Source organism: Hetaerina americana, unplaced genomic scaffold (genome assembly GCF_022747635.1).
Source record: "Hetaerina americana unplaced genomic scaffold, ioHetAmer1.1.p SCAF_171, whole genome shotgun sequence".
NCBI classification, from domain to species: Eukaryota; Metazoa; Arthropoda; class Insecta; order Odonata; family Calopterygidae; genus Hetaerina; species Hetaerina americana.
Window position 1 is genome coordinate 156,657 of NW_027286732.1, and position 72,089 is coordinate 228,745.

Below are 72,089 nucleotides of genomic sequence, written 5' to 3' on the forward strand. Positions count from 1 at the left end.
ATTTTAAAGAGTTTATGACTAGAGACTGACTCTTCATCATATCTAATCCGCATTCTAAGGAACTCGAGGAAGAATAATGGATAATCTGCCCGAAATAACCAATAATATGTTAATTCTAAACTTTTCATTAGATCAACCAAAGAAATTTTTCCGTGATAAACAACTCTAAAGTTACAACGAGACAATTTTAGAAGGTAAAAATCATTCACCAGGATTACATACCAGGATCCCTCGATTTCCGGGCATCGATTGATCCGGGTTAGGATCCCGGTTAATGATTTCTTAAGCTCTGAAATTGTTGCAATGTGATGTACATTTAGCGCAAGAATCCGTTAAATGTTTCCGTCGCGGCAATTTCCGCAGTTTCTTGAAATTCAGCTCTAAAGTTGATCGAAGAAATCGAGATGAAATAACAAAAGTGAGACTTCCTCCAAAATTTTCAGCATCTGAAATCACATCATTTTTCGTGAAATAGTCGTCAAACTAATATTGTGCGACAATATATTTTTGTTAGCTGCTCCTCGGGGTTCATCAAAAGTTTTCAACGAGTGTGTCTCCAAACTCACTCGTTGGATCAGAATTAATTTTAACTTCGATGTTTATAATCAACATCTAAAAGCGTTGTATTTCATTATTGTGCCACTAAGATCGTGAATAAAATCTAGTGATGCACGAAATCCGAAGACTTCTTCCGTCACGAAGTGCTTCCCTTTCATTTCGACAGAGAATACATGGTCTCGAATTCTACGAAGGAAGAACGTTTTCATACGAGGGTCATCCGGAAAGTAGTACCCGTTCGTGCCGCATGAAGTGCTGACGACGCGAGTAGCCGCTGGACGAGGTCAGATAGCTTCAGTGGCTTGTCTGCCTTCTCTGAGCCAAGTTGCGTGACGCTAGCATTGCCTGTGTTGTTTCTGTGATTGTTTACAATGTTTAAAAAAATTGAGAACGCCGCCAGTTGTGAAGTGAGGGCAGTGATTAAATTCCTCAATGCAAGAAACGTTCGCCCATGTGATATTCATCGCCAATTAAAGGAGGTGTATGGAGACAATGTAATGGACGAGTCGTCTGTTCGGCGGTGGTGTCGCAACTTCAACATGGGGAGGGGGAACACACACGACGATGAGCGTTCGGGGAGACCGTCTGTCATTACAGACCAACTGGTGAGCTCAGTTGACGAATTCGTGAGGAACGATCGGCGCGTCACAATTGATGACATCTGTGAGCATTTTCCCAATGTTTCTCGAACAATTGTTCATGAAATTGTTAAACACCATCTGCATTATGCAAAAATTTGTGCAAGATGGGTCCCTCGCGTATCTCAATGAGCTGGCGGCGAAGGACTATGCAGCAGGAATACAGAAACTTGTCACACGTTATGACAAATGCCTTAATTTGCTTGGAGATTATGTTGAGAAGTAGTTTAAAGTATCCTCTTTCAAATAAAATTTTTTATGTTTGTTAATATTTACTTTTGTGTCTTTATTTCACGAACGGGTACTACTTTCCGGATGACCCCCGTAGATGATGATACATGATTAATCATAATATGCTAAAATCGAATCAAATTAGCGTCATCAATTTTCATGTGTACTTACTCGGGTGTATATAAATTAAAATATTGATATCGAAGCACCGATAATGTTATCAAGTTTAATTTTTTTAGAGGGTTGCCGAAAATTATTTTCAAGCGGACGTTAAGTGCTAAACATAATGCTTATTGAGTTCAATTCGTTAAGTTTGGTTATTCTTTCATAGATGACGCGCCATTGTTAAAATTTTCATCAACTACGAAGAACCTCGATAGTTCCTTTCCCATTATTAACTGACGCGGCAGTGCCGCTCCGCAAGTATACCCCCCGCATCATTGATTAACTCTTTTCCACATCGGTCTCACGATTTTCCACTGCTTTTTCGAGACATAGAAAACATTTTAAAGAGCTCAAAGTGCTTTAAAAATATGTTTGCAATCGATTTCTCGAGTTTAGCAACATTTTCAACTCTTTATGATTAAGTTGTTGATTGAGCCTCTAATTCATTTTCAAACAGGCTCATAAGTACAGAATTATAAATATCAACGAAACAGGTCAAAGTCGAATTGCACGTGTAATTATACCGAAAACCGAGAATACACGTAACCATGTAAATTTTATTTCTGATTCGAAACTCCGAGCTGCTTATTCGGTCCCGCTGTGCTGGCTGGTAGGGTCACCCTGGACAGATAGGTCGAACGTTAGGAGCTGGACGAGAGGTAGTCCACGCAGCGTCTGTTCCTCAGTGAGGCGGCTGCAATGGCGTCTGACCCCAGCGGGGCGGCCATTGAGTGATGGTGTCGCGTTAAAAACACTGTTGAGGAAGGCAACGGGAAACCACCTCAATGGTTTCCCGTTGCCTTCCTCAATATCGCAAGAAAATATAATGAGGACAATGATGATAATGAGTTCAGGAAACTACGGGAGCCGAGCTAGCGGGCCATGTGTCGGTCACGGCAGCGGGAGGGGCCCAAGTTTCCACGTGGCCGTCTTACAAACTGGAATGGGCAGCATCAGCAGCAGCGAAAAAGGTCCGGAAGAGAACGAAACCAATTAGAATAAGGGCATGGGATGTAAGGATGTTGGTCAGGACTGGAAAATTAGAAAATATAAAGTAGGAGTTTATTGCGAGGTGAGATAGAAGGATAGAGAGGATTGTAGGGCCGATAATCATCGAGAATTATACGGGGGGGGGCTAATGAAAGGTGGCGTTGGTATTACACAAAGAAGTCGAAGGAAGCGAAATAAACATAAAAATAAGTGAGCGACTGAGGATTATTACCAGAAGTAAAAGCTGAACCAACGACCATGATCATTATTTAAGTTTACGTGCCACCAAAGAAAAAAAATAGGCAGAGAAACAATGGCTTGGAGTAAAAAAAGCGGGTGTCCCTGGGAATAAACATTTGATAGTGATGAGAATTTGGACCGGGTTGATCGGGGAAGGGAGAGATGGGATTGAGGTACAGTATCACGGTTTAGGAAAAAGGGGTATGCTGAGGAGAAAGCAATGGAGTTCTGCACGAGATAGTTATAACGAACACTTGATTTATCTACAGGTAAACGCCACAAAAGACGTAGACGTGCGTATGGAATGCTCGGGACCTCTGAGGTACATCTCATTGGACTAGATCGATAATTCAGTGAGACTATATTGCGGTTAGGCACAGATTAAAAGAAGCTTCATTAACTCGCAGGATTTCCGGAAGCGGATGCATATTCAGTTCATAATATGAAAACGGGATAACCGAGACCGTAAACTTGATTTCAATGTTTCCGGCTTAAGATAATCAAGTTTACGGCCTCGGTTATCCCGTTTTCATTGCTTCAAGACCGTAGGTATGCTCATTTTATATTTACAGTTCGTAATGTAGTGCTGATTAAGTGTACGAAATATCAGAATAAATGTCCAATTCATGAGGATAAAAGAGAGAAGACGGTTGAAGAAATGGAATGCAGGAGCGTAAACTGGAAGGAGAACTAATGGCGGGGCCAAGAAGCAGGACAAATCAAATAGTGCAATGAATGAGTAAAAATGAATTGAAACAATAAAAGAAATATGAGCTATTAAGGAATGTTGAGAGCTGTAAACGCTAACATAGTGACCATAAATAGAAAAATGACAAGGAAACTTTGGCTGTAACAATTGCAGAGTGTAAAAATCATTCGCCTTGATCGGAATTCGGACCCGGATCCCTCGATATCCGGCGAAGTGCTTTAGCCTGTTAAGCTATCGAGGCATATTCTTTGACTCCTTAACAGGCTAAAGTACTCGGCCGGACATCGATGGATCTGGGTTACAATCCCGGTCAAAGCGAATGATTTTTACACTGGAATTGTTGCATTGTAATGCATATTAGCGGATGACTCCGTCAAAATGAACTGTCGCGGCATTTCCCGTAGTTTCTCGGAATTTGTCAAAGGAAACTTTGAGTTACCACGAGATGATTAGGAAATGGACGAGAGAAGGCAATGGAACAATGTAAATACAGAAGAAGACATTGAGAAATAAAGGGAGACAATTGATAAATTCAGTCGATTTGATAGAAAGCAGAAGTCGCTGGGCGACAGACGTCGTGTGAGGATATGGCGAGTATTTAAAGGGAAGGATAAACGGGTGTTCTGGACAGAAAAATACTCGTATGTATCCACTATCAGAAAGAAAAAAGGGAAAATCCGTCCACAATATGAAATATACCAAAGTATGGATATCAATTCAAACATTAAAGATTCAAAAGAAATAGAAAACTTTCAGAGAAGATAGAAAAGACTCGAAAAAACTTTGATATGGAGCGTAGCTATGTACGGCGCGGAAATGTGGTCGTTGAAGCAGGAGGATAGACGTAGACTGGAGGCTTTTGAAATGTGGGTGTGGAGAAGAATGGAGAAGGTGAAATGGACAGAGAAGAAAACAAACGAGGAAGTACTTGGTATGGTGGGCAAAGAGAGGGGTTTGTTGGGAGCAATCCTATGGAGGCAGGAAAAGTGGCTGAAGGGGGTATTGACCGGCAGCGGGATGCTGAAGGCTGTGATTGAGGGGGGAATGGTTGGCAAACGAGAAAAGGGAAGGAACAGGATAGGGATGTTGGGCGGGATGAAGGGAGGAAGGAATACTCAGAGATGAAGAGGGACTTGTTGTTAAGTACGATACTGGATTTTGTGTTTTTTTAGAAGTCACAAAATAACCTAAACCATTAAATTTTATTTCTAGAAAATCGCATAACCTTTGTTTTATTAATATTGATTCTCATCCCATACCTGTCGCACTGAATTTCCAATTCACTCAGCAATGCTTGCAACCCCTTGTCTGACTGACAAGCTAAAGCTTGGTCATCAGCAAACCTAACTAATTTTACGAATTCCCCGCCGTCTTTCAATCCTACCTCCAGGTCTTCTCATGCCTCTTTAATCATTTCCTCTACGATACATACACGTTGAACGGCAACGGTGATAATGGGAAACCCTGCCTTGCACCTCTTCCTAACACCGCCCATCTGGACTCCCCATACCCCACTCGCACCTGAGGGGTCTGAGACATGTACAGATTGCGGATTAGCCTCCTTTCCCTTTAACTATTCCTATTTTCTTCAATATACACATTAGTTTTTCCTAATTCACTCTATCAAACGCCTTTTCGAAATCTACGAAACAGGCAAATACCTCCTGGTTGTGTTTTATATTCCTCTAGATTAATAATCTCATTACTGCAATGGCATCACGCGTACCTCTCCCCTTCCTAAACCCAAACTGATCATCCCCTAAGTAATCATTTGCCCAAATCTCTATCCTTTTGTTTATGATCCCGAGAACAACTTTTGCTGCGTGGGATATCTAACTTATTGTCCTGTAATCCTCACATAAGGTAGCCTTTACCTTTTTCGGAATAGGAACGAAAACTGATCTCACAAAGTCTTCCGGCCAGATTCCTTCCTCATAAATACTACGGATCAGCCCATATAGCCTATTCCTACCACACTTTCCTAAGCATTTTAAAAGTTCCACGGGAATACTATCCACCCCCACGGCCTTATTTAGTTTCATCTCCCTTAATGCCCTTTCTATCTCATTGTCTAGTATGCCTGGACCTAAGCTATTTTCCTCTACGTCATGTTCCTTTTCTATGTCTAACTTTGTTGGTCTAAGCTCTTTACAATACAGTTCTTCTATATATCCCTTCCATCTCTCTTGGATGTTTCCTGCGTCAACTATTACCTTACCCGCCTTATCTCTAATTGCTATCGTTGATCTCCCTTTCTTAATTCCTGATTAAGATTTAACTTTGCTGTACAGCGCACCGTTTTTCCCCTTCCTCTGCAGACTTTCCATATCCTCGCACTGTGTCTTCCACCATGCTTCTTCTGCTTTATTTGTTGCCTGCCTCAATTTATTGTTTAACTCTTTGTACTTCATTTTGCCTATCTCTGTATTTACATTCTTCCATTCTCGCCGCTCATCCATCTTTGTAATCATCTCATCCGTGATCCATGGTTTCCTAGTCCTTTTAGCGTTAACGGTTCCAATAGTGTCTTTTGCGGCTTTAGACAACCCTTTCTTGATACATTCCCATTTTTCTTCGATAGTACTTAGCTCTTTACCATCCTTAATGATTTACTCTACAGCCTGCTGGTATTCCTTCCTTTTTAATCCATTTACTGCTTCTACGTTCCATTTTCTAACCCGCCGCCTTATCTTTTTGAAACGGACGCTACATATCATGACAACTAAATTGTGGTCTCAGTCCGCATCCGCTCCCGGGAAGCTGTGCGAATTTATCACACTGTTCCTAAACTTGTGTCTAACCAGGATATAATCTAGCTGATACCTTTATGAGTCACCTAGCATTTACCATGTATACCTGCGTCTTTTGTGGTGTCTAAACCAGGTGTTGGTGATGACTAACCCCTTTCTCCTGCAGAACTGAACTGCTTTCTCCCTGCGGTCATTCCTCGTGCCTAAACCGTTGTCCCCGACCTCGTCACCATCTCTTCCTTCGCCTACCGTCGCATTCCAATCCTCCATCACTATCAAATGTTTCCCTGCAGGAACCCACGCGATTATGTCCTCTAACTGGTCGCATATCCTATCGACCTCTTCTTCCTTATGGTTGCTCGGTGGCATGTATACCTGAATAATAACCAAGTTCGTCGGTTTTTCTTTTATCTCTACTATTAATCTCTACTAGTAGTATTCTATCCGTTACTTGCTCTATGTTGACTACGCTTCTTCCTACGTCTTCATTTAATACTATGGCAACCCCTCGTTGGCTCTCGTCCCCGCCGCTGTATATTATTCTATACTTATCACTCCAGTAATCCCCGCTATCTTTCCATCTCACCTCGCATAGACCTAAAATATCTTTATTTCGCCTTTCCATCTCTCGCTTAACATTCTCCAATTTCCCTGTCCTCATCATTGTCCTAACATTCCACGTTCCTATTCTAACTAATGAGGTCTTCTCCTCCTGCATCTTCTGTTCTGCTACTGCTGGTTTTCCCTTGCAAGGGTTTCGTGGATGACGACCGCGGAAGCCCTGCCTCCCCCGCTGCCGGGCACGACACACGGGCGATTGGGCCGAGCCCCGTGCTTGCCAGGACTCAAAATCTCTTTAGTGACCATCATATTTGTCTTTGGGAATTATAATTGAGGTGGTTTCGCGTTGCCTTTCTCAAAAGTGTTTTTAATATGACACCATCTGGCGGCAGATGGTGTCACACCATTGCAGCCGCCTCACTGAGGAACAGACGCTGCGTGGACTACCTTTTTTATGGCTCCTAACCTTCGACCTATCTGGCATTGGTGACCCTACCAGGAGCAATTACTATTACTCCCGCCAGCACAGCCCTAGGGGTCATTGGAATTTACAATCCCTTCCACCACGTCAAGGTTGTAGTCCGGGGAGGGTAAATAAATATATATATATATATATATATATATATATATATATATACACACACAACATCTATACTTGGGTCGCGTTAGTCCAGGGGTAGAGAGTTGGACAACTGACCGGAGGGCCCGGATTAGAGTCCCAGGCACGACTCTCCGGGCACTTGCAGCTCCACCAAGTTATCGGATTTTCGGGTACTAGATCTTCCTGGGAAACCATAACTGGTACCGGGAAAGGAACTGGTCTCCCTGTTTTGTGAATTTCACACGCCGCAATAGTACTGGGTGAACTCATCGTTACCTTCCAACCGACCTTAAGGCCATCAGCACTAATGCATTTTTTTATTTTCCTTTTTTCAGAATAATTTTACCAATGCATATACCCTAATATTGCCAATGAAGGCAGCATAAAAAAATGTTTTTAATTTTGAAACCAGTCATTTTCTATAATTTGAATATTAGTATTCCAAATTTATTGTTTTATCTCATAGCAGCTGCGTCATTTGACTCTTATTCAGAATGATTATGGCTAGCTTTAAAATACATCTACATCTGCATAATACCCCGCAAGCCGCCGCAAGGGCGTGTGGCGGGGGGTGTTAGGTCACCAACCGTAAAAAGGAACAATACCACATGCAAAACAACAACGTGAAAAATTACACCCACAGCACCGCACACACTCATGCAAAAATCCCTTCATCCAACGCTCATGAAAACACATATACCGCAAACCAACAAAAAACTGCACTCTTGGATGCAGAACGAAAGCCATCCTACAACACGCAAGCCAGGACACAACAAGCAAGAATGTGAAACACCAATACCACATGAACATGCACCTCAAAACACTCTACCCCCCGAGGAGACCGTAAAAGGCAGGGAATGCGAGCCAACGTTGCAGGTAGCAGGAATTTCCCCCCCGCGGAGAGGGACGAGGGATTGAAAATAAGGCTGCTATTGCGTAAAATGTATTCTGGTACGAATTAAATTTCAGCATTTTTCTCCCAAGTTTCCCAATGTATATTATTCTTTCAATTCAGACTGAAGACAGTCCGGTCCGGATAATGCTGTCGCTTGTGTAGAGAGATTTCATATTTTAACAATCCACAACATGAGATGTCAAAGCGATAATGTTTTTTGCCCTCGATCTAAAATACAGTAAAAAAGCATAGGTATTAAAATGAACGCCATTGCATTGATTCACGATGGTTAAAATCCATTAGCCCAGAGAAGTACATAGCTGAGAGGAATGCTCATTGCGAGAGACAATGATCTAAGTGATTCTACGTAATCAATGCGGTTGGGTGAATCCGATCTATAATCCCTCTCGGAAGGGCAAAAGATACAGCTTGAATATACATGCATTATGACAAAACATCGCTTCTTTCACATTTAAAACCCCGTGCGTCAAGACATGTTGAAAATTGGACCTCGACATTTTTGTGAAATCGTATTGTAAATTACCTGGAATAGTATTTTCGAACCAATTTATATTTATAATGAGTTATTCGAGAGACAAGTGGCCTCTCATGGCCGTAGACACATGTGAACTTTTATTCTCAAACAAAACAACACAAGTTTTGATATATGCTTCGAAGTAAACTAATTTAGTGTATTTTCAGCAAAAGAGTACAAAAAAATTACGAATGTTAGATTTGCAAAAACCTTGCAACAAAATCATATTGGGCATAAATGAGGGAGAATTAACATTGCAGATTCCAGTAGCATTTTTATTTAGCACCACCATGGTTTCGTTGCTTGGCAACATTATCACTTGAAAGTGATATTGCCTGGAAACAAAACCATGGTCTTGCAAAATAAAAATTGTAGGAAAATCTGCAATGGCCTCATTGACGCCTAGTATGAAAGACTTCCGCCAATAAACGCCTGATGCAGTGACTCAAAACCATATTCTTTGCCAAAGTCCCTTACATGCTTATTCTTTTGAGTATTCATTCAAAGAGGGGAGGAAACCTTCTGGCATATTTGTTCAACTGTTTGAGCAAACGGGAATTTGTTTTAATTGGAAAGATAAGTATTCCGCGAGTCCAGGGAAATGACTTTTTGTCGAGTGAACACTTTTTTGAGACCTTCGGGGCCCCAAGTGCACTTCCAAGCGTCATTTCCCCACTTCTACCTTAGACAGACATAAAACTTGAGTGATGAGGCAATCAGCGTCTTCACAATGCCATGCCTTCAAATTTATTGCATATTGTAAGTAGGTTTTACATTCTTGTAGTTCCTCTGTTGTCTTCGCTTCTATTTTCCGTCTCCGTATTGCCTTCACCAGGCTACCATGCCTCAAAATTTAGCCAGTACCAACACATTGCGGTGTGCATATTTTGTCACAAACAAATGGAAAGGAGACACTAGCAGTATTTTGCAAATCTAAGGAGTGTTCCAAACAGGGGAAGGTACAAGAAGTTTGTTTCTGTAAATAATTCAAATCTGATGAACGAATCCATAGCAAAAAGACTTTGTACTTTTCCACGGAATTAGCTATAATACATGATGAACGAAATACACCAATGAAATATCAGCGTGAGTAATAAAATATAGTGCGGTATAAGCTCACAAAATTTATTTCTGACAAATTAAGATGACATAAAGCATCTGACCTTTTGATGACTAGATGGTGGTGGTGGCAGGCGTACGAATGGTTGGTGAGGGGAGAAAAAAATTTGCAGAATCCTTCCAAGTGTGACACTCACACAAATGAGAGCACGAAAAATGACATGTCTGATTCTGACTTATCACTAGCGCTAATATACTTTCTGCAACACAGCTCTCACTCTTTTAGCTAAATATGTTAGCAAATCAATAATATTCCTTCAAAAATTTCCGTTTGCGCGAATCCATCGACGGCAGTACAACATTGATCGATGACATTTCAAAGCGAAAAATTTAAAATCATTGAATGGGAGTACAACATCAGAAAATAACACTTAATGTAAAACTGATAGATTATATAGATTAGCACTAATATAAACCACGCAGTACCAATGATCTCACAGCCTCTGTGGATCAAATATCTATAGCAAAAAACTGTGAATTACAATTTTTTGTTTTATCCATCATACATTTTTCCAGCACTACAAATTTGCAAGAGGATTTATTTTAAGATAAAAGAAATACGTGCATAAATAATATCCCCAGCTATCAGTCATCCTGCATACATTTTTGGGCGAGATATAGTATTAATGTCGGCAAAAAAAGGCCGAAAAATGTATCGGTCCCAACAAATAACGGGATTATTCTCATATTACTCGCACGATGCCCTACAAACTCCATGGATTAATCTATCCCTATCATTTGCTTATATGTTATTATAAAGAACGATTTAATTTATAATTGATTACAATCAGTTTTTATTACAGACTGTAAATAATTATGCAATAGATATCCAATTAAATGCAACAACTGCGATGTAATCAGCGTGCTTTCTTTTTATGACATAGATTTGTTTCGGCGTCATGAAATATATTTTTTCTGTGTGGGCGAATAATAATGGCCTTGATACTTCATTCGTCCATCGAGTTCACTCGAAAAGTAACTATCACTCTTTCTTCATATTTCATACGATTCTATAACCACGAATTCAATACAGGACAATCCCTGTATTAGGAATGTTCCTAAGACATCGAAACTTAATGCTAGTTGTCGTATAAAACCGCGATTCATTTTTATTTTCTATGAACCATACGAAAAAAATATTTTGTATAAGAATCAGAGACACAAGTAAACCCTTGTACAACCGCAGCAGAGACTTCGCGTCTGATTGGCGAATTTTTTCCATGATTTGAAATTTTCATTTTTCAACATGGGGTTGGCATTTTATTGAGGTTTTATTTAAAATTTCGATTTATTAATTTCACTATCTTTCTAGAAAATATATTTTTTACCTTACAAAATTGCTTTTCAGGATCGAAAAACAATTTTCCGGAGCAAGTAAATGGAGAACATTTGTAATTTTTAATATCAAATCAGGAAAGTTTTAGGGAGCCCTTAATTCCATGTTTAAAAATGAGTGGTCATGACGATTTAGAGTGGGCAAGCACCTGCGACGTATCTTTAAGTAGTGTCCTTGTGCCCTAACAAAGAGACTAAATCGCATATTGCATTAATCGTATACATTGTATTGCATATGAATTACATTTCATCGAAATATTTCTGCGATGAAACCAATCGCCCGATAATCCGAAAATACGTAGCATTTCACAAGGGCGATTTTTTGAAGGGGCACTTCAATGAAATCATTCTTAGATCACTCAAGCTGAGATAATGTCTGTGCTTCAAGATGTTAATTTGCCCGCTAATATTGGAGGAAAAGAGTAGATAGCGAAACAAGTACAGGAATTAGAGAAGCGACGTAAATTAGCGAGGTGTTCCAAAGTTATGCTCGTGAAAGTATTTGGTAAAAATTTATCGATTAGCATCCTTGGAAGCTTACACATATTCTTGGGGCCTTCGGTTTGCATTTAGAAGTAGATCTTTCTTTGTGCGACGAAGCTATTTCCTCCCGGAGGGATTTTTTAGCGTTCGCACCGCGGCTTCAGCTTTTCCTTTGTGGAATCCGGCTTTTGTGAAGCAGGTTCACACGCTAATGAAGCTGTAGGCAAATGGAGGATGCCGAAAGGAAATTCCCCCCATTCTTTCATTTAGCCATATAAGAAATACATTTTGCAAAGATCAGGTTCACTCCTAAGGATATTTCTTAAGGATGAATAAACTTTGTACACACAGCTTCCCTAACAAAGCCCTCTGAAACTTACCTTTGCACTCGCGATTAGTTTGGCTGTTTTCTTATCCGTTTACGTACGACGACGGACAATGGTTGCTCCATTGAGTTTGTCCTCGTGACTTTCTATTGTTTAACCGATGTTTTTGATTTCAAACTTTTGTGAATTCTGGAGTGTGTTCTTTATTTTTCATTTTTTCCTCCTTTTTCTTAACGAAAACAGAATTGTCAAAAGGGCTAAAGCAATTTTAAGGGAAATATATGGCTCTTATATTGTAATCTACAACGGTGTGATTTTTATAATGTCCGTTAGCCGCTGGTTCTGACAGTAATTAAAAGTTTGACATGCTTAATCTTCCAAATGCGAGTCCCACTGAGGTGTAACAATGCGAGAAAAACGCTTTTCACCAAAGTATGAATGGAATGAGGCTAAGAAAGTGGGGGGGGGTTCGTTTGGTCGGCGCGTAGGCGGGAGAGTGGTTTGGGACAGAGGGAACTAACGCTCTCTTCACTGGAGTGGCGTCGCCCAACGCACAAAGAAGCCTCACCTGCCTCAAACGACCCAGCTAGTCTTCCGCTTTGACCCTTAAATGACTTAGGAATACTGCTACAGGGAATGAAGTCACACGAACGTATGGTTGCATTGATAGAAACCCTATGATGTTTAAAATTAAGCAGTTTGAATTCTCCTCTGAGACACCGAAGGAAATTAAGAGATAAAGTGAATATTTGTAATTGTTTATAAATTCATATTAGACAGCCTCCATACTTAAATACGTAGTCGAGCACCTTTTACGCATAAGGTCCAGGAGATCAAAGTTGATTGAATGCTTTAGCTCTTTCAGGAATTCTCCATTCAATCAACTTTGGCTTTACTCCCGACATGCACTCGGCTTCATTCACCCTTGCAAATGTGCCACCACGCAGGGTCGGCAAAACTACTAGGGTAAGGAAACATACGATATGTCTGTTTCCGAGAGAGGAAAAATCTGTGGGCGTTGTATCCTATATGCATTCCCTTTCGGAGCTGAAATCAACATCCTTAATGTTTCAAAAATAAAGTTTCTGTTGCCAGGCTCAGTCACTGTCGGAGTGCCTGTTTTCTGGACCTAATTTAATCAAACTCGCCCAAAAAATCAAGAAACCGATGGTTTTCATTGCGAATGAAAAGGCCAACTGCGCGGCTTGAACGAGGACTCCGCTATTGAACAAATCCTTAGTTTTCTCGTTGCCATGGTCTCCACAACGCGCCACCATGATGCAACGCACGGGTAAATTAAATTGGGTGCTGCATCATGTCTAGCGGGCGGATGATTCTCCACAAAACGATCCCATGACGCCAGGAGACTATTTATTTAGCATTGTAAAACTTTTATAATTATAATGGCCCCACACTACTTAGGCAGATCAGACCACAAAGATAAAATAAGGGAGATAGATTCCAGCACAGATAGATACAAATACTCATTCTTCCCCCGAGCAATTAGAAATAATGATAGTAAGAAACCAAAGTCACTTTAGAAATATTAAAAACACTGAATTTACAAGTCGGAGCAAAATTAAACATTGCAAAGATATTAGGTGTATTTGTTTGGTGCATGTGTATGTTAGTTGGTGGTTTGAGTGTTTGCATGTATGTGGGGTGTAAGTGTTCTTGCATGAATGTATACCATGTTTTGTATTTAGATAGTATAAATTTGTGGCTTTTGCAAGTGGTTTTTTTTTCTTTCTGAATTACGGGTGGTGTCCTAACACCCCCCGCCAACCGCCCTTGCAGTTGTTTGCGTGGTATTGAGTAGATGTAGATGAATTAGCTTGATCCGATATTTTGTTATATTTTTTTCTTTGAACGTGAGATTTTGATAATTAATGTAGATTTCTTTCCAACGCATTCGGTTGTGGGGATCGAGATGGTGCGGGGGCTAACGTACTGGCTTCCCACACAGAGGGCCCGGGTTCAAATCCCGGCGATGTTGAATATTTTTCAGTGGTATCTCGATCCCTACTTGAGGTGCTTTGTGGAGGGGACTTTGAGTGAGTACGGCGTCCGTCGGATGGGACGTTAAGCTGCGGACCCCTAGGTGCCTTTCGTAAAGAGTAGGCCAATGCCGACGCCGGGTTTCTCTCCACCCTTCATCCTTTCCTGTCCATCCCTAATGACGCAAATGACCTTAGCTGTCGGTCGCCTCCCCTCAAAACTACTACTACTACTACTGCATTCGATTGTCCTAAATATTGATGAAATATGAAAACAACAGTTATTCGAGTTAATTAATAAATCATACGGGAATATTCATGTTTTTAAGATAACCTGGGGAGTCGCTTTCTTCCAACGTATTCGCTTAAAATATTCTAGCAATTGCACCGCATGGAAAGGAAGCGAGTCGTAGTGAACTCGGAATATATTTTCTTTCCTCACAAATGCTAATGGCAGCATTGATTTAATGTTTGAAACGAGAGTAAATTTAGTGAAGATGTATATCAAATGTGGTGGTACACAATCTCTTGAATGTACTTTGCATGCCTTTGTGTCATCTTCCTCAACAAAAATTATCAAACCATTTTTAGGTTCAGAAATATTGAACTTGGTATATTCCCATCTATAAAAATATTCGTTCTCATTTGAAGGCCTGATTACATCGGAAATAAACGCGCTCATCATTTAACCCTTTAAGTGCGTAATTTCGATCCGAAGAGCCTGCAACCACGATGAATGACTCATCAAATGATTCTCCTTCTAACCTGGAAATTATCACCCAAATTTTGTTAATTCGTCGATCAAAGTAACTCCTGGAATATTCCAAATTGCTGTCGTTTTCTCCGGGATAAATAAATCAATTTTGGCCGAAAGATATTAGTGACCTGAATTTTCTGTTTCATTTACATGTTGCTTAAGAAATTACTTCTGAAGGCTAAATTTTAACGCTTTGATATACGTACTCGTCTGATAATCAAGAGCTTCTCGGAAAGAATTGTGGCTTTGACTAAATTTTATAACTGGGGATCTGTGCAGATTGCTGACGACCCGTGAGCATTTGGCATCGGTTGGTGGAACTACCATTTATCACTCCGCGGCGGAGACGGCCGGCGGAGCCTGCGAAGGGGACATCCGCCCGGGGCGGAGGCGCCCGGACCGGGACTGGCGCGACCACAGGGGGACCCGTTTGCATCGCTCCCGCGGGGACAGCGCCCCCTTGCGGGAGGCTGGGTGTGCTCAGGGGGGCTCGGGGAGGGAGAGTTTCGCAGCAAGTTTCACGATGGAGGATTGGGGTGAGCGACAGAATGAAAGCGGAGAAAACCACTTTTGGATAAAAGTTCTAGTTACTCTGTCTCTACGGCTGTAAATTAACCGCCGGATCAATTTTAAGGATATTCTGACGAATTTTGGGCGGATGTAACACATTTTCCCTGACCTAATTTCTTACGAGCAACTGTGATCTAACCCTAGTCAAACACAATACATTCCTTATCCCTGGGTTAATGACTTTGGACAGCTTTGGTCTTTTGTGCGATTTCTCCCTCCTGGGCAAAAACGGATGTGCGTTATCATGGGTAAGACTATAATTTGGGAAAGTGGATTGAGATAAACCCGGCGTAGGAATTAGTTTCCTATTCGCTGAGGTAGATCGGCGTCCAAAGGTTAACTTCCCATGATTCAAATGATCAGCTTAGGACGTATGTACCCTATAAAGTATATTTTTGGCTGTGGAAACACGGATAAGTTACTGCCAACGCCCTTTCCCAGTTTAATACCATGTCCTGCAGCCTGCAGACATTTCTATTACAATTATTATTTTCAGGGCAATTCCAAGTAATAACACGTAAAAAAATGAGCCATGTTGGCATTTTAAAACTTCTTCCTTCGTCCTTTTACTCTCATAAACAAAATATAAAAGTCATCGAAAAGGTTCCACCGTTCTAGAATAGCTAAATTTAACAATAAATGTCACCTTTCTTGACATTCATATAAATAGTAAAAGCACATCCCAAGAAACCACCCAATTGATGAAATTGTCTCAAACAGTGACAAAAACAGCAAAAAGTAATCGTCTTAACCAATACTCATTTTTAGATTTGAAAGTGTAGGCAGAGACTCATTCTAATAATTGATAGATGATGATGAGGTTGGCTAGTCGTATCCACCGTGGAATCCCATGTTTTAAGGAACACCTCGACATTTTTCTCTTTCAATGTAACGACAAATTGCTGAAGAGCCTCGAAGCACAGCCATTTTTCTGCTTAACCTGTGAAAGATTCCTTATTTTTCAGTCTGAAGTAATTTTGAAACGAAGGCATTAACGATAATTCGGGTGCAAATTGAAGAATTTAGTAAATAACAGAGTGAAAAGTAATCACATAAATTATGGGAAATTCCTCTGGATGAGACTGAAAAATATAAATAAACAGCTTAGCTCTAAAATACTTTAATTGATTTTGAAGATCAGCATGCGTGAATTACTCTTTGTTCAGTGGCGATGCTGCATTCAGAAAATCAAAGATTTTTCTTCTGAGAGCCTTAAATGAGGCGCACGGCTGTAATTTGCAAACCGTTTGCACGCGCCTCTGGTGCATCGAAGGAGATCCGGAAATTGTGCGCTGGCATTGTGAGAGAGGGAGAGAGAGACAGTAAAAGTATTTTTGGCTGTGTGCTCCGATTTTAATCATCAAAAAAGTTAACAACTCCCCGAATTCAGTCTCCTAGCGCCTCGAGTCAATGGAGATAAAAGATCAAATTGAGACGCCTTGGAATGTAGCAATGATATAAAATGTTATAATGTTTCTACCTGACTGCCTCCGGATGTCATTTGTGAAAGTTACGACTTTCCGATTGAAAATGAGATATAATTTTTGAACCCTGCACAGTAAAATTTTATTTCAATGAAGAAATGTCAGCGCATTGCATCATAATAACGAATTACATACCTATTGCAAGCATATTAACCTTCTCGTAGATAATCACTCACGGAGCAAAGGTTAAATTACAGGTTAAATCTCTTGCATCAATTGGAAGGACGTCTCTTTAGCAGTGATGTTGCAAATGTATTATTACCCCCATCGTACCACGGTAGGGCTGATCGTGTCAATAAAATCAGAGCGATTAAGTGTAGTGCAGATTCATTTTTCCACTAAACAATAGGGATCAGAGCAACGTGGTCCGACCGCGGTAGGGGTAAAAATATTTGGGTCAAAATAATCTGGTGTGTATTCACCCCCTGCCATGCACCCTGGTGGTGGCATGAATGGTACTAAAATACTTAATACTATATAATAATATAATTGGCTATGCTTTCCCATACCATGCTTGGAAAAGTAATGATGGGTCACCGAAAATTTAACAAAGATAAATTCTAAAATGCTGCAATTTCGCCTTTAATCGTATTTCCGTAATGACATAGCGATGATGTACTAACGGTCTATTTCAATTACAGCAGCCAATATTGTATTTACCCTCTGCCACACACCCTAGCGCTGCCTTGCACGGTACTGAAGTATACATATAATATGCATTCGGCGCGTCGTTGTCATTATTTTGGATTTTATTTCCACATTCCTATGTTTCATGGGACGCTTTTTAGCCAATTTAACTTAGTCATTCTCCTTTTTATCTCTGCTTATATTAAAGGGACTTCAATCGATACGTGCGAGATAACTGAGAAATAGGGTCGTGGACCTGTTTCCCGGAGCAGATGCAGACTAACCAGGAGTCCCGCAGTTCCCAGATTCATGAACGGCATCTCTCCCGATTGAGAGCTCTGCATATTATGCAAATTACGGTGCGGGCAAAATGAAACACTGACTTCTTTTGGCCGTCAAAAATCAAAGCAAAAGGCGAACAGCATCCAAGCGTGGAATAAGTGAAGCAAGAAGACGGACTAGTCGGTTACCGGTGCCATATTTCATCTGACCTTGAATGAGACGACGGGGACCACTTGTACATGCTTTCCTATTTTTTTTTTAATATTACATCTACATCTGCATAGTATCCCGCAAGGGCGTGTGGCGGGGATGTTTGATCACCACCCGTAATTAAGAATTAAACCGCATGCAAAACCCACAAAATTCATAGCAATTTCGGCACACAAAATCGTATATATTCATGTAAAAACCTTTATAACTAACACATATGCAAATACATCTATTATCAACTAACATACTCATGTATTAAGCGAACGGTGACTACGGTTGTATGAATATAATGGGAAGAGTCAACCCCAGCCCTACTCTTGTAAATGGCCAAAGGAGCAAACCTTCGCTCATTTATGCAAGAGAACGGCTGGGGTTGACTCTTCCCATAATAACATACTCATGCACTTTCGAATATACCTACATATCTCGAATATGTCTACGCAACGATTAATCTTGTCCTGAGTAGTATATTAAACGTCTTTAATGCGTCTATAGTGGCTTCAGTTTCTTACTGCTATGATTTCTGATTGTCCGGAGAAAGAATGAGTATTTGTATCTATCTGTACTGGAATCTATCTCCCTTATCTTATCTTTGTGGTATGATCTTACCCAAGTGGTGTGGGGCCATAATAATCCTTTCAGTGTCATTGTTAAACAAGTTTGTTCTGAACCTTTCTACAAGCCTTAAGTCTCGCTTGTTCCCTTCGCATCTCAAGTGGCTCCCAGCCTAATTCCCCCAAAAGGCCTCTCATACTCGTCTTCTTAATGCAACTATTTTTCACGAATCTGGCCGATTTTATCTGGGCTTTGTCTAATTCTTTTTGCGTATTACTTGTTAAAGCACTCTTGATAGCGCAAAGCCATTGAGCCATCCGTTGGGATCAAATCCAGGATACAATGAACCCCGATGGACACTAACTGTTCGATTCAACAGCTCTAGATTAGTTATAGAAAACAAACCTTTTACAACTGTTCATTTTTTTTCATCAAGCGACTAGTTAAAAAAATGAACATTTTGCAGTAAATAGTAACCTGATTAGTCAGGAATTAGAATGAGGTCCCCGGAGAAGTTAGGTCAATATTTAAAAAGTACCCCCCAAACCACCGCGAGAGTGTGTGGCAGGGGGAGGTTTGACATTAACAAACAGTGACATCAGTAATAATTATTCGGCAGACTAAAGGAAACAAAATGTAAAAAATGCGTTCTAATTTAAGTATCTACATCTACATCAATACCCTGCGCGCCTCCAAAAAGGTGTGTGGCAGGGGGTGCAGCACCAGGAGGAAAGGGTAAGGGATGAGGTGGTTAGGGTTTTTCAAAGGGATGGAGTAAGGTGGGGGGGAACTTGCAATATATATATATATATATATATATATACATTTACCGTGTGAGTGTCCGAGTTTGCTATTCTAATGTTGCTATTCTATTCTATTTGTGTTATATTATATATATATATATATATATATATATATATATATATATATATATATATATATATATATATATATATATATATATATATATATATATAACCATGCGCAGTCCCTACCTTATAGGTTAATACTTATGTCGAGCCGACTAGTGGGGGATTTCGATTACAAGCATTCTGGTCTCTTATTTTTCTTGGAAAAATTGACCATTTAAACCTGTCAGTCTTGCGGTCTATCTCTCTAATCTTATATTCGTGATCCCTCCGCCCGTAATAGCTTGGGGTTCGTATTATGTTCTTGATGTCATCGGAAAATGGCCCATCTTTAAATGTTTTTAATAAGTTTAATCTATATTGTAAACGCCGCTGTTTAAGGGAATCCCAGTCTAAATTTTCAAGCAAAGTAGTTACGCCACTGCGTTTGTCATAACAATGTTTGCAAATCCACCCTCCTTCCGCTGGACTCGATCTAATTCCGAGGTCAAATTTATCTCTTGAGGATCCCAAATACTGGAAGCATACTCTACGTGGGGCCTAACTCGGACAAAAACATCGTTCCTTCACTTTTTCGTCGCGTTTACCTGGCAAAGTATGTCGTAGTAGTAGTATTTAGGGGAGACAACTGACAGCTGAGGTCATTTGCGCCATAGGGGATGGACAGGAAAGGATAAAGGATGGAGAGAAACCCGGCGTCGGCATTAGCCTACTCTTTACGAAAGGCACCTAGGGGTCCGCATCTTAACGTCCCATCCGACGGACGGCGTACTCACTCAAAGTGCCCTCCACAAAGTACCTCAAGTAGGGATCGAGATACCTCTGAAAAATATTCAACACCGCCGGGATTTGATCCCGGGCTCTCTGGGTGGGAAGCCAGTACGTTAGCCCGCAAAGTATGTCATATGCTTAGACACTCCAACTAAGCTATTGTGAGCGACTAACTTATTTCTTAGTTGATGCTCGATTTTTGCTCTTATATCCAAAATACCCGCACCCTAATTCCAAAGGGAGAATTTTAAAAATCCACTTTTTATTCTAATAATGTTAGCATATAACGGGTTTGAAGTTGCTCAAACTTGATCTCGGAAACATGATCTTGATTGGTTTTCATTAAATTAGATCTCACAGACATCTTTTGTGCAGCCCAAAATCAGAAAGCAGGATTTTTGGTATGATTTTCAACAAACAGAAATTAGTTCTTAACCGAAATACTCACTCGCTGATACGAATCGCCTAGAGCAGTGCTCCAGAGCTAAGTGAAGTGATATTTTCGCAATACCGGGACGACAGATTTCCTCAGGCTACCAGTAGAAATTCGTTCGTGCGATTCACTTAAATGATTCGGAAGATAAAAGAAGAACCCGGAGGAGAAGAGAATGCAGGTACTCATATTACTAATACCACACGTTCGTCGGTCGAGTACAAGTCCCCTTGTCACGACAGACGTGAAATTTCACGGAGAGCTCGTGGCAAATACAATGGGATACTATGCCCTCATTTAAAGTGTTTCCTTATAATTCACTTGGACATATTACTCGCAGGGGTAATTAGGCGCTATCGCACTATGGACCTATGAGGACCAATTATTTGCAAAGCCCTTTATTTTGAGTGACCAGCTCAGTGGCGGTTTAAGGGTTTGAATTCCCTTGGTTCTGTCGTTAATCCTGGCACTTCCCTCGTTCACATCACCATGGAAATGCCGTGATTGGAGAGGTTTATTTGCCGGTGTCCCTGTACTTGGCTCTACATACCCTCGTTTACCTGAGGCTTTAAAGATTGCCTTCCAGTAGCGGAGGCGACCGATAGCTGAGGTCATTTGTGCCATTATGGATGGATGGGTAAGGAAGAGTGGAGAGATACCCGGCGACGGCATTAGCCTACTCTTGTCGAAAGGCGCCCAGGAGTCGGCTGTTTAACGTCCCATCCCATAGACGGCCTACTCACTCAAAGTTCTCTCCACCAAGCACCTAAAATAGGGATCGGGATACCACCGAAAATATGTCGCCTCCAGAATTTGAACCCTGGTCCTTCCGGTGGGAAACCAGTGCGTTAGCCACCGCACTATCCCGATCTCCGTTTGCGTTCAAGTTCCTTCAAGAAATCATCCTCGAAGATTTTTTGAGTAGCCCGCATTTAACATAGCATTTTCACTTCGAATGACACACACGTAACACCTGCACTCGGATAAGTAGATAAATATTTTGTACGTGTTTAGTTTCCCTACCTGGTTAACGGGGAGCCGTGCGGTGTGCACCGGCGGGAAATGCCGAGGCCCGCGCGGCGAGGGCGGTCGGGGACGACGGGTGCCGATGTCCCCGCTTTCCCGCGCCCACGACTGCGGCGAAGGCGGAGGGAGAACCTCCCGCGCTGCTCCCGGCACTACTCAGGCCGCGGCTTCCCCCGGGGTGGTGCACGGGGACTTGCCTCCGCCTCCTCGAAACCCTGCTATCTGGGCGGCGCGTTCGGGGAACACGCCCGAAGTGGATGATGTCGTCGTCCGTCCACTCGACGCACGCCACTCTCGGGCTCGCCCCGCTCGGAAGTCGAGGAGGAAGAAGATGCGGGGGGCGAAGGAGAGAGTGTTCGCCCCTCAACGCTTGGCCCCTCCCCCCTCTTTCCACCGCCCAACCCTCAGCGACCCAAGCTTCACCCCGCTACTTTCGCCACCTTCCCACACTCCTCATCCCCCGACCCCCCCCTCTCTCTCCTCCTTTCCTCTCTTTCCCCATCCCACGCCCCTCTTCACGCGCGTTACTTCGCAGAATCGGGCTTTTCTACATCTTCATAATGCACTGCAGGTGCAATGGGGATGTAGGGCAGGGGGCATTAGGACGTAAACCCTTCATTAATTAGAGACCATCTAATTTCCCAAGATGATTCATACAATCATGAACGAAAATTATGAATATTTATATCACATCTTTGAACCCATTCACCGGGTTGAATACTTTTCGTCGAAAAAGTATTCAAACCGGTATCTCTGAACTAACTTATTAATTTTTTAAATATCATTTCAACGCCCAGCCACATTCATCGACATTAAAATTTGATAAAGCAGTCATAATGGCAATGGTAAATACACGAATTACCCTTTCTAGCAAACTATTTTAATCGCAAAAAGAAATGCTTTACCTGAACCTTTACAAGATGCAATTGGTTCACATTCATCGACAATTATTTCCATTTTGACACGCATACATTTCTTAGCGTCGCCTAACAGGACACGACCCGCAATCTCGCTTTTAAAGGGTTGTTTCTCAAGTAAGGTTCGTTTGCTCATAAAAAATACGAGGAGTGGCCGAAAAGTATCCGTCCTGCGTTTTTAATTATTTTTTTTTATTTTTAGGGTGTTGTGCACTACGAATGTGCTCCAAGAGGTTCGACGATCAACATAGAATATTACGTTGGAGTTCTGAAAAGATTGCCTCTATGAGAAGACAACGACCGCCGTGTCTCTGGTCAAGCGGTCACTCGCTTCTTCATCACGATAACGCGCCACCGCATTTATTGGACCTTATGCAGCAATTTGTGGCGAAACAAAAGATTGTACAGCTTCGCCAGCCTCCGATACAGTCCCGACATAGCTTCATGAGACTTTTGGATGTTCCCAAAAGTTAAAATGGCGCTCAAAGGAAAGCGGTTCAGAATAATCCGACGCACGAGCTGAAGGCCATTCCGAAATCTGCGTGCGGGGACTGTTTTAAGATGTGGAAGCACCGCTGGGAGCGTGTGTCCAATCAAATGGGGACTACTTCGTAGGAAGGATGCCACGGCCCGGATGACCATGAAGAATAGCACCAATGCGGAGATATGAACAACGCAGGCCGGATAGTTTTCGGACCCTCCTCGTATATTCATTAGGAAAAATTTCTCTCGACGGTTTTTAGTCTCACTCAGCCCTCTTCTCATTTCTGCATGATCGCCGTTCACTTCCAGGCACTTCTCACGACGTTGCATCAGCTTCTTCGATCCCTCAACATAGAAGTTCGCCGCTAGGGAACTGAATCGGATGACAACGGCGGCCTTTGAGCCCTCCCTAGTCTTGAAGCCGCTGTCCACCGTTTCAAGTGCAAGAAGAAGAAATAGTCACACAGTGTCGTGACGATAGCGGTCCACAACCGCTCGTCCACTCAACATTCTATGCTCTTTGTGGTTGCCGGGGAGCATTCAAAGTGCACACTCGGCAGAAAATTTGTGACCTACGTGCTTTTCCGTGACAATCGTGTACATATATGATAGTGCGTCCAACCGGTGAACATTTATCAGCCAGAGAGAGATCAGATCGCAGTTCTTGGTCCACGTGTTGAACGGTTTCATCGGCGTGGATGATGGGATAATCATTCCATCCTTCCTCGCGAATATTTGTGCCGTCATTTTTGAAGTCAACAACGCCATAGTCTAACTTATTGCTACAGGTTCATTAACTAGGCACAACTCCCGAAGAACTTGAGCTGCTGATGAGAATGCAAAAATCGAATCACAGCACGTTCTTCGCAACGAGAAAAGAGATTCTCGCAGTAATTGTTATCCGCTGCATTCCCCGATAGGCAACCGACTGTGGAGAAAAAAACAATTAACTCAGGGGCTTCGGAAATAATCAGTAGATGGCGCGGAACTTTGTTCTGACCCGCCAACATTTAAAATATAAGAAAACGGCCCTTACTTTTCGAATCTACCTCGTTCATTCAATTTTCCTTCATTCTGTTCAGCATCCCAATCCTACTCCGACCGCGCCTGCCGGACATCATCCCCAGCATCCCAGCGCCAATCAGAGTACCCTGAATCCTCCTTCGTGTTCCTCCCAACAATCCCATCAACCAACTCCCCGCCATACCTAGAACTTTAGCGTTTGTTTTCCTTTCCGTCCACTTCTCCTCCTCCAGTGAAAGCTTCTTTGCCCTATTAACTCTGCACAATTCACTATCAATCCCGGTCACAAAATTTAAGGAACACCCGTATTATCCTGTCTTTTAGTGATCTCGTTATTGCTGTGGAATCAAACTGGCAACTCCCCTCCCGGAACACAAACTGTTCATCCCCAAAGTAAATACCATTCCATTCTCTCATTGACGATATTAAGTACCAACTTAGCTGCGTGCGAATTCAAAGTTTTTGTTGTGTATCCTCACATACAGGGTGCCTTCCGAAAGTAATGCAATTAAAATCCCATCGCCGCTCCTAAAGGTAAGAGTGGGATCAAACTACTTGTAGTAGGTGAAGGAAACGCTAAGCTTTGCCGCGAAACCGATCTCAGTGCTCTCCAAGCTGCGGAAGCGGCGGGACATCAATTATTATAAACCTCTGCGCGCCGGCCGCGTCACGAAAAAAAGGGAATCGACGATCGAGTAACGTTACGCAATTACTAAGTTTTGTACTTAACTGAAAACATCTCTTCAAGATACTAACAAATTAATTCGTGAGGCTTATGGGAACTCTGCTCTGCCCTATCCATAAGTTTCGAGGTGGTTAAAGGCCTTTAAGGAGGGCCGGGAAGAGGTTCACGACGAACAACTCAGCTCTGGGTGGCAGTCAACCAGCAAAACCGACAACGATGTGGACTCTTGTGTTCGACAATTGTTGGGCTCTGACCGTCGATTGAGTATCAAGATGTTTGCCAATGAACTGTACTTGTCGTCTACTATTTCGCGTTTCGCATTGTTACTAAAGATTTAGCGATGATGTCAGTGTGCGCCAAGCTCGTGCCCAAGGTGTTGTCAGACGACCAAAAGACCAACCGAGCGGAAATTTCAAGTAAACCTTTGCAACGTACTGAAAATTAACCTGATTGTTTGGGCAACGTCATCACTGCTAATGAAACCTAGGTTTTTGAATACGACCCAGGAACAAAACGCCAAAACTCTGAGAGGCGCACAAACCAGTCCCCCAAGCCCAAAAATGCAAGAATGAGCTAATCAAAAGTCAAAACAATGTTCATTGCCTTTTTCGACAGTAAATGAGTGGTCCATAAGGAGTTTGTTCTTCGTGGACAGACGGTTAACGCTGCCTACTACGGGGATGTGCTGGAAAGACTTCGAAAACTGGTGATCAGGACGAGAAAAGACATCTCCGCTACTTGGCAACTTCATCACGACAACGCGCTACGAGTCCTCGAGTTCCTGGCCGGATGACCAGGTGCCAACGCTTCCCCACCTCCCCTATAGTCCCGACGTCGCCCCAGCAGACTTCTTTTTGTTCCCTCGGATTAAAGCAGCCCTGAAAGGAACCCGTTTTTCGCCCATAGAAGAGATCCAATCAGCCGTGGCGAAGACCTTGCGAGAGGTCCCCGAAGACGCCTTCCAGGGCACGTACTGGTACCAGGGCAGAGTCGCTGGAAAAAATGTGTAGAGGCCCAAGAAGAGTCCTTTGAGGATTTAAAGTGTTTGTGCAAATCTGTTCAATAAATTACTTTTTTAAATGCTTGCATAACTTTCGGAACGCACCCTGTATGGCTGCCTTCCCTTTTTTTGGGTTTGAGATTGATAGCGTTCAGATGAAAACTTCCCGTCAAATTCCTCCTTCATTCCTGCTATGGATTAGCCTTTAAAAACTCTTCCTTCCACTTCTTCCATTGCGTTGTTCCGCGGGAACACTTACCCCTCCCCCCAAACCACACCTTCTCCGATTTCGATTCTCTCAATGCCTTCTCTATCTCCCCATCAAGGATCTCTTGAATATTCGCAGATGTAAATAATTCTTTTCTCGCCTATCTTTGATTTTCCGCACGCATCCTGATTTTCCTTCTCACTTCCCGACAGTGTTTCCTTCAGTGCACGGTAAATTAAAGCTTCACTCTTCCTTTCTTAGTTTTCCATATCCTCGCCCTGTGCGTCCCACCTACATAATTTTGCCCTAATCATTTCCAGCCTCAATTTATTACCCAGCTCTTCGCACTTCCTTCCACATAACCCTTTGTTTACTACCTTCCATTTCCCCCTATCATGTATTGATCTAATCATCTCCAAGTAATCCATGGTTTCCTCGTCCTTTTCCACTCAACTATTCCTAATATTTCGGTGACGGCTTTCGAAAGACCTCCTTAATATGTTCCCATTTCTCTTCTTGTGTCCTTCCAGTATCCCTCTCCTCCTCACTCAATTTGTTTCTGCTGTTCCTTTTTTCGCTCCAATTAATGATTCTGCATTCCATTTCCTCGCCCATCTTCCCTGTTTCACCCAATTGAATATGTCGTCACATTTCATCAGTTTTAAATTATAATTTGAATCCGCCCCGGGAAACTTTTACTTTTCTATTATTATTCTGTCCCTAACTCTAAGCCTAGCCATAATACACTTTGATATTTTTCCAAATTGTCGCGCATTTTCCGCACATATCTCGTACTGTAGTATTTCAATCGAGTGTTCGTTTTGCTTAAGCCAAGTCTCCTGATTCTACCTCTCTCCCTCCAACGCCTTTCAATCCCCACTCACTATCACATGCATCACTTCTGGAACGCCCCTGGCTATGGTCTCTTAACTGACCGCATGCCGTAACGACTTCTCCCTCCCTATGATTCCTTGGCAGCATGTACACCTACCTGAACAATGCCAAGTTCTTTGGCTCTGCTTCTGCTAATAATATTTTATCAGTCGCTTGCTGCTTAGTATGTTTAATGAGCTCCCTCCTAACTTTCTGTTCAATGCCACTGCCCCTGGCTCCCTTCCCCTCCACTCGAGAGCACTCCCTTTCATTCTCACCTCGGTCATAGTTCACTACCATACATATCCTACTCGTATCTTTCGTTTGCCCACTTCCTGCTCTTTATTTTCATCGTCCTCAACATGGTCATTACATTCCAGGTCACTCTTCTGTCTGGTTAGGTCCTCTTTTATGTCTTCCTCTCCACTGATACTTTTACAATTAGTTAGAAATATCCACTTCACATCTTAATCTTACTGCTGAAATCTCACTTCTGGTGATGAATTATAGTAAAAAGCCTTTGTCACTATTGACGTGTTTGGTTTCACTTCATCATATGATAGACTCTAATTTTTTATTATCATTTGATCTCACTGTAGCAATATTTTTTCTTTCATTTTTTTCTTTAGTATTTAAATCTTACATCTGTATTGTTCGTTCGAAGGTTTCCGCGGCGAAGGTTTCCGCGGCGATCCGACTGCCAAGACGGAGAGAAGCACAAGGGCTATCATTAAACGATCGCTTATTCCAAAAGAAGAGCAACGACGCCTGCTTCCGACTGCACCGAAACCACCAAGACTGTACGGCCTGCCCAAAATTCACAAGAAGGATGTACCTCTCCGACCGATTGTGAGCCAGATTGACGCTCCGACTTACCAACTCGCCAAGTACTTGGCGCGGTCTCTGCAGGACCACGTCGGACAGACACCCAGCTTCGTAAAAAACTCGACGCATTTCATTGACGTAATAAGAAACATCACCATCCACGACAACGATCTCATGGTCAGCTTCGATGTTGAATCGCTTTTCACCAGCGTCCCTATTGAGGAATCGCTGAATATCATCAAGGAACTCACCTCCCGCGGAATCCCTAAGGACTTTCCAGGATTGGTGGAGCATTGCCTCCGCAATTCCTTCTTCCTATGGAATGGTGACCATTACGAGCAGATGGAAGGAGCTGCGATGGGCTCACCCCTCTCCCCGGTTGTGGCCAACCTCTACATGGAGAGCTTCGAAAAGAAAGCACTGGAATCCTGCGACAAGCGGCCCTCACTGTGGCTAAGATATGTCGACGACACTTTTGTCATTTGGTCACACGGAGAGGAAGAATTAAAAAAGTTCCTGAAACATCTGAACTCACAGCATCAAGCCATCCACTTCACTATGGAGGTGGAAAAGGATCATCAACTGCCCTTCTTGGACGTCATGGTGAAGAGAAATACAGGGAATGGGAGGCTTGGACACAGAGTATACAGGAAGCCTACTCACACCGACCGCTACCTTAATGCTGCATCGCACCACCATCCCAGTCAGAAGACCTCACTGGTAGACACACTTGTCAACCGAGCATACAAAATATGTGACTCCGATTCTATTGCCAACGAGAAGAAACACTTGACAAATGCCCTGCAAAGGAATGGATACAGCGCTCATATGATCCAAAAAAGGGCCGAGAAGGAAGAAAAGAAGAGACAAACCACCGCTGTTCCTGACAGAGAGGAAGACTCCAGACCACGTCCGAAGGCTTACGTCACCATCCCCTTCATCGCAGGGACTTCGGAAAGAATCGCGAGGGCTTTAAGGAAACATGATGTGGTGACCAGATTCAACTGCGTCACCAAGATAGCTGACACCCTACCCGGACCCAAGGATGGAATTTCACCGTTAATATCAGAAGGCGTGTACCAAGTGCCATGCTCCTGTGGCAAATGGTACATCGGTGAAACGTGCAGAGCGCTGAAAACACGCATGAGTGAACACCAGAGGGCAACCAAGGCCAAACAGTTTAGAGCATCGGCCATCGCTGAGCACGCCTGGAGTGAACCTGGACACTCTATTCTCTTCGACGACGCTAAAATAATAGCGAAAGAAGGAAAATACTTCCAGAGAATAATCAGAGAGGCCATTGAAATCGTTAAAAGGCCAAAAAATTTTAACAGAGAGGATGGATATCCACTCCACAGTGCGTGGAAACGAATAATTCCGCGCAAATATGAGGACGTTCCCTGATTGGCCAAGAAATTTCCCGGTATTGGCGCCGGATTTTTCCTATATAAGACGGGACAACAAGCTTCTTTTCATCCTTGACCTGAGGACGCCAGCAGGATAGCTGGCGAAACTGTTGTACATTTAAACGACATACGCGGACGCAGCCCGAAAAATGTGGAAATCACTTACATCTGTATTATTAATCATTAATTGATTTTATTTAATTTTTCTCCACATTTACACGTGTTTATCAGTTCTCTTTTTTTATTCTCTTATTTTTTATACATTGCTTTATTTTTATTTGTTTTTTTTTTCAATTTAGTAAATTATAACATTAGCATTTTCTATCTGAATAGGTTTTCGCAGGTTTTTCCCACTCACCCCTTCATGTGTGGGTGTTTTCCTGCAGTGGGTTTTTTTCTTAAAAAGAATAAAAGCCTTATCCCTTATGCTCTTCCCACAATTGTGCACACCTTTCCACAGTCTTTTCACTCATGCATATCCATTGTAAATCGACTATCATTATCCAGTCCTTTTTTATATTATTTAGCACTCAAAGGTAATTATATTTTCATTGAATGAATTTGACGATGGAAGAAGAATGGACAGCTAAGGCAGTCTCATTCTCGCCCCCGAATGAAGCCGAATTATCATTATTACTGATGCTTTCGGTTCCGTTTTGCAAGGAACAAGTGTAATGACGACTGAGGAAGCCTTGCCTCTCCCACTGCCGGGCATGATACTTGGCCCAGTGGGTCTGATATTCCTATGTACGTAAATTAACTGATAAGCTTGCGCGGGGATGAACCGACACTGGCGTACTTTATGATTCGACAAATTAGTGGGCTTTTTGGTGTACGAAGAGAATTCAGGAACTCTGGCGATTATTTCAGATGAATGCTGCGGAAATTAAGAGTACAGATGAAGTTAACACAGCGTGAACTAAGGAGGGCAACGATTACAGAGTAGCGACTCAAAAGTAATTAGTAATCAATGTACGAGTGTGGTGCAATGACAGGTAATGTGTGGAATTACTTAATACCCTTCGCTCAATCCCTAATAGGCATGCTTACAATTACATCGGCCGTATTTCTTGATAGAGGAAATGCATTTAGCTGCAGAGCTCTTCCCATAGTGGCTGACTCGTAAATCAATCACTAATACTAATTTAAAATCACAGAAATGAAACTAACTTTGTGAACTACCCAGTTCAATTGTGGATTTCACAAAGTTAGGGTCATTCCCGCGTTGGATAAATTACACTGAATCACGGCAGAAAACAATTCCTCCGCTATTTCAAAATGTTTGTTAGTTTTGCAAATAATAAATTTTTTTGGAAAATTTTTGAGGCTTTTCGCATAAATTTTGTTCTGCGTATCATTCAGCCGAGCAGGGTAAGCAACATTCTTTCGTTGCGCTGATCCCATCCCACATTTCGGAATTTCGCGTCGACGTTGAAGTGCCGCGCCTTTGCGCATCTTGTACCGGTTTCCAGCTGCTGCTGATAAACGGTTTGTTGACAAAAGTTACAGGTTTAGGGCTTGTTGTAGGATTAGGATATGGAGGCGGTTTGTTGGTGATTGAGTATTACGTGCTGCTTTTCATGGTTGAAAATTTCGGGCGTTTATGTTTAAAATGTGGGTTCTTAACATACGACCAAAGGTCTTCTTTTTTTTTGTTCGTGAGTGCCAGAGATTTGGAAAAGGATATACCTATTGTTCGGAGGTACGTACTTAAAGCAGGTAGTTTTAGGCCTTTTTTGAAGGAAGTCGTTGCTGATGTACCAAGGCGCGTGTGCTAATTTCCGGATTGTTTTGTTTTGAAACGTGTAAATATTTTCCATATGGGTCGCTGCAATGTCCCCCGTGCCGGGTCAAGTAAGGATTGGCCTTATCATGGATTTATATGGAGTAAGTTTGGAGTTCAGGTCAAGGGGGCTCTCGTGTTTGATAAGGGGGTGGATTGAGCAGAAGGCTGCAGTTGCTTTATTAGCTGCACACTGGGTGTGGTGGCGCCATGTTGATTTCCGGTCGAGAATAACACCAAGACATTTAGCGCTGTTCTTATGTGGTAATTGGGTGTTATTTTAGAGACGTTCTCTTGAGCATGGTTTTTTCCACTTTCTGGCAAATTTGACACATTCGGATTTCTCTGGGTTTATTGTTAACTTCAAGGAGACCATCCATTGGTCCACAATGTCGAGGTGCGCCTAGGGTTTGAAAGGCAGGAGTTGCAGAATATTGTTTTTGGGCCACCCAAATAACAGAGAGGGAATCTCGGTGCTTTAGACGCGCCTCGTGGTGCTCCAACGGCAGCTCATTTGAAATATTCGAGGGCTTCCCTCCACACTTGCGCCCCCAACAAAATCGCCAACCCCTCGTCAAACCTCACTCGTAACTGTCGTGGTCGGCGTGAAAGCTGGTTGGACCACATTTGAGGCGCACACAGGCGCCTCCATCCCCCGCTCAAAATTATATCTCCATCGTTAAGCTTCCTTGAAAATTATGTGCATAGCGTCGAACTGATTTCTCTTTGCCCAAGTACAAACTCCTGCCATTTTCAGCAAATGCACGCGAGGATCAAATTATTGAGGATCTGATGGCTTTTTGCGCCGACTCTAGTGGGCGTGAGATAATCTCGCAGAATAGTATGGACGAAGGGAAATTTATATGCTTTTAATTTCAATTTCTGAGAAGGATAGTACACACATAATTGGCTCACGGGTCGCGATAGCCCAGGGTGGCGACATGCCGGGATGCCACCGTCTGCGCCCGCATACGCTCGGATAGCTAGAGAAGATAGTGGCCTTAATGTCGGGGGGGGGGGGGGATTGAGACGAGGTGTTGGGTGGAGTCTCTCCTACCAACTAAACGCCTCGCCACACATTTACAGTGTTAAACTTAGAGATAAATTACTGAAATTATGCCTGGATAGCAGTGAAATGAACACGCGCAATATCTTAGGACTAACCCACAGCAACTCAATGCGTTAGTTGCCAAGCAAATGAATGACTGTGACACAAAATACCAAAATACAGAGGGGGGAGGAGGGGGAGTGAGTGACTGGCCGGTGGGAGGATCGTCGGCAAGCAGGACTTGACGCGTGCCCACGCGAAGGAAAACATCCGCGGCGAATCAATGGCAGACGCGGTGGGGCGGAGACTTCAGAGAATAATAGGCAGAGGGGGAGAAGCGAGGGGGGAGTGCCTCTTGATTGAGAGGGCTTGAGAAAGGGAGGGGAGGAAGGCTGGGGATTGCTGCTCCAGCGCAAGGCCCTTTCTCACATCAACTCGGGATTTCGCTGGACCGGTGAAAACTAAAACGTAGTCGCCATCTCCGTCATTCATCTACATCTACATCTACTTAATACCCCGCAAGCCGCCGCAAGGGCGTGTGGCGGGGGGTGCTAGGACACCACCCGTAATTTAGAAGAGAAAAAGAATAAAAAACCGCATGCAATAACGACAAAATGATATATAAAAAAAAACATGGCATACATTCATGCATGAACACTTACACCCCACACACATGCAAACACTCAAACTACCAACTAACATACACATGCACCTGAAAGTATACCTAACATCTCTATAGTGTTTCACTTTGCTCCGACTTGTAAATTCAACGTTTTTAATATTTCTAAAGTGACTTCGGTTTCTTGCTACTATGATTTCTGATTGTGCGGGGAAAGAATGAGTATTTGTACCTATCTGTACTGAAATCTATCTTCCTTATTTTATCTTTGTGGTCTAATCGACCCAAGTAGAGTGGGGCCATTATAATTCCTTCAGTGTCATAGTTAAACTCGTTTGTTCTGAACCTTTCTAAAAGTCTAAGCCTCGCTTGCTCTCTCCGCACTTCAAGTGGTTCCCAGCCTAAATCCCCTAAGAGACCTGTCACACTTGTGTTTTTATCATAACAATTTTTAACGAATCTAGCGGATTTTCTCTGGACTTTATCTAATTCTTTTTGCCAAATTTTCTCCCACGGATCCCAAATACTTGCGGCATATTCCAAATGAGGTCTAACTAGAGCAAAATAACACCTCTCTTTAACTTTTTCATTACATTTCCCCACCACCCGTTTTATGAAGCCAAGTTTCTTTTAAGCTGATCCGCATATTGTCCTGATATGTGCTCCCCATGAAAGGCGTGGTGTTAGAACAACCCCCAAATATTTAACTTGATTTGCCGTAGTCAATACTGAACCCTCTATTTTGTAGTTTATATCCTGTTCCTCGCTTCCCTTATTCCAAAATTTCAAAACTGCACACTTATCTATATTAAGTGTTAATCCCCATTTATTGCAACATTCCGAGATATTGTCTAAGTCTCTAGAGAGTAGCTCGCGATCTAGTTGGCTCCTTATTTCCCTTTATACCACCGTGTCGTCAGCAAATAACCTTAGATTGCTACCAACGTGTGTGCTTAAGTCATTGAGGCATTTACCGCCGGAATAATAATATTGTTTGAATTGCGCCAACAATGTCCACTGTTTCGCATCGAACGTGGTCCTCTATTATTTACAAACAAAAAAAGTAATTTTACTCAACGCATGCTTCACCTCGACGGATGAAATAGACGACAATATCGACGTGCAAAAGATCATTATTTTACGAGTTACATTTAAGATTTTCCTTCGAATGACGATATGGATAAGTACTTTGCATATGCCCGAATATCCGAGATCAATTGGACGCCTTAAATCAATGTAAATAACATGGCGTGTGCCACATCTAAGGGAAGGGTGTCATTTATCGCACCGGCGATTCACATGCCACGTTTTCTATTCAGAAATGACTGGGGCGGATTCGAAACGGTTTTGAAAGAAAATCTTCGGAATTCACAAGAAGAGAGGGGTCCAGCCATGCTCTCCCTCGCCCCCTCTTTCACCGAGGTACTCTGGCGAGGAATTTCAGATCCCAACTGCGGCATAACATTATGAGTAAACATGTGTACTGTTGGACAAGGTGTGGAAGCTGAATGATAGAACTTGTAGAAGCGGTTTATATGGTTTCTATTATACACCGACATACGATAGATATGGACTAAGGCAATGAATGATCAGAATTGATGTTTAGAAAAACTTAGAATCTATGTTCCCCTGTAAAAACAAATGTTGCGAAGGAGGAATGTGATGGCGTCACTTCCCACACGCATCAATATCAAACACAAATATTTTTCGGACAAATCGTTAAGTGAAAATATCAGTAAAGACTATAAAAGAAAGTCTATGGGGTTTTCCAAAAAGAGTAAAGCTAAGGTTAACGTTAGAATAGGAGGGCAAAAACTAGAGCAGGTGGAAGATTTACGTATCTCGGAAGTGTTTGGGACCAAAATGGTCAAAGAAAGTAGAGACGCAAGGAGAAGAATTGCGCTAGGCAAAGAGTGATAACAGGGACATTGAGTAAGGATGTTAAGAAAAGGCTCGTCAAAACTATGATATGGATCGCAGTTAGGTCTGGCGAGAGAATATGGTCTTGGAAGCAGAATTATTGGCGTAGTTTGGAGGCTTTTGAAATATGGTTGTGAAGGACGGAGAAGGTGAAATGAACCGAAAGGAAAACAAATGAGGAAGTGTTAGGTATGGTGGGCGAGGACAGGGGTTTGTTAGGGGAAGTCAAAAGGAGACAAAAAAATTGATGAAGAGCTTATTGTTGGGCAGTGGGACGTTTCAAGAGTGTAATAGAGGGGAGAATGTTGGGCAAGCGAGGAAGGGGAAGGAATAGGATAGTGCTGTTGAAAGGGATGGATGGAGGAAGGAAGCGTGCGGAGGTGAAGAGGGGCCTGTTGCAGAGTAGCATGTTGGGTTGCGTATTTGTTAGCATAGACAAGAGAATTATTTGGTTATTTGTGTCCATCACCTTGACCAGTAGATTACCGATAATAATAATCAGTAGAAAATCACGAAATTTAGCATATCCAATCCTCGTTATACGCCAATAAATCCAAAGCAGTATTGATCTGATTCTTAGGGAAATAAAGGTGTTTTGAATCACAGGTTGCTTCAACCTGACAATTACATGCCACGAATGTTAAGTAAGCATTAGGAGTAAGAACTTTTATTTTGCATCCTTTTTAGTGAATACCACTCGTATCAGTGAATAACCCAATTAAGAGGACAACTATCTACTTGCAATATGAAATCCATATCAGTTCTTGATTCAAGTATATGTGTGCGCGTAAAAAATGTATTACCATAATTGATTCATTCACTTAAATGTCTTCGAAGTAGCGCCCATGCGCGTCCACACAACGCTGCCAGTGCGTTTCCCACGCCATGTAGTACGCCTTCTGGAAGGCGGTGGCGCCCGGAATTCTGGCTAAGCTCCAACGTCACTGCATATTGTAACACTTCCACCGAGTCGCCACCTTAGTCGAGGTCACCACCTTACTTTCAGCACAGATTTGAGGCTTTATTTATTTTTGTGGAAAATTGTTATTTTTAATTAATCATGATATTCCACCATATCACTCCTGAAACGTCTCTTTTTATGTAGAAGAGGAGGAAGTCTGGTGGGGCATTGTCTAAAAACTTGGGATCCTTACCCACATGGTCGAGAAGCTTAAAAGAATTAGATAAAGTCCAGAGAAAATCCGCTAGATTCGTTAAAAATTGTTATGATAAGAAGATGGGGATTTAGGCTGGGAACCACTTGAAGTGCGGAGAGAACAAGCGAGGCTTAGACTTTTAGAAAGGTTCAGAACAAACGAGTTTAACTATGACACTGAAGGAATTATAATGGCCCCACTCTACTTGGGTCGATTAGACCACAAAGATAAAATAAGGAAGATAGATTTCAGTACAGATAGGTACAAATACTCATTCTTTCCCCGCACAATCAGAAATCATAATAGTAAGAAACCGAAGTCACTTTAGAAATATTAAAAACATTGAATTTACAAGTCGGAGCAAAAGAAAACACTGTAGAGATGTTAGGTATACTTTCGGAGGCATGTGTATGTCAGTTGGTAGTTTGAGTGTTTGCATGTTTGTGGGGTGTGAATGTTCTTGTATAAATGTATGCCATGTGTTTTTGTGAATGCATGAATTTGTGGTTCTTATACGGTTTTTTTCTTTTCTAAATTACGGGTGGTGTCCTAACACCCCCCGCCACACGCCCTTGCGGCGGCTTGCGGGGTACTAAGTAGATGTAGATGTAGAAGCTCTGGGCAAATCCACGTGCGAGTGCCTATTTGTTCGTCGGGGAGCACTCGCGGCACCAACTTCCCGTGCACACTCGTCTCATGCCAATGTTTTCGGTCACGACGAGGCGATGCAGGTTACTTTTAGGAATGCCAAGTTCTTCGTAAAACATGCGAACACTTAAACTGCGATCCCTGTCCAACAAAGACTTCACTCTTGCATGAATGTCTTCCCTTTTTGAGGTCAAAGTGCATCTTGAACGTTCGGCGTCTTCAGCATCTTCTCTGCCCTCCCGAAACAACTTGTCAAAAACACCCGATCTGATCATGGCTATGCCCCCATTAGCTGCCTTGAGCATGTCATGGGTCTCTTTTCCGGTTTTGGCCAATTTCACAAAAAATTTGATGGCTGTTCCAATGACCGCTTCATGACGGAGCGTTACGAGGTCACGTTATAGAGGTATCGCAAACGGAAGATCCGCACTCCGCAAAGGCTGAGAGCCTTCTAGCACCAGTCTCCAGCCTTTCCCGAGAATCCCCTCCCTCGAACCAACCAGAGAAACCTCCGCTCGCCCGTCCGTCTATCCGGGGAAAAACAAGTCATACTACTACTGCCAAGTTCTGGGGCAGACCTTGTAGGCATGGGGGAAAGTAATAGAAACACAGAGAAAGAACGAACAACACAAGAGTACTGGGGAAGGTCATAGAGTGCGGGAGTCCCTTTTTTACTTTTCCCTATACCTTTGTATAGCCTTATGAATATTTTTTCGTCGTTTTTCGTGTCACATGCGTTAAACGCCACGCGTTTTATGCCATCGTGCGCACTATCACCAAATTTAGTCGACCCAAATGCTTCGATTAGATTAGAGTCGGCTTAAGTTGGATTACAGATGAAGTCTTGTAGTCAAAAAACCGCACGTCATGGATTTTAGATGGGGATGCCCCATATTTTCCCCCGGGATTCGAAATAATGCCGTTGTGTTAAGAGCCTAATATTCCCTCACACACCAACCGATCCATCGCAAGTTGAGACGCGGTTTTGTGAAAAAGTGTTTATGAAAGTGTGATTGGGGTTAACCACGAATTGATCCCTTAATTTGTAGTGATTGTGACTAGGTGTCAGGGCAAATTCTTTGTGGTTTGCGTGAAATACCGATCGGAGTAATTAGAGACACCGGTTGTATGACGCGCAGGGCGTTGGGAATGTTCAAGGATGGCGAGCAGGGTGTAGGGGAGAGGGTGCCGGGGTGGTGGTGATGGGGGAGGGTGGGTGCGTGGTGCACGGAGAGATGAGGGAGCGGTGGAGCATTGTGTCCCCTCTTTCCCGCCCGAGCGAAATGTGTTGAGTAATTCACGGATGGTGAGACGGAGCGGGGGTTGGGCGGGTGGCGAGGAGGGGGACCCCTACCTCACCTTTGACCCGGAGCGCCAACACAAATATGAACACGGCTCTCTCCCTCTCGAGAGAAAGACAGGAGACTCGTCACCTTAGTTATACGACCATTCACCGGGCAACAGCGAGCGTTTTTCAAATCGAAATAAATTGATAGTTCGCGGAGAGAACTGAGAAACATGAGGCTGGACGAAAGGGTGTAAGGGGGGGATTGGCTGAGAGGGGGTGTCATCGGGGATTTCTCGCGCGTGGAAGACATGAGGGGGCGGAAATGTATGATAGAGTGTGACCGGCAGTGGTTTTCTCCATTTCATCACCATCAACCACGCACGCACCCATCCCTTGTTCGGCCTAAAGGCGGTCTACAATGGACGGATCGGGCAAAAACTGAAACTCGCACCGAATTAATGTCCGCCCATCATTTAATCAACAGCATTCCATCATGTTATGAATAAACACGGACGCGTGCGAATGTAATTTTGGACATTACTATCGCGTACTATCAAACTAATCTTCGAATGAAACGTGCTGCGAACGACGTGTCTCCTACCAGAAAGTACGTTTACCGAACTTGAAATGAAAGCAGGTTCGTTTTTTGTAGAGCTGCATACGAGTGAGTGAAAGAGGTATGCTATAACGAAACTATCCCGACCTACGCTGAGTATTCAAATACAATTCGGGAATTTATCGTTTTTATCATTACACTTACTAGATTGCCGCGTTTCCAAGAAACTTCAGGAGATGCCGCGGCAGTAACTTTTAACGGAGTCGTCCGTCAAATGTGCATTACAATGCTGTAATTTCAAAGAGTAAAAATCATAAGCCCTGGCCGGGATCCGAGCCCGGATCCCCGGAGTGCAAGAGGACGCCTCGGTAGCCTAACTGACTAAAGCACTGGGGCGGGCATCGAGGGATCCGGGTTCGAATCCCGGTCGAGGCGAACGATTTTTGCACTCCGAAATATTTGCATTGTGCTGTGATTCAACCTTCGCTCCGTGAGTGATTCCCGAACTAGATCCTCATATAATTTTGATAGGCTATAAAGATTAAGATAACAACGTTACACGAATATGGCTCCTCTACGCTGCACGCGATCCAATTCGGCAATCAACTCGGTTCGACGTCGAGGGTTCCGGGTTCGTGTCTCGGCCAAGGCGAATGATTATTACACCCTGAAAATGTTGCATATAAAGTGCACGAGTAGTATATTACTTCTTGCTAGCTAACGTTGTTCGACCGCGGTAGGGTCATGTTCGGGTAAATTAGTCTGGTGTGTATTCACCCTTTGCCACACACCCTGGCGGTACTTTACATCTACATCTACATCTACTTAATACCCCGCAAGCCGCCGCAAGGGCGTGTGGCGGGGGGTGCTAGGACACCACCCATAATTTAGAAAAGAAAAAGAAAAAAAAACCGCATGCAAATAACGACAAAACATATACGAGGGTCATCCGGAAAGTAGTACCCGTTCGTGCCGCATGAAGTGCTGACGACGCGAGTAGCCGCTGGACGAGGTCAGATAGCTTCAGTGGCTTGTCTGCCTTCTCTGAGCCAAGTTGCGTGACGCTAGCATTGCCTGTGTTGTTTCTGTGATTGTTTACAATGTTTAAAAAAATTGAGAACGCCGCCAGTTGTGAAGTGAGGGCAGTGATTAAATTCCTCAATGCAAGAAACGTTCGCCCATGTGATATTCATCGCCAATTAAAGGAGGTGTATGGAGACAATGTAATGGACGAGTCGTCTGTTCGGCGGTGGTGTCGCAACTTCAACATGGGGAGGGGGAACACACACGACGATGAGCGTTCGGGGAGACCGTCTGTCATTACAGACCAACTGGTGAGCTCAGTTGACGAATTCGTGAGGAACGATCGGCGCGTCACAATTGATGACATCTGTGAGCATTTTCCCAATGTTTCTCGAACAATTGTTCATGAAATTGTTAAACACCATCTGCATTATGCAAAAATTTGTGCAAGATGGGTCCCTCGCGTATCTCAATGAGCTGGCGGCGAAGGACTATGCAGCAGGAATACAGAAACTTGTCACACGTTATGACAAATGCCTTAATTTGCTTGGAGATTATGTTGAGAAGTAGTTTAAAGTATCCTCTTTCAAATAAAATTTTTTATGTTTGTTAATATTTACTTTTGTGTCTTTATTTCACGAACGGGTACTACTTTCCGGATGACCCTCGTATATAAAAAAAAACATGGCATACATTCATGCATGAACACTTACACCCCACACACATGCAAACACTCAAACTACCAACTAACATACACATGCACCTGAAAGTATACCTAATATCTTTGCAGTGTTTAATTTTGTTCCGACTTGTAAATTCAACGTTTTTAATATTTCTAAAGTGACTTCGGTTTCTTGCTATTATGATTTCTGATTGTTCGGGGAAAGAATGAGTATTTGTACCTATCTGTCTTGGAATCTATATCCCTTAGTTTATCTTTGTGGTCTGATCTACCTAAGTAGTGTGGGGCCATTATAATTCCTTCAGTGTCATATTTAAACTCGTTTGTTCTGAACCTTTCTAAAAGTCTAAGCCTCGCTTGTTCTCTCCGCACTTCAAGTGGTTCCCAGCCTAAATCCCCTTAGAGACCTGTCACACTACTGTTTTTATCATAACAATTTTTAACGAATCTAGCGGATTTTCTCTGGACTTTATCTAATTCTTTTTGCCAAATTTTCTCCCACGGATCCCATCTCCCACGGATCCCAAACTTTAAGGGCATACAAATAAATAAATTAATTAAAAAATCCATCAAACTTAATGAGGATCCCATGCGCGTATCAGTAACTTAAAAACTATTTTGCGGATGACAGGTAAGGTCGGCTTTAGAGCAAACGGAAATTTTTGTGATTTCATAAAAATACACCAGATACTCATTCAAGAAAGTAGCGAAATTCGGCCGACTAACGCCGTAAATTGATAGTTTCATTATACTTATACCTCCGTGGATTATTTTGACGATGAATTTTTATTAGATTTTCTATAAATACACCTACACATATTGGTTAATAATACACCATGAAAATAGAGACTAGGGACGATGCTGGGCGCAGGGAAGTTGGGAAATATCGAGCGAGAGAGGAAATGAAGAGATTCGATGCGGGACGTGATGGAGAGAAAGCGCGTATTATTGGAGCAGTAGTCACTGGGCGGCAGGGAGTCAAAATTAGTGAATAATGAAGAAGAGAGAGAGAGGAGAGAAATTTGAGGCATCTTAGGAGACCTGAGAAAGCCAAAAAGGGAAACAAATGGGAATAATTTGTACCAGGACCTTCTAACAGGCTAATGAATACAATACCAAGTCATGTGTGTGAAGTGCGAGATTTACAAAGGGTAGGGGGTCAGTACCTTTCCGCAGCCTACGGTTTCCCATGAAAATCTGATATTTGAAAATTCACACAACTTGGGTGAAGCTGTATTTACCTGAAGGTGTTTCCGGAAATCGAACCCGAGCCCTCCGGTCAATAGTCCAGCGCTCAATACTCTAGACTAACTGACCGATACACCGAAATGTTATCATGTTGCCCTATACAACATCGACAGCGGTATTGGTTATTCATGATGGCGCTACTATATGCATAGACAGTACCATTAATTTTAAATGTAGGCATTTATGTTCAGTGCACTTCTCATTAGATGGGTATCGTTTGTAGTTTTACAATCGTATGCAGTCCTGGTCCCCTTAAGAATTTGAGAGAGTTCTACTTGAGACGTTGTGTTGTGCGACGAAGAAAAGGAATTTGCAGACGAGTGTCTAGGGTGGTAATACTCAGGTGGAGGATTTGCCGTATAGGCGCCAGAGGAGCACACTTGTTGCGGGCCTAAAAATACTTATAGTTGAGCGACGACGAGAGTGAACGTCGATTGAGGAATTAGAATTGTTCGTAAATTGGTAAATGTTCAGAGAAAATTCCCATTATTTTTCAAAACTGCCTCGAGACAAGAGTAAACGTGCCGGGTGAGCTGAAGGAATTACTGTGTGAACGACATGGGCCGCGCAAGGGGGCGGGCGAGACAATGATTTTGACAAATGCACGGAGTCCCCGTGCTAATGGTGGCATTGAGGGCATTTGGAAAAAAAATTAAGCATTACTCTGTACACAACCATTATTGCATGGTGCATGGGTGTCAAGCCACGCGTGTTCACGTAAATTTACATGTGAATATCCATATGTTGGTTAGTTAATTCTATCGAAGACAATAATTTGATAACGCCAGTCACCAAATGAACAGGAATCAATGTTGATCGCAGTACGGCAGCAAATCGAGGGTCCCGGGATGAAACTAATGAACCTTAAGCGGACGAATGTAATTAAAATGTCAGCGTTTATGAAGTTCAAGCTAGTAGTTAAAGTAGGAGCGGATTACACCTGATGGTGTCAGGCTTTTACTACGTGGCAATTCATTTTGAACGAAAGAAGAATGCTGAATATACGATGTACGTGAGGGTGAGGCCTATGCGTTGAAACTTGTTGCATCAAACAAAGAGTGCATGGAAATTACCTAGTATCCCTCTTTCATTCTGGAAGGGCATTCATTGAAGTAGGTCGAAAAGTCCTTTGGAAGATTCAGCGTAATTGGTTCAAGCAGCGAAGCATGATGAGAACTGCGTTTGGAAAGGAAGCCATCGCAAAGAAGGCCGGGGAACTGACGATGACGTACAAGGAATTACTATTGAAGACTTAGCCTTGGAGTCTGATTTACATATGGCGGAGATAATCATTTGGGGCTTTCATTTTTGCTTGGTGAAGAAGAGACTTCAATATCCCCACGAAATCACCAGTAATATGGGAAAATCAAAGACATCTAGTGAGATAGAATACGCTGCTGGCAAACCCAGCGAATAAACCCTCTGTTGCAATATTTTGTGAGGAAGAAAACATGTAAATTACATCGCCCGAGTGGTTCTAATTAGAGAGCGCGAAGACCCATTGCAATAATACGCGAAGAACGCCTAGTAAATCCTTCGCTCGATACTCCCAATAGAAGCTATAAATTATAGAAGAATACTATACCGATTGGCAGGAAAACTTAGAATACGCTAGAAAAAACCGCTAGCGTGCGTGGCAGGGGGTGAATACACGCCAAACTTGTTTTTATCCGAATATGATCCTATCGCGGTCGCATGCTGTTGGGATCCCTTATCGTTCGTGGGAAATATGACCTCTTAAATCCATCTTTCAATCACGTACTCTCTCCAATTTTATTGACTTGATCTCGCCTACTGCTGTACTATTGGGGTAATTATACATTTTCAACCTCACTGGTAAGGAGACGTCTTTCCAATATGTGCAAGAGCTTCAAACTGTAATTTTACCTTCTTTCCGTGAGTGATTCCCAGCCTAGCTGCCCTAATATTTCAAATACGCTACTAAGTTTATCATAACAACGTGCAAAAAATCGCAGATACCTTTGTCTTCGTCCCCCGTTTTAAAACTATACATGCTCCAGTCAATAGATGTGACATTGAAATACCCACCGATTACAGCAACGCAATCATTGTGCTGGGATGGGAAACCTTTGATTGGCTGATCTAATTCCAGTATTTAATTACCTTTGTCGTCCAACAGTCAATAAAATGCACATTCATACATTCTTTTGGATGGAGCACTTTTAATTGGGCACCAAACGCTTTCCAAACCGTTACCTGGAATTACCTCAGCCCTGCTGACGCAAGAATCTTTAACTGCAATAAAGACACCGCCACCGATTCTATTTGTTCCGTCATTTCTGTAAATAGAAAAGGATTTTGGAAAAATTTTACCGTCGGCGATATCAGTGGATAACCAGCTTTCCGTCCCAATAATTATATCTGTGCCTGTGCTTTGAATAAGGTGATGACATTCCGCGACTTATTTTTTAAAACTTCGGCAATTTACTAACAATACAAATAATGTTCCCTTGACATTACGCCTTTTTTCATTTTTTAAGAGGATCGTCTTTTTATCAATATTGATTCCCTTACAAAATTTTCCGTCCGATGCTATCTGATTGGTGTTATGTGAACTATGGTGTTTATCTATAGCACGGACCCTTACTTCATTTATTTCATCGTACTACGGCAGACGAGATAATGCCTATAAAATTATAGAGATTAGGTTTACAACAGTGAGATTTAGCATGTAATTTTTTCCACGGACTATTAGGGATCAGAATAACGTTGTCCGACCGTGGTAGGGGTAAAATTACTCAGGTCAAAATTATTCTGGTACGTAGTCACGCCCTGCCACACACCCTGGCGGTGGCTCGCGGGGTACTAAATACCTGTATACTAAATTATTTTCTATAACTCTGTTCCTATTCAAACGCTGTTGCATATCATGTCAGATCTTGATTTCCTATCTTTTGTGATTAATTCAGAATAATATTTTTATTAAGTATCCACATATATCATATCTACAGGTATATTAGTACAGGACTTATTATTGTCTCCCTTTTTTTGTTTGCGGTTTTCCAAGCCACTTTTGACTTAGTTCTTCCAAAGCAGTTAATTTCATATCAATTTACATTTGCTTTACCATAATATTTCCTGTCCTAATTACTGTAGCACTCGCTTCTTGGGCCATTCTTCTTTGTTGCTCCCGATATCCTTTACCTTGTGTCGCTATCTACACATCTCATTGTTATTTCCTCTCTCCAATCAGATCCATTAATGGAACATTCCACCAGCGGGGGGTTTGCCTTGGCAGACTTCCCTTTGTGCCAAAGGACTCCTCTGAAGCTGTGCCATGAATGGCCTCTCTTGGCCTTCTCCTTACGAATAGCCCACCAGTGGACCACCCGCTTACCGGGGGGGTCCATGCACTCCTATCGCCGCGAATTGGCGAGCTCTCTTGGGCCACCCAAGACAGGCCGCCGGTCGAAGTGTCGGACAAAGAGAGGTCCTTTGTCTTCCAGGCTGGATATTGAGGCGACGGTTCATCGCTTGTTGAAATTTACGTTTAGACCGGGTACATACTTTTCCTCTTAGCGGCTGGACAATTTCCTCTAATTCTCCACAACTCAACATCGGTTGGAAATGAAGCATATAAGTTATAGAGACCGAAATCTTAATATTTAAGTGTTTGAAGACGGATATGCTCGTTTGTAATCGTAGCGAGACATAATCTAATTGTTAAGTCCGCTCCATCCGAGTAAACTTTGTCACGGATTAATTTACCGCGCGTCCGAAGACCCACGCGGCCGGCCAACGGGGCGGGTGCTTTCATAAGGCACTCCTGGATGTCGATCGCGCGGCAATTTTCCCGAAGGTCCATTCATGATGGAGCTCATACTCTTCGACAATGTGGCAATTGTCCTCGGGAGCTGACTGATGCCGCCGCGCGTTGGACGACTGACCCGCGTAGAAGGCGCGCTGTGGAGTTGAAAGCGCAGCTGCCGCTAATCAGGAGGAGACGACTAGCCGACGCACCTTTGCGGGGTTAGGACCACCGCAGCTGCGCATTTCACCGATAAGCAAGCGTTCAGCAATTATCCTATCCAAGTGTCATCCAATTACCACGATAACTCTGTGACGCGGGTTATTCTGGACAGGAGTGCCATTAAGTTACTCCACAAATTGCAGAGTGAATATTAGCAATCGCAAATATTTTCGGCAAGAGAGTACCAGCTGCGAATTCGGATTCAAATCATCTGTGAATGAGGTGACCAATAGGAATGTTTGGGATATCTAATCGTCAGTAGTTAAATAGTTTCAGATTATTTTTGGTGATTCTCATTTTTATCTTTAATTTATATTTTTTAAATATTTTATTACCCTGCAAGCTACCGCTAGGTTGCGTGGCAGGGGGTGAGTACACACCACACTAATTTTGACCCGAATATGACCCCTACCGCGCTCGAAAAATGTTATTCTGATCCCTTATCGTTCTCAGAAAAAATGCCATCTTAAATCTAGCCGCTCCACACATAATATCTCTAATCGTATTCACATGATCCCTCCCACCGTAGCGCGATGGGGCTAATGATACATTTTCAATATCACTGCTAAAGAGACATCCTTCCAATTTAACCTCTAATTTAGCCTTCGCTCCGTGAGTGATTCCCAGGCCAGCTGCTCTAATTTGGATAAGCTATGAAGTTTATGATGGCAACGTTTTACAAATCCAGCTCCTCTACGCTGCACGCGATTCAATTCGGCAATAAATCCAACTTCATGAGGATCCCATATACTTGTAGCATATTCTAAATGAAGCCTAACCAGGGAAAGATTACCTGTCAGAGTCCAAAACCTTTTTCACTTTGGCCATCTGAGCATCGGTTCGAGCGTCGTCGGGCGTCCGACGCGGTGCTCGTCTTCGACGCGCTCCCGGCCGTCCTTAAACATTTTGTGCCACTCAAAAACTCTTGTGCGGCTTCAGGCATCATCCCCATAATCCTGTTAAATGAGTTCAAGGGTCTCCGACGCGGATTTCCCGAGTTCAACGTAAAACTTCAAGGCGTAGCGTTGCTCGACGGTGCACTCCATGCTGGCGTGACGACACCACAAACAATCACACGTCACAAAAATCCAGCTCCTGTCTCAACGCATGCCCGGAGGCGACTAAACTAAAGTGCGCCTGAGTGGTGGGGGACCCCTCTACCGAGCCGACCGGTCGGACTCCCATCCGCCGCTCCGTCAAGGCTACAGCGAACCAGCGCCGATACTTATTGTACGGACCCTGTATGTGTTTCACCCAGGAGAGGTCGTGATTGAGGGTAACGCCTTTAGGTTTTGCTCATACATACATACCTCTAAAATACATATTATTTGGCCAATGGGTGTTATTAAGGTGATAGCACTGCAACAAGCAATAAGTGAGCGCTTGATTTTATATCCGTTTGAAATTATATGCATAGTATTTCCTTAATCAATGACGAAACTGAAATCGTAAATTTAGAGCCTAAATTAAGAACAACATTTCCTGTGGTAATATGCTACAGTGATTGCTCCGTTTGAGTGTATTTGACTTTTAAATATAGTATTAAAAATTAATTGTAATTAAACGACGTTAGTTTAATAACATATAATATTTTTCTCTTTATGTTTTGATTCGTGTTCAAGGTATGAATGGAATTATAAGATAAAACGTTCACTTTTAGATCAAGCATATAAGATTTAGTTTGCTGTTGGAAACTGTTATTTTTCGATACGCAATCAGAGGTTGTGCAATAGTAATTGTTATTTTAAACTGCATGGATTAATCTCAGTATTGTTTAGATAATGGTTAAGCTGTTTTCTCTTCGCAAAGCAATTTCACCCATTTCGCCGGCTGAAATGAGGCCATTCCAAAATTTGAGCATTAATTGAAACGCCCCATTTTTTTATTTCATTACTGCTTGTTTATTTGCCTCGAATCTGGTATCACTTTGTTTAAACAAACTTTCCTTATTTCCCATGGGTGAACTTGAATTTAAAAAAACGTCGGTGAGTGCCTACTCTTATTTTTAGAAGAACATGAGCAGTCTTCGTGGTCAGAGTAAAAATATGCTGCCCTTCCACAAGAAAAAAAGCTGATCATATGTAAACACTTTTTACTTCGGTGGCTTGAAAAATCCTATGTTTCGAGGATAATTATTTATTATTATTCAAATTCTTATTATGATCCTCGTATTATATCCCTGAACTTTGCCACGTCATACATAAAAACAATTTTTAATCCGCAATTTGAAAGTAATGGAATACGGAAAGGAACGGAAGAGAGTATGTATGCAATGGATCGCACTCGTTAATTGTGGGGATAGTGCATCTGCCGTTGGTGAGCTGTACCTTTTCCCAGTGCTCTTTCAACTCCAGGAGCTCCAGTTTGAATCGGGGAGCCATTTGCACCCGAATTAGCCGAAAATTACCGAGGGCGGCGGGGGAGGAGGCATGGCGGCGCGCAGCAGGGCCAAACCCCGGGGAAGGAAGCGTGCATCGCCGCCCCTCTCCCCCTCAACGGCTCCTTTGAAGATCCAGCACATGCCCCGTGGCAGGGCACGGCGACCGCGGGGTTCGAGAGGGCGCGCGCCCTTCCCCATGACTTCCGCTCCCCACTCTACCCTCCCGCTGCCACCATCTCCTTGGACTCAAACTCCTCACCACCGATTCACATCGAAGGGAATCATTATTGCTTTTCTCGTCCGCAGGTTTTTTCGCTCCCAGGAAGGCGTTCGAAATTCGTCTGGTTCCTGGCACAAACAGCCCATCGACCGGTGTCCACTCGATCACCCCGGGGATTGTGGTGACCCGTCACTGGACATTAGAGCCCCTCGCGTTCAAACGGTGGACTCATATCCCAGCGGCATACTTCCATCCCGGGATTTCTGGATCCGTGCCAATACTCTTCACCAATTCGTAAAAATATTTTATATAAGAAGGTAGGGAGGAAGTGTTCGGAATGAAAAGGGGGATTATTGTAGTGCTGGATGTCAGGCTGCGTTTAGTGAAGAGAGACGAGGGAATTGTTTCTGTACCGCTTGGTAACTTGCGTTCATTCAAAACCTACCATTAAGCGGCAGATTACCGACAATAATAATAATACGAAGCAGATCCATCATGAACGGACGTGCGGGAATATTGCCGGGCGATCGACATCCAGGAGTGCCTTATGAAAGCACCCGCCCCGTTGGCCGGCCGCGTGGGTCTTCGGACGCGCGGTAAATTAATCCGTGACAAAGTTTACTCGGATGGAGCGGACCTAACAATTAGATTATGTCTCGCTACGATTACAAACGAGCATATCCGTCTTCAAACACTTAAATATTAAGATTTCGGTCTCTATAACTTATATGCTTCATTTCCAACCGATGTTGAGTTGTGGAGAATTAGAGGAAATTGTCCAGCCGCTAAGAGGAAAAGTATGTACCCGGTCTAAACGTAAATTTCAACAAGCGATGAACCGTCGCCTCAATATCCAGCCTGGAAGACAAAGGACCTCTCTTTGTCCGACACTTCGACCGGCGGCCTGTCTTGGGTGGCCCAAGAGAGCTCGCCAATTCGCGGCGATAGGAGTGCATGGACCCCCCCGGTAAGCGGGTGGTCCACTGGTGGGCTATTCGTAAGGAGAAGGCCAAGAGAGGCCATTCATGGCACAGCTTCAGAGGAGTCCTTTGGCACAAAGGGAAGTCTGCCAAGGCAAACCCCCCGCTGGTGGAATGTTCCATTAATGGATCTGATTGGAGAGAGGAAAGAACAATGCGATGTGTAGATAGCGACACAAGGTAAAGGATATCGGGAGCAACAAAGAAGAATGGCCCAAGAAGCGAGTGCTACAGTAATTAGGACAGGAAATATTATGGTAAAGCAAATGTAAATTGATATGAAATTAACTGCTTTGGAAGAACTAAGTCAAAAGTGGCTTGGAAAACCGCAAACAAAAAAAGGGAGACAATAATAAGTCCTGTACTAATATACCTGTAGATATGATATATGTGGATACTTAATAAAAATATTATTCTGAATTAATCACAAAAGATAGGAAATCAAGATCTGACATGATATGCAACAGCGTTTGAATAGGAACAGAGTTATAGAAAATAATTTAGTATACAGGTATTTAGTACCCCGCGAGCCACCGCCAGGGTGTGTGGCAGGGCGTGACTACGTACCAGAATAATTTTGACCTGAGTAATTTTACCCCTACCACGGTCGGACAACGTTATTCTGATCCCTAATAGTCCGTGGAAAAAATTACATGCTAAATCTCACTGTTGTAAACCTAATCTCTATAATTTTATAGGCATTATCTCGTCTGCCGTAGTACGATGAAATAAATGAAGTAAGGGTCCGTGCTATAGATAAACACCATAGTTCACATAACACCAATCAGATAGCATCGGACGGAAAATTTTGTAAGGGAATCAATATTGATAAAAAGACGATCCTCTTAAAAAATGAAAAAAGGCGTAATGTCAAGGGAACATTATTTGTATTGTTAGTAAATTGCCGAAGTTTTAAAAAATAAGTCGCGGAATGTCATCACCTTATTCAAAGCACAGGCACAGATATAATTATTGGGACGGAAAGCTGGTTATCCACTGATATCGCCGACGGTAAAATTTTTCCAAAATCCTTTTCTATTTACAGAAATGACGGAACAAATAGAATCGGTGGCGGTGTCTTTATTGCAGTTAAAGATTCTTGCGTCAGCAGGGCTGAGGTAATTCCAGGTAACGGTTTGGAAAGCGTTTGGTGCCCAATTAAAAGTGCTCCATCCAAAAGAATGTATGAATGTGCATTTTATTGACTGTTGGACGACAAAGGTAATTAAATACTGGAATTAGATCAGCCAATCAAAGGTTTCCCATCCCAGCACAATGATTGCGTTGCTGTAATCGGTGGGTATTTCAATGTCACATCTATTGACTGGAGCATGTATAGTTTTAAAACGGGGGACGAAGACAAAGGTATCTGCGATTTTTTGCACGTTGTTATGATAAACTTAGTAGCGTATTTGAAATATTAGGGCAGCTAGGCTGGGAATCACTCACGGAAAGAAGGTAAAATTACAGTTTGAAGCTCTTGCACATATTGGAAAGACGTCTCCTTACCAGTGAGGTTGAAAATGTATAATTACCCCAATAGTACAGCAGTAGGCGAGATCAAGTCAATAAAATTGGAGAGAGTACGTGATTGAAAGATGGATTTAAGAGGTCATATTTCCCACGAACGATAAGGGATCCCAACAGCATGCGACCGCGATAGGATCATATTCGGATAAAAACAAGTTTGGCGTGTATTCACCCCCTGCCACGCACGCTAGCGGTTTTTTCTAGCGTATTCTAAGTTTTCCTGCCAATCGGTATAGTATTCTTCTATAATTTATAGCTTCTATTGGGAGTATCGAGCGAAGGATTTACTAGGCGTTCTTCGCGTATTATTGCAATGGGTCTTCGCGCTCTCTAATTAGAACCACTCGGGCGATGTAATTTACATGTTTTCTTCCTCACAAAATATTGCAACAGAGGGTTTATTCGCTGGGTTTGCCAGCAGCGTATTCTATCTCACTAGATGTCTTTGATTTTCCCATATTACTGGTGATTTCGTGGGGATATTGAAGTCTCTTCTTCACCAAGCAAAAATGAAAGCCCCAAATGATTATCTCCGCCATATGTAAATCAGACTCCAAGGCTAAGTCTTCAATAGTAATTCCTTGTACGTCATCGTCAGTTCCCCGGCCTTCTTTGCGATGGCTTCCTTTCCAAACGCAGTTCTCATCATGCTTCGCTGCTTGAACCAATTACGCTGAATCTTCCAAAGGACTTTTCGACCTACTTCAATGAATGCCCTTCCAGAATGAAAGAGGGATACTAGGTAATTTCCATGCACTCTTTGTTTGATGCAACAAGTTTCAACGCATAGGCCTCACCCTCACGTACATCGTATATTCAGCATTCTTCTTTCGTTCAAAATGAATTGCCACGTAGTAAAAGCCTGACACCATCAGGTGTAATCCGCTCCTACTTTAACTACTAGCTTGAACTTCATAAACGCTGACATTTTAATTACATTCGTCCGCTTAAGGTTCATTAGTTTCATCCCGGGACCCTCGATTTGCTGCCGTACTGCGATCAACATTGATTCCTGTTCATTTGGTGACTGGCGTTATCAAATTATTGTCTTCGATAGAATTAACTAACCAACATATGGATATTCACATGTAAATTTACGTGAACACGCGTGGCTTGACACCCATGCACCATGCAATAATGGTTGTGTACAGAGTAATGCTTAATTTTTTTTCCAAATGCCCTCAATGCCACCATTAGCACGGGGACTCCGTGCATTTGTCAAAATCATTGTCTCGCCCGCCCCCTTGCGCGGCCCATGTCGTTCACACAGTAATTCCTTCAGCTCACCCGGCACGTTTACTCTTGTCTCGAGGCAGTTTTGAAAAATAATGGGAATTTTCTCTGAACATTTACCAATTTACGAACAATTCTAATTCCTCAATCGACGTTCACTCTCGTCGTCGCTCAACTATAAGTATTTTTAGGCCCGCAACAAGTGTGCTCCTCTGGCGCCTATACGGCAAATCCTCCACCTGAGTATTACCACCCTAGACACTCGTCTGCAAATTCCTTTTCTTCGTCGCACAACACAACGTCTCAAGTAGAACTCTCTCAAATTCTTAAGGGGACCAGGACTGCATACGATTGTAAAACTACAAACGATACCCATCTAATGAGAAGTGCACTGAACATAAATGCCTACATTTAAAATTAATGGTACTGTCTATGCATATAGTAGCGCCATCATGAATAACCAATACCGCTGTCGATGTTGTATAGGGCAACATGATAACATTTCGGTGTATCGGTCAGTTAGTCTAGAGTATTGAGCGCTGGACTATTGACCGGAGGGCTCGGGTTCGATTTCCGGAAACACCTTCAGGTAAATACAGCTTCACCCAAGTTGTGTGAATTTTCAAATATCAGATTTTCATGGGAAACCGTAGGCTGCGGAAAGGTACTGACCCCCTACCCTTTGTAAATCTCGCACTTCACACACATGACTTGGTATTGTATTCATTAGCCTGTTAGAAGGTCCCGGTACAAATTATTCCCATTTGTTTCCCTTTTTGGCTTTCCCAGGTCTCCTAAGATGCCTCAAATTTCTCTCCTCTCTCTCTCTTCTTCATTATTCACTAATTTTGACTCCCTGCCGCCCAGTGACTACTGCTCCAATAATACGCGCTTTCTCTCCATCACGTCCCGCATCGAATCTCTTCATTTCCTCTCTCGCTCGATATTTCCCAACTTCCCTGCGCCCAGCATCGTCCCTAGTCTCTATTTTCATGGTGTATTATTAACCAATATGTGTAGGTGTATTTATAGAAAATCTAATAAAAATTCATCGTCAAAATAATCCACGGAGGTATAAGTATAATGAAACTATCAATTTACGGCGTTAGTCGGCCGAATTTCGCTACTTTCTTGAATGAGTATCTGGTGTATTTTTATGAAATCACAAAAATTTCCGTTTGCTCTAAAGCCGACCTTACCTGTCATCCGCAAAATAGTTTTTAAGTTACTGATACGCCAATGGGATCCTCATTAAGTTTGATGGATTTTTTAATTAATTTATTTATTTGTATGCCCTTAAAGTACCGCCAGGGTGTGTGGCAGAGGGTGAATACACACCAGACTAATTTACCCGAACATGACCCTACCGCGGTCGAACAACGTTAGCTAGCAAGAAGTAATATACTACTCGTGCACTTTATATGCAACATTTTCAGGGTGTAATAATCATTCGCCTTGGCCGAGACACGAACCCGGAACCCTCGACGTCGGACCGAGTTGATTGCCGAATTGGATCGCGTGCAGCGTAGAGGAGCCATATTCGTGTAACGTTGTTATCTTAATCTTTATAGCCTATCAAAATTATATGAGGATCTAGTCCGGGAATCACTCACGGAGCGAAGGTTGAATCACAGCACAATGCAAATATTTCGGAGTGCAAAAATCGTTCGCCTCGACCGGGATTCGAACCCGGATCCCTCGATGCCCGCCCCAGTGCTTTAGTCAGTTAGGCTACCGAGGCGTCCTCTTGCACTCCGGGGATCCGGGCTCGGATCCCGGCCAGGGCTTATGATTTTTATTCTTTGAAATTACAGCATTGTAATGCACATTTGACGGACGACTCCGTTAAATGGTACTGCCGCGGCATCTCCTGAAGTTTCTTGGAAACGCGGCAATCTAGTAAGTGTAATGATAAAAACGATAAATTCCCGAATTGTATTTGAATACTCAGCGTAGGTCGGGATAGTTTCGCTATAGCATACCTCTTTCACTCACCCGTATGCAGCTCTACAAAAAACGAACTTGCTTTCATTTTAAGTTCTACATACGAGGCGGGACCCAAAAATAACAGGAATGTTGTTATAGATTCTTTAGTTCTCAGTGTATTTACATTGAAATTCATTTATCGGGATGTCCCTTAGGCCTTCTAGCGATTTTTGTTTTGCCTCCTCCACGGTGTCGAAATGCTTTCCTTTCGCGTCCCTTTTGGGGAACAAAAAGAAGTCACAGGGACCTAAAACCGGCGAGTAGGGGCGGTTTGGACAATCGATGTCAAGACGTTTTTTGTCCAAAACTGCATCTCGGAGAGGGCGGTATGAGCCGGCGCGTTGTCATGATGGAAGAACCAGTCGCCTGCGTGCCAAAGATCTGCTCTTTTCTTCCGGACACTCTCCCTCAATCTCTTCAAAACCTCCAGGTAAAACTTCTGGTTGACAGTTTGACCCGGGAGAAAGAACTCCGAGTGCACAATACCTATGCAATCAAAGAAAAAAATGAGCATTGTCTTGATTTTTGATTTCACTTGGCGAGCTTTTTTTGGATGAGGAGAGCCAGCTGTCTTCTATTAGCTCGGTTGCTGCTTCGTTTCGGAATCGTATCCATAGCACCAGGATTTATCACCAGTAATCACCTTGGAAATAAAATCCGGGTCCTCTTCGAGCTGATTTTGAAGTTCAAAACATGCCTGAACCCGACTCTCCCTTTGCTCGTTAGTGAGATGGCGAGGGACAAATTTGGCTGCAACCCTTTTCATATGCAAATATTTGGATAGAATCTCTGAATTGAACTCAATGACACTCCAGACATCTCACAGAGTTGATCAATTGTTCTGCGACGGTCTTCACGAATGAGGGCAATGATTCTGTCGACGTTTTCGTCAATTCTTGATGTCGAAGGGCGGCCTGACTCGTAGACTCTGGTTTTGCTTAGGGCAGCTTCCTCATAAGCAGTCTTGAGCATTACAATAATTCCCGCGGCCGATTTCCCCAACAGGAAACAAAGTTTCACTGCGGCGCATTGCTCTTGATAATCCGCCATTACGTTTTTCGCCGTAATGAAAAAAGTTGTTTCACTGAAACAGCTCTCACGGCCGGACCGATCCAGTCACAGTAATGGCGCTGCGCATACTGACGCAGGTGGCGTGAGCCTGACGTACGACCGGCCGAACAAAGGCTTCCCCCACTCTCGCTCCCCACCGCAGCCCGATTCCCGTTACTTTTTGGTCCCCCCTCGTATAACTGTGAATTCCTCAGTCCTCTATATCAGTATTGGCTCTTAACTTGCAGAGCTCACTCGACCCCCGTCCTTTCCTCAGGATCTAAAACGCTACGGAGATTGGGTCCATATGGACATATATCAATGTTACTTTTAATGGTTTGGGCATGTAAAGTACGTAGTGCTTAAGGAGTTCAATGCAAGTTCGAATGCTTGCTCGAATGGCACATTTGCGAGTCGAAGCAGCGGGCTCCCAGGTTATCATCCTCAGCACTTACGTCAAGTGAACAAACAAGAGATTCATTTTTCAGTTGGGTGCAGTGCTCCAAAGAATACACGGTACTTCATCGCTCTCCGGCTCAACTCTCTGAAGTAACTCTGAGAACACCAAAGTATCCGGAGCGACGAATACTTAAGTACCTACCGCCTACTTACCACTTAAGTACTTGCCGGCCATTGGCATTTCTTGATATTAAAGCACTTGCGGACACGAGAAATACAAGGCAGGCGAAAGATAGATATTTTATTAAAATATCAAACTATCCTGTAGGCCACCGTTGGGGTGTGTGGCAGGGGTATGAATACCCACCGGACTAATTTTGACCCGAAAATGACCCCTACCGCGGTCGGACAATGTTATTCTGATCCATTATCGTTCGTGGAAAAAGTGAAATCTTAAATCTATCTGTTCTAGACCTGATATCTCTAATTTTATTGACATGATCTCTCCTAACGTAGTACTAATGAGGGCAATAATACACTCTCAACATCTTTGCTGAAGAGATTTCAATTTATGCAACAGATTTGGTGAGAGGATTCCTCACTCATTTAATCTTCAACTTTGTGGAAATATTGATGGGTCATCGAAGTGCCAAAAGAAATTTCCTCGCAGCTCGGTTTCAGTCGGTGCTCCGGAGTCTTCTCTGATCATGGAGGGGGGTGGAAGGTGGGTGGGTGCGTGGGGTGGGCCAATACTCACTTGGAGGGAGGAAAGGGAGGCTGGGAGGAGGCGGGTGAGGAGAAAAGGGAGGAGGGCCATGGAAGGCGCGGGCGCACCTCGCGAGGGGAGGGGGAAGACGAACAATTGGGGGAGAGGGAGTGGCATTCACATCTCCTCCGCTCTTCATTCGACAGGTAGTAGTAGTTTTGATGGGAGGCGACCGACAGCTAAGGTCATTTGCGCCATAGGGGAAGGACAGGAAAGGATGAAGGGTGGAGAGAAACCCGGCGTCGGCATTAGCCTACTCTTTACGAAAGGCGCCAAGGGGTCCGCGGCTTAACGTCCCATCCGACGGACGGCGTACTCACTCAAAGTGCCCTCCACAAAGCACCTCAAGTAGGGATCGAGATACCTCTGAAAAATATTCAACACCGCCGGGATTTGAACCCACGCCCTCAGGGTGGGAAGCCAGTACGTTAGCCCCCGCACCATCTCGATCCCCTTTCATTCGACAGGGGATCGACCGCGAGTGACGTCACGCGCGCGAGAGAAGAGGGAAACCCTGGCTAGGGACAAAGGGACTGAGAGAGGGCATTTGAGCAAGTGTTGACGCCACTTCACAGATTGCGGCCCACTCGCCAATGGGAGAGGAGGATGCGGTATTCAGCCCTTAACAGAAAGCGTCTCGACTTAACTACTTGCCAGAACGATTCCCTTAGCGGCCTCTCGTAAGATTGTTGCGCGGTGGAGACACATAAACAATGATATTTTGCGATATTTAGTGACCTCAATCCTCGGAGGAGCTGAACTTCTGCTGCCGGAAAAGGTCTCGAAGTTGACTGCATTTCGTTTTTTCATTCGCGTACAGTCGGCATGGAAATTTGTTTTTAAATTGAAAGAATCGCTCGGAAATAATTTTGGAGGTTAAAACCTTGCACAAAATACCAATTTCAAATGTTCTCCGTATTCATTTCATTGAATGATCTCACTGTGCAGCGATGCTTGACACTTAGGTTAATTCGTTTAATATTTGCCATGATAACGCTCAGTCCCAATTTCCACATGAACTAGTCCAGTTCAGAAAGTTCAATTTCACAAATAGCCCCTTCATATGCCCCTTAAAGATGGCTTCACCGCAGCATGTAGCCATAATCCGTAGGTCTGTGGCTGTATTTTAATGCACAAAGGTCTATGAAGCAGAGCGACAAATGTATTTATACACAAAAGCACCATACACCGAGCTATGCACCTGTTTTACGATGTCCCGTTCAAACCTGAATATGCTCTCGTTGAATTGTTTGGAATGGAAGGCAATTTACTCTTTGCGCTTGCTCATTGTCCTTCAAGCATCTCATTCTTAAAAGTAGGATTTTATTCGGTGCTTCTCGAATATATGCATGTCTATCACGAGAATTCTATAATTTGCGGAGGCTTCAATTCTGAAATTCATTGAAAATACCTACCTATCATAAATACCTCGTATTTATGATAGTCATTATGCACGAGATCACTTTCACCTTTATAGCCAATGAACGATGACAAATCATCGCCGTAATTATGATCGGAGTGAAAATTAAACGATGATACAGGGACACAGGCTCAGACGAAAACTTCATTGAGCATCGAAACTTATCAGTTACTCTTAGATGATCGAGACTTATGCGAAACACTAGAAAAATATTTTAATGAATAATTGCTATGAAATTCGTTGTGCATGGCTGTTGAGATAATTAAAAAAATCTATCATCAATCATTCCCTGTATTACTCAAATATTCATTTCATCTTATCTGAAGTTATTGAATCTACTATATATCTTCTGATAAGATCTCACCGCGATCAAACAGCCTCATCTATCTGAAATTGAGTGATCGATGAATTGAATTGTGACAGGTTATATAGTATTTACAATGCTTGACCACTGAAATACTGAAAAATAACTTTAAATTTATTACGCTTCCGTTCATCAGTATATTACTCTATAATTATCACTCCAGTAATCCCCGCTTTCTTTCCATCTCACCTCGCACAGACCTGATGAAGTCACGAGGTTATTGATCATTCCTCCGTCCTGTTGTGGTAGAAGAGAGCATGTAAATAAGATAAGAATGGATAACTTTCTTCGTAATCTATCGCATCAATTAAATCTCTTGCATGTTGCAGCTGGAAGGGGGTCTCTTTGGCCACGTTTTTGAAAAGTTATTATCAGCCATATCTTATTACGGTAGGAGAGATAATGTAAATGAAATTAGAAAGATTAAGTGTAGAACAGATTGATGTAAGGTGTCATATTTCCCACGGACGACAATGGATCAGAATGACATTGACCGAACGCCCTTGGGGGGAAAAGTATTTTGGGTCAATATTAGGCCGGTGTGTAATCTTTCCCTGCCACACACCCTAGCGGTGCATTGCAGGGTTATATGTGATGCAACGTAAAATATGTGTGCTTCCTCTCTTCATCTCTCGCTTTTATTATTATTAGGTAATCTACTACCGGTTAAGGTAGGTTTTTGGATGGACGTAATTACTAATTAAATAATTTGTGACCCATAGCAAAACACAACATCCTACTCTACATCAGGTCCCTCTTTAGCTCTGAGTATTTTCTTCCTTCCTTCATCCCGTCTAACATCCCTAACCTGTTCCTTCCCTTTCCTCGTTTGCCTAACATTCTCCCCTCTATTACAGTCTTCAACATCCCGCTGTCGGTCAAAACCCCCTTCATCCACTTTGCCTGCCTCCATAGGATTTCTCCCAACAAACCCCTTTCTTCGCCCACCATACCTAGCACTTCCTCATTTGTTTTCTTCTCTGTCCATTTCACCTTCTCCATTCTTCTCTCTCGCTTTATATTCTCTAATTTTCCTTTCCTCAAGATTGCCCTATCATTCAAAGTTCCTATTCTATGTGGTTCGTCCCTTATATTTTGTCATGCGCGCTGATGCTATCGATGTCACTTCGCGATATGACCATCGCGGAGGCCCCGACTCTCCCGCCGCCGCCGGGTACGATACGCGGCCCAGCAGGTCGAATCGCTAAGTTGGTAGAACCCTGATATATGTCCATCATGGCAGCATTGGAATGGGATATCAATTTGATTAATTTAATTTTAATTGAGATAGTTTCCCTTTGCATTTCTCAATATTGTTTTAAACGAGACGCCATCACTCAAATTACCACCTCACTGAAGAACGGACGCTGCGCGGGCTACCTTTCATTTGGCTCCTAATCCTCGATCTACATACGTATCATTTCTCACATCAGAACAGCCTTGGGGTCATCAGAACGCATAAGCCCTTCCACAACGTCGAGGTTGTAGTCCATGTTAATTCCGTCACCTCCTGATAACCTCTCCGTTACATGTCCTTCTTAAGTAGTAGTTTTAGGACAGGCGACCGACCGCTGGGGTCATTTGCGCCATTAAGCAGGGAAGGGAAAGGATGAGGGGTGGAGAGAAACCCGGCGTCTCCTGGTAAATATATATATATATATATATATATATATATATATATATATATATATATTTACCGTGTGAGTGTCCTTTTGCTATTCTAATGTTGCTATTCTATTCTATTTGTGTTATATTATATATATATATATATATATATATATATATATATATATATATATATATATAACCATGCGCAGTCGTTACCTTGTAGGTTAATACTTATGTCGAGCCGACTAGTGGGGGATTTCGATTACAAGCATTCTGGTCTCTTATTTTTCTTGGAAAAATTGACCATTTAAACCTGTCAGTCTTTCAGTCTATCTCTCTAATCTTATATTCGTGATCCCTCCGCCCGTAATAGCTTGGGGTTCGTATTATGTTCTTGATGTCATCGGAAAATGACCCATCTTTAAATGTTTTTAATAAGTTTAATCTATATTGTAAACGCCGCTGTTTAAGGGAATCCCAGTCTAAATTTTCAAGCAAAGTAGTTACGCCACTGCGTTTGTCATAACAATGTTTGCAAATCCACCCTCCTTCCGCTGGACTCGATCTAATTCCGAAGTCAAATTTATCTCTTGAGGATCCCAAATACTGGAAGCATACTCTACGTGGGGCCTAACTCGGACAAAAACATCGTTCCTTCACTTTTTCGTCGCGTTTACCTGGCAAAGTATGTCGTAGTAGTAGTATTTAGGGGAGACAACTGACAGCTGAGGTCATTTGCGCCATAGGGGATGGACAGGAAAGGATAAAGGATGGAGAGAAACCCGGCGTCGGCATTAGCCTACTCTTTACGAAAGGCACCTAGGGGTCCGCATCTTAACGTCCCATCCGACGGACGGCGTACCCACTAACCTAGCACTACATACATGTATCTGCCTCTGGGATCCGAACCAGGGCCCTCTAAGTGGGAAGCCAGTAGGTTATCCACCGCGCCATCCCGTCCTGCTTAATTTGTCCCATGTACTCAGTCGTATTTCTTGGCCTTCCTCTCGGGATCGTCCCCGCATTTTTCCCTTCTTGTTCTTCTAACTAATTCATTTTACCCTGAGGTGTGTCAAATCCATCTTTCAATCGCATTTCCCCAGTACTCTTCTCATAAATTCTAATTTTCTGTTAGCTTGCTCAACTGTTCCCCACATTCCTCATATGTTTCACCGAGTAAATGTCAGGAGGGCGTTCGGGAGGGAATTGCTCTTTTTCCAAAAAATTATCAGTACGCACTTTTTTACGTTAAATTCTAATTGTCCAGTGTCGCATCAATCGTTGTATAGCATTTAGGACATCCTCTAAAGCTGATTTGACCTCAGGATTACAAATATCTCTGTAAACCAATGCAACGTCGACAGGTTAACGTATCTTACTATTAATCACAGAGTCGATGCCGTTGACGAAAAGAAGGAATAATAAAGGTCCAATGACACTTCCCTGGGGAACACTTGAAGTAACTTCTACTGGATTTGAGCTTACTCCATCGATGACTACTCTTTGTACCCGACCATTAAAAAAGTCTTTAATCCAACCCCGGATTTTTTATCTATGTCATATGCTTCTAGCTTTGTGGGTAGTTTACTTTGAGGTACTTTGTCGAAGACTTTCTTAAAATATAGAATAATCATGTCCACTGGAACATTGCTCTCTCCCGAAGTAAGAAAATCATGAAGAAAAAGGGAAAGTGTGTCTCGCAGGATCTACCATCTTGGAAACCGTGCGGGTTCTCATTAATAACTCTTGGCTCTTAAATAAATCGAGGTGTCTCTGTATCGAACTAACAATTATATGCTCCAAGACCTTGAATGGTATTTATGTGGGGGAAATAGTTCTGTAATTATGTTAGTTTGAATTTTATTGCAACAAATTTCACCGAAAATTTTCCAAAAAAACTCCAACAAGAGAATAAGATCTACCTTCTGAAGATTACCCGAGGTATACGCTGGAAAATTCAGAAACTTAAGTCATGTAAATCACGAGGTAAAATCCTTTGGCAAAAATTATAACCTGTAAGCAAAGGGAAATGCAATTCTTAGAAATAAAAGTCCTCCTATGAAATCATTTATCAACCTGGCTGCCGAATTCCTGCGAAGAATATGGCCTAGTTTAATTCACTTGATAATAAATGCTCAATTCTCTCATAATACAATATTATTTCTTCCAAATTGGAACAAGAACGTTGAATGGATACATTCACGTTGAATAAAACATCCATTGACCCAATTAATACTCTTATATGTAAGAAACTGTCTCATAGTGCCTAAAAAAGATGCTCAGCGTTACGCAACATCTGGGGGTTGCAATGTGGCTTGATGCATGATAGTAGCGCAAAAGAAAGTATGCAGCGCACTTGTTTATTTGGAGAAAAGGTATAGCGAAATGAACCGTTAGAGATTGTGGAAAGTATTGGGAGAATAGAGAGTGAATGCATCATTGAATGTCACTACGTTGTATGAATGTGCAGCAGGGTAAAAGTGAATGAGAAATGAGCTACCGGTGTGAAACGACACAGCATACACGGTTCTGTAATGGTCACTATGCTGCAATCTAGGACGTCTGTGTGGTGACAAGTTTTAAATTTGAAATCTTGCGGTAGACGGAATTCGTTCATTTTAGAGTTATTCTCTGTCCTTTTGCGTACCTTTTTAAAGCGAGGGAAGGCGCACTCAGCGTGCTGTCCATGCGTCGGACGACGAGCCGGATACACTAGGTCCAGGCGGAAAGACTAAATCGGAAATTCTTTTACCCTAATCGTTAGAATCATAAATTGCCCCAGAATATCACTAAGCCTGAATGATTTTCCACGGGAATCGCCCCACCCTAGCTTAGTGAGGAGGAGTGAGAATGGTTTTGAACATAAATGCGTCCAAAATGAAAGATGTAGTATTTGATAAAGAGAATATGAAGGAGAATTACCAAGTGAGTGTAAAATGAAAAATTATGGAGCACATGGATAAATTGAAATATTGTTGCAAAATATTTGTCCAAGGGGGGCACGATAGACGAAGAGATTAAAGACGTTTGAATACCAGTGGAAAAGGTCTTCTGATGGTATGTGGCTTATATCAGAAGAGTGAATGTTAGTCTAAAGCAGTAAAAATGGCAGAAAAAATTGGTCTTCCACTCATATTTTCCATGAAAGCATAACTTGGGTGTGCCAATACCATAAACATACACAAAATACAATAGGTTTTTGGTTCTTGAAGAGTGTTAATGGTAAAAATAGGAGCGATAGGTTGTGGAACGATTGGGTGATGCAAGGATGAGCATTGAATGCACCTGCAAAATGCATGAATGAAAGGAGCATATGCACTTGTTGAATGAAAGGAGCATATGCACTTGTTGAATGAAAGGAGCATATGCACTTGTTGAATGAAAGGAGCATATGCACTTGTTCACTCATGTTGAGGAAATGAACAAGACTCAAACCTCGAGCCGAGACATGAGTGGGGAGTACGTAGTTTTAGAGGAAGTAGCTGATGAAGAGAGCTGTGGGTGAATGTGGCTGACAAAACCCAAGATGAAGAACATTAAGTTCTCAGAAATACAGGATTATGTATGAATAACAGCTGTGGAAGATATACAGATGTATTAGATGAGGCAATATGAAAGAAATTATTAGAAAGTAATTTTTTTTCCTGTTTGACTTAAAACTGGGCATTTCTTGACAATGCTTACCCCAAAAGAGAATTAATTGTATGGTGAATTGTATTAGAGTGACCCAATGAAATTAAAGTTTGCGAACTTTCATGCCTTGCTCCATTAAAAGGTGATATGTCAGGAGAGGTTGCTTATCCCATTTCTCTATCAATCTATCTTGCTTGTACATATACTAACTTAAAACTTGACACAATACTTGATACTGTTACAAAAGGTTACAAGGCTGAAATTGTATGCCAAGTTAATTTGCTAATCATAAAGGAGCATGAATACACTTCTCATTTTTTACTCATGTCAAAGAAAATACATTATCATTGCAATTAGGTCTGCTTGTATATAATTCAGTGTGCATGGATCTCCAGACCACAATTCCAAGGTATGCATGGGGAGGGACAACCCTTGACCTAGAGTCAAGTATTCCTTGTTGTATGCTTCAATGATTGATGTCATATTGCCTTTCTGTGGTCAACTCACTGACTTGCTGTTTTTATCATTCAGTTGCTCCTTATATTCTCTCATCTTACGTGAACGTCTTCTTCTTTGTTTTTATATTTTACTTGCTCCATCTTTGCAATGCCCATGGAAGTTCTTTTTGTAAATCCTGTCAGTTCCTTCACCCTTCCCATCGTATGCACATTTTGCCCTGTTTCTGTGGACTCTTAATATTTATGCTCTTCCTTCCTTTTTCTTTCACCTCAATATATTCCCTCCCCATTTCATCGTTTAGTTCTTTCTACTTTCTCCTTCCTCATCCTCTGTTCATATTCTTCTATTGCATTTTTTCATTGAACATCATGATCATCTACTCTATAAACCACGACTTCTACCTTTTTTATTTACCTTTAATATTGTTTTGTCCGTCACTTTCTTCATTTCTTGTTTGAGATATTTCAATCTTTCTTCTGTAACAATCCCCTTATCCTCTATCAGATTTTTTTCAACCCCATCCTGATACCTTTTTCATTCCACCTAAGTCTTCTACATTCTCTATATACTTCCATAAAACTGTGAATTCTTCACTATACTCCTAAATGCATGCCTTACTATTGAACAATATAAGTAACAACAATATCCCAGCATTTTTCACGTGATCCTACTTCTAGCATGGTATTTAAACTAATTGATAGCTATAAATAAGGTCTTTGCTTTGCAATACTGTACTTTCCTCTCTGCACTCATTTCTTTCTCCTTTTACATACACTCCCATATCACTCGTATCTCTCCCATTGCCTTCCACTGCATTCCAATCCTTCATCACAATCAAGAGTTTTCTTCCAGGTACATCCACATTCATTTCGCCTATCTGATCATTTATACTAATTGCTTTCTCCTCCCCATGACTGCTTGTCAGCATATCCACCTGGTTTGCAAGTACATTGAACAGGCCTGCTGGACTTATAATATTCTATCATTCAGCTGCTTCTCGTTCATCATCCTTCTCCCTGATCTCCTTTCATAGCTATCCCACATTGAATCTCCACCACTCCCACTCCTATTACCAATTGAAATTCAGCATTCTCTTCCAGCACCATGTTTCAAAGGCCTCTATTCTTCATTAGTCCAATTTTCCAAAGTTTCATGTCTCTAATCTGAAGAGTGCCATGCCCAATACAAACATTCGGATTAACAAATTCCAAAGAAACTGCGGGAGATGCCGCAACAGTAACTTTTAACGGAGTCATCCGCTAATGTGCATATCAATGCAACAATTTCAGAGTGTAAAAATCATTCGCCTTGACTGGGACTCGAACCCAGATCCCTCAATATCCGGTCGAGTGCTTTAGCCACTTAAGCTACCGAGGCGTCCTCTTAAACTCTGAAATTTTGGGGCTTTTAAAGGAACTAGATGTTATGACGAAATACCATACATACAATGTCACATGCATTTGTAGTGGTGCGCGAGGCGCCACTGTCCACGAGGTTAAAGCCAACTTTAAACACTTATGGTGTTTTCCCTTTGACAAATTCCAAAGAAACTGCGGGAGATGCCGCAACAGTAACTTAACTCTAGTTCCTTTAAAAAGCCCCAAAATTTCAGAGTTTAAGAGGACGCCTCGGTAGCTTAAGTGGCTAAAGCACTCGACCGGATATTGAGGGATCTGGGTTCGAGTCCCAGTCAAGGCGAATGATTTTTACACTCTGAAATTGTTGCATTGATTCGGATTAACTGTTTTCCTGTTTGAACCCTTACATTCCTTGAGCGTAGTAGTTCCCTCTTCTTCATGAATCTTCCTTCTTAGACTAAGCTATTCTTCCTTTTATGTTGGTTGAACCTCTTCGATCCCAAGACTGCTGCCTTGTTATATTAAGTATTCCACACTCTCAAGTTTCATTCCGCAAATTGTGTTACCTGTCTTCAGCTTCTCTCTTTCACACACAAGCAATTTAGTATTCTACTTGCAAGTGCTCATATTTTAATCCCGGAGTCTTGGTCCATTGCATTCAAAGTTGCTTGTAGGTCCTGTTGAATAATTTGCTACCAGTGCAATGTCATCTGTGAACAGGAGTGTGTTAATTTCTTCAACATTCACTTTGACTTCCTAGATACCCAATTTTTGAGCTTCTGCTGTTGTATCTTCTGGATACAGGTTGAATAGAACTCAAGAGAGGTAGCATCCATGTCTAACTCCTTTGTTTCTTTTGACTTCTTTTTTCCTTCTGTTTTTCATTAGCATGGTTATTACCTGCTTCTTTCAGAGGTGATAGATTATGCTACTGCCATTGTAGTCCATTCCGAGCACTTATTGTATTTTGAACATCTTGTTCCATTCAATATTAACCAAGGCCTTCGCCAAAACCACAAATGCCACATATAATTTTTTTTTGGTCAGTATCCTGTGTTTTGCCTCTTCACTCCTCGGTTTTTCCTGAATCCAAATTGGTTCTCCATGAGGCATTCCTCTATTTATCCTTCAATTGCTTGGTTAAATTTGAGATTGGATATTTTTTAAGAGTGAGACATCAGGCTCAATGTTCTGCATTATTCACATTTCTCTGTTCTTGTTTCTTCTGTGCAGCAATCAACAAACTCTTCTTGAAGTCCTCTGGTAGTTTTTCTTTGTTTTATCTATCTTTTGATTTTTTCCACAGAGGGTATCCTTTGCTTTAACTCCAAGGGCCTTGATTATTTCTCTGTTCAATTTGCCAAATCCTGGTGTGTTGTTGTTTATAACATCTTTCATGGCTCTGTCAAATTCACTTCTCAGTGTTACCGATCCACATTCTTCTTCTTCTATCATCTGCGTAAATTCCTCTCCTAAGGACCCCTCCACCGGGTTATATCATCATAAAAACACCAAATCTTTTTTTTCTTCTATCATGATTTCTTCTTAAATTAAGTCACGCACAAGTGCTACGGGCCGGAGGAGTTCTTCCATGTAATCCTGCCATCTCTTCTCAATGTCTTCATCTTCTGTTAGCATATTTCCATTAACATTTTGGATGTTGTGGGATATTGTTTTTCTATCTCCGACTTGTCTTTTGAGCAGTAAATAAGCAGTTTCACTATTTCTCTTCTTTAATTGGACATTGATTTCCTCACAGCATCCAACACAATCCACTCTCCAGTGTCCCCCTTACACTCCCATTTGATTTGGTTCTGCAGCTTCTCATAAAGGTTTTTCTCGGATTAATTTTTCTTTTATTTTCTCCTTGCCTTCATAAGGCCTCTTATTTGAAATGTTATCTATGGCTGCTTAGATTTGGCCACCATATTCACAAGTTGTACATTTACCACATTAGTTAAAATATTCTTTATTTCATTCCCATTGTCCTTCTAACACAATCTCATTCTAATTTTCTGTTGATGGCTGGAGAGAATTTTTCTCTTGATTGCTTAGTCTCTAGTATCTTTGTGTTCCATCTGGGCCCGTGTGTCTGCTGTTCATGGAAGTGTTTATGCCATGAAAAATAATTTTTAAAGTGGAGATCTGAGAAAAGCATCTGAGTCAATTCAGTTGGTTTCCAGGAGCCTTTTCCTCAAGATGCCATCTGCCTTGCAACAGAGAACATTGGTTGAATGATCAATTCTGATGAATCTGTTAAGCCGTCCAGAAATATTGTTCTGATGTCATGAACATGATGCCTTTACCTGATGTCATATCAGTCATCTCTGGGTTCACTGGAAATGTATTCTTGTTTCAACTTGGATAACAAGCATAGGTTGCAAAGGGAGTCAAGACTCATATTCTATGCCCCACTGAACATTCATCAGGAAGATATCTGGTTGAGATCTATTTAACATTGGTGCTCCTACCCACAGCCAGATGAAACCATTTCGTCATGAGCCACTGAGAACATCGCATCAAGCGTAGATTGAAGCATTTTGTTCTGCCAGAAACAGCTAATTCTGCTAAGGTGTAAACCTTTGTCTGTCACCATTTATACAGAATATCAGAATAGATACTGTAGATGAGACTTCAGGAAGTTGATTTTAAATATGTTGACCCAGTTAGTTAAAATTAACACATATGTTTACCGATTGAGTTAATATTGATCCAAATAAAATTAATGACAGGTTAAATCAGAATTAGCCCCTGAGTTGTATTTGTTTCCTTAAAATAAGTTAACAAAATATTCTACACCCATGAAAGCCAGTCAAAAGTTTGTCAACATCTCATAGAAAAAATGAACTATTAAAGAAACCAATGAACAGTTGTATACATCTAAATAAGGTAGAAGAAGTTCCTCATTTACATTTTCTTGCTAAGTTTCATTTTCCACACATTCTTAACAATGGAAATATTATTCTTATGAAAATCCAATCTTACCGAATGAATTAGCTTCAATCATGCCCCTACATTGCTTTCCCTTGTAAGATAAGAGCATAATTTTTAAAATTAATCAATGAATTAATAGTTGCTAAAAAGTTTTAACTTTTGAACCTAACATATTACAAACTAATGTGTTACCAATCAAGATTGTTGTAGATATGCAATGGGAATGGCAGAAATAAGATGAAAGTGGGCAGTCGGTAGACCAAGTTTGATTGGCTCTTGATTTTGCTGTAATTATAGGATTTAGATACCATCTATGAAATCTTAGACCACCCAATACACAGCCATCAAGTGATTCCCAAAGTTTTCCATGAGTATATTTTTGGCTCTCCGGAGCATTTTGAATCAAAGCATCAGAACAAGAATGATGTGAAGGAAAAAGGTATTATAGGAGTAGAACACTATTAGTGCCATGAGTGGGAATTCTAAAATATATAATACACTAAAAAGATTCCAGACAACTAAGGAGCCAATTAAAAAAACCACACAGTTCCTTATATTACCAAACATTGCAATAATTCAGGCATGATATGTGAAGTGAACAAAACTTGTACAAAAAGTGATGGACACCTTCACTTGGGAATTTAAGGTCCTTTAGTAGGCTACGACACATAGGCATACTTTAAACATTGTGCTCTACTCCTCTTTTTAGTGGCAGTTTTAGGGGAGAGGGCCGACAGCTGAGGTCCTTTGTGCCATTAGGGATGGATAGCAAATGATGAAGGGTGGAGAGGAACCCGGTATCGGCATTAGTCTGCCATTAATGAAAGGCACCAAGGGGTCCGCAGCTTAACGTCCCATCTGACGGACAGCGTACTCTCTCCTAGTGCCCCCCAAAAAGCATCTCAAGGGTCCCGATACCATTGAAAAAGATCTGCCATCTGTGGTATTCGAACCCAGGCCCTCTGGGTGGGAAGGGAGAGGGTCCAGGTAGTTAGTACTTTAGCCACCATACCATTCCGATCCCCCCCTCTTTTTGCCCCGACCTCAACCTTCTCACCAGTAAGTATTCACCTTTTGAAATTTTGCTTATTACATCACCATGAAATAACTGTAAAAATGATCAGAGATCAAAAATCATTTTCGTTATTTATGGATTTTCTTACCTGAGATTAGTTTTGCAGGGACGATACCTATTAACTACTATACCTTGTTCTGCTACTTGGGCAATGGTAAATCCCAGAGTGATAGCCATAGGGACTGGGTTAAAATAATAATCGCTTTCATCCTATGGGTTATTTCCTACCCAGAGGATTTTTGTAATGTTAGCGTAAGGCTGTGTGCATTTCTTGCTACCTATTGAGTTAAAATCTGATATTTTCAAGAACACCCACTAAATGTCCATGCTCCAGAGTTTCATATTCATTGAATTCAAGTTTCCAGTTTAATAATCAGGTTTCTAGTTCCGTGGGCACCCTGAATATTGGGTCAGCAGCAATCCAACAGATAATTCCATCCCATCTCAAATGTATGCACCAAATATTATCAATTATCAACGTTATACACAAATGTTTTTCCCATATTTTTCACACAGCATGAATTTAGTTTATGAAGCTATAAAAAGGAACAGGGAGCTAGATGAAAATTCCAAGGTAAGTTTGCAAAGTAACCAAAATAACATTGAATGGCCAATGAAAATGCATTTATGAATATGTATATTCAAAAATTATCTTGGGAACTATTATAGGATATTGTGTAAATTGAGTAACTGCTTTAAACAGTATAACTAAAGCAATATGGTAAATCCATTATTGAAATCAATTTTGGGTGAGCACGAACATATGCAAGCATCATTAATCCTTGGCATCAGTGGGCCCCAATTCAGGTGCAACCCGTGGAAAGATAGTTTAATTACTCAATAATTTCATGTTATTTAAGGGAGTCAACTATAAATATGGAGTGCATTTATTGCTATTTAAATTAACTTTGTGACTATCTTTGATTGTCATTGTGGTAAAAAGTAGCATAAAATCAAGAATAGAAGTCACCTTCGAATTAGCAGAAAAATTTTCAAGGGAACGATAAGCATCCTTCCTTCATAAAATCACTGCTTCAATAGCTGCAGCAAATGATATTTTAGTTAGTCTCTGATTTCATTATGGTACTGCAGCAATTATTAAGGAAGATTTGGCTTAGGCTTAGGTTAATTAAAATCATCCTCTACAATTTACACAATTATAATCTTGCTAAATGGCATTTAGATTCTTGTTAGATTTAATGAAATCTTATATATTGTTAGATATTATGAAATATCAGAATAATATGCACACATTTAGGAATGTGTATAAACTATTTTGGCATTCATAAAATATTACAAAGCAAAATGTTGAAATACCTGGAGGTAAATTATGTAAGGGAAAGATTATGGCTTCTCCATGTAACATAAGAATAATTTTCCACCAGTAAAACTATAAAAATGAATATCATGATGGATGATTTAATGTTTACCTATCATATCAGAGAAACGTCCATTGAAGACGGGACGCAAAATGTATTTGATGCCTGATGGCAGCAGAAATCCCATGAAGGATGCAATTCCATTTCCAGCAATGGCATTTTATCTACTGAATAATAACCAAGCATTTCCTCTTGTTGTTCCGGATTGACTAATAAACATTCAAAGGATGGAAAATGCTTGGAAACTATAACTGTGCACTGAACATTTTCCCATTGGAATTTTTCCCATATTGTCCTTGATTTGGTACATAATTCTAACAATCACTGATTTTGTATAAAGACGCACCTATAGAGGCCACATACAACAACAACATATGTAGGAATATGTGAAGGTTATGACCTCTTCCCCAATAAATCCTTCAACATGTAAAATCTGCAACCTATAAGAATTACAAGAAATATAAGTATGTGAATGTGAAATTAAAATTACTGAAACTGTTAATTTTTAAATGTCATGCATGTATGTACCACAAGGGTGGTTTGAAAGGTTTTCAAAAAAATGGAAACTATTTTGATTTCAGGATAATCTATTTTTATTTTTCAACATAGACTCTTTTTAAGTTTATATAAATATTTCATCCAATGCTATACTAATTCAGCAAAATAAGCATTTGTTTCTGTAATAATTTGGATAAAATCTCCTTCCTGCCAGTCGCTCTCCATATTGGATCACAGAAAGGAGTCTGAGGGAGCCAAATCTGGCATGAGGAATGCATCGGAATTGTAACTCACATCACTGTTGCGGCCACAACTGCAGAGGAGTGACCTGACGAGTGGTCGTGATGGAAAAGAAACTTTTGTGGGGCAATGGTGGATGTTTTCCTGAAGCTTTTTTTCAAACAGTCTGATAGTGATGCATTGTGTGCACCTGCTTCGGCTGAACCTTTTCCAAATAGTCAATGATGATCACTCCTTGGAACTTCCAAAAATTTCCCCATAGTCTTCCCAGCTGAAGGAATAATCTATGGTCCATTCTTCCTATCGTCAACCCATTGATTACCCTGGTTCTTGGTTTCAGCTGGTGTAAAGTCCAGCTGATTTTGCTGAAACGGGCAAACTGACCTCGAAGCATGCCACATTACTTTGTGCCAGCCGTGAGTGCCCATCTTTTGGAGAGCTTCCTCATGTCCAAATATAGATGCAAAATGGTGCATACACACTCACTACGATAGCTTTCTCACGTCCAATAACCAATTTTAGAGTGCTCATCAAAAGTGCATATAGTAGGACTGGTAGAAGGTATAGAGGAAGGCTGTCAGTAGCACAGGTGGGTAGAAAATGTGGCATAAATATCAAAAATACTGGGCTGTGAATCTACACATATTATGAGAAAAAGAAGCAGATTCTGTGGACTGTTCCATATGGTTAAAGGAGAAAAAGCTTGGGGAGAATTAAGGAAGCACTTCAGAAATGCCGGCTTTATGGGGAGAAATTACCAAAAATTTAACATAAAATCCTGGGTCCAAAAAACTTATATAAAAAATGTGCATTTTTCACCAAAATGATCATTTGTTGTACAATTGCGTAACTTTATGGAATTTGCATAATATATTGAAATGAAATGAAATGATTTTATTATTTAATTTCATTTCATTTCAAAATGATAATTGACTGGAACAGTCTACAAGCAGTATTATTTGAGCTCTTCCCAAACTATGTAAATATATTTTTCAATGCCAAAATTTCATGTAATAATTGCATGTCTGTGAAGTTTTATGCATAGATGTAATGCATTTAAAATGAAAGTGCAATTTGAAATTTCATGCATAAATGTAAATTGGATGTATTTTGCCACCTGACCAACTGCCAACTTGTAACATTTTCCTATATTTCCTAGGGATATACCTATGAAGAATAGAGAAATATAAATTTAAACAATTCTCATTCACTCAAGATGCAAATAGCATTATCAATCTCACATGCCTTTACTTTTCAATCATCCCATACCATGTCATGGATTTTATCGATAGTATCTCAAGTATCGACTTAAGAAGGGCATTAAAAACATTCTGCATCACTTGCACCGAAACTTGTATGGCCACTTCAAAAATTTTAAAACAACTTATGTGGATGCATTGAAGATGCCGATTAATGACAATGTTTATCATGTTTCTCTTTTGTCTTTTGAGGCAGATTGCCTATCATGAAATAATAT